Source organism: Amblyomma mixtum, chromosome 6 (genome assembly GCF_055824585.1).
Source record: "Amblyomma mixtum isolate Tamu chromosome 6, ASM5582458v1, whole genome shotgun sequence".
In the NCBI taxonomy this organism is placed as follows: Eukaryota; Metazoa; Arthropoda; class Arachnida; order Ixodida; family Ixodidae; genus Amblyomma; species Amblyomma mixtum.
Genome location: NC_143017.1, coordinates 41,948,280 through 42,020,368, shown reverse-complemented (window position 1 = coordinate 42,020,368; position 72,089 = coordinate 41,948,280). Strand labels below are relative to the sequence as shown.

General features: G+C 45.8%; 1 protein-coding gene across 1 annotated transcript; it reads left to right on the top strand.

Moving 5' to 3' along the window:
- The first annotated feature begins 36,467 nt into the window (after positions 1-36,467).
- On the top strand, positions 36,468-71,376 carry LOC149338829 (uncharacterized). The gene is made up of 10 exons (XM_089550372.1): positions 36,468-36,618; positions 42,701-43,012; positions 43,379-43,464; positions 46,462-46,482; positions 53,827-54,007; positions 54,334-54,627; positions 56,060-56,160; positions 60,039-60,249; positions 63,918-64,115; positions 71,238-71,376. Exons 1-10 carry the CDS (start codon positions 36,570-36,572, stop codon positions 71,357-71,359), a joined length of 1,575 nt encoding a protein of 524 aa, XP_089406498.1. The 5' UTR covers positions 36,468-36,569; the 3' UTR covers positions 71,360-71,376.
- Positions 71,377-72,089: the final 713 nt, after the last annotated feature.

The following is a 72,089-nucleotide window of genomic DNA, read 5'->3' as shown; positions in this document are numbered from 1 at the left end:
CCTGAAAGACGCGAGTTCGATCCCGGCCGCGATGGTCGAATTTCGATGGAGGCGAAATTCTAGAGGTCCGTGTTCTGTGCGATGCCAGTGCACGTTAAATGTCCCCAGGTGGTCGAAATGTCCGGAGGCCTTCACTACGGCGTCCCTCATGGCCTGAGTCGCTTTGGGACGTTAAACCCCCATAAACCAATCAAACCAAACCGATAACCTTCCCTACGACGTGGTTGCTCAAATGAAATAGTTTACGCCGTGGAGTTATATACAACTGTGCTTTCCGGAAGCAGCTGTATACCGCTTCCTTCCGCGCCCTATGTAGCACCTACTCACTACAGCTGATGCTACGCACACTAAAGAAGAGAGGGTTTACGATAATCGCGGCCTCTGTGTTTTACAATCCCGGTTCTTAAAGTAAACGTGTAATTTCGAGACGTTTCCTGACTTCGCTAGTACTGGCAGACAACTTTTAAGCGCGTCAGATAACCTTCTACCGCAACGTCTTCTGCCTGTCATCGTTTAAATTTAATTGCCGTCGGTATGTTTCTGATTAGCCTAAAGTCCTGTAGTGTAACACAACGTCAGTGGTAGTGCCCTTCTGCGCGCATCGTGTCTCCACATGTCCCGCCGTTCACTACACCCTTTAGAAATTACATTTTGATGTCGCTTGAAACATTGCTAGGTATTCTTGAGATTAACGGTCTGACAGAATCCTGTCTCGTGGCGATGGAACATGACGAAATTAGATGGCGCGGAACAAAATAAGCAGATGAAAAGACCTTTGTCTTCCACTACGGGATCCTTCTTCACAGTCATCCAAAGTGCAGTAGCGACGCTTTTTAAATTCGGCGCATGAAAGAAGCGAGGCATATTGCGTAGACTTGAGGCAGATTTTCGTCAATGTGATTAAGCCCATGCGCTGTCGTCTGGATAATCAATTATTCAAGATAGTGGGCTCTGATCCCATGCGCTTCGGCCCAGTTTACAAAGTGTTTCACCTATTATTTTACATAATTTTTAAAAGTAGGCTTTTAGAGCTAGAAGGGCGTTTTTTTCGGCATAGCACTTTTAGCGGTGTACTATATCAGAATACAGCTAATACGTGCTAACTAGCCGTCCGGTTAACTAATATTGAATGTTAACTTTTTAACCAGTACTCTTAGATTCCATAATTTATTGACAGGCGTGTAGCCCACCGTAAATAATATCCATATCACTTTTGAAATTTCCAAAACTGATTACATTCGGCGTTGTGGCCCAACATATTTTGCCTTCATCACTGCAAAATGCATCCGCTTTCGCGGACTTTTCAGGCAAAGCAGCCTCTCAAGTGCACTTAACTCGTCGATATAGGCAAAATTTGTTGGGTCACAGCACCGAGGGTAACTGCGTTTATGAAATTCTCTAAACTCATATGCGAATGTGGGGAGAGCCTGATAGTGAGGGTTAGGTGGGCGGAAGTTAGGTTGGCGGATGAGATTAACAATTTTGTGGGTATACGATGGCCGCTACTGGCGAAGGACCGGGTTAATTGGAGAAACATGGGAGAGGCCTTTGCCCTGTAGTGGGCGTAATCATTCTAATGATGAAGATGAAGATGAAAAACTGATATGAATGTTACCTTACCGTGGCCTACACGCCTCTAAATAATTAACGGGCCTAACACTTAGTTTAAAAGTTAATGATTGAAAATATTTAATCATTCTGCTAATTAGCACGTCTTAGCTGTGTACTGATGCACTATACCACTGACAATACTGTGCCGAAAAATGCCCTCTTCTAACTCAAAAAGTCTATTTTTGAAAAAACATGAGAAGTCTTAGGTGAAACATCCCGTATAATGTCTGGAAATACCGAATGCTCGGCAAGTGAATTTTCATCTGCATGGCGATTCCTGATATCAATGTGATGATAACGTAATCTTCTTTAACAGCTCTTTTTTTAGCCGACATGCCCGGACAGGCAGTCAGCGCGTGGAAATAAGTTCACTGCGTCTGAAATACTTTCTTCCTGCAGTTTGTCCTTGAAATGTACTTGCTGACTCCTGAGATATAAGGTTGAAGCGCACAACTAGACGAATACGGTGAAAAAGACGGGAGACAAACGAGCGCAAGGGTCGTTCTCTTTCACGGTCCTCGTCTGATTGTCCGCTTCAACTTTTATGCCATGTCTCACCAACACGCCCAAACAACCACTCTGCTGACTCATCAGCTTTCAAGCTGGCCCACGTGCAGTGTGCACCTGATATGGACGTAATATATACACGCCGGCATTTTCACTGATGCGGGGAACATATGGAACTGCAGCGCGCGTCTTTGTAAGGGGGCACGAAGTAGTGAAGGTTGGCGTTGTGGCGCTGTAAAGAGTCGTAACATGTTCTCGATCGGTACAACTAGACAAATTTCGTCGTTCGTGCTCAGCTTCAGATGCATGGTTTTCCCTCCTGCAAAACATTTTGTTTTCTCGACGGTGAAGAGAGCAACCCATACAACGATAGAGGCAGTTAGGGTAATCACAAGAGTGATGTCAGAAACCAGTGCGCATTAGGGCAAATGCATTTTGATATGCGCACGACTTCTGATACAACCACACGGCATCTGACACACACAATTTTAGCTGGGCATGTACGATCGCAAAGGAATTTAACCTACCGCATTTTCACAATACTTACGGGCAAAGGCTATTGGAGTACAATGGTGCTCAGATATGGAATGAGATTCCCGATGACATCAAACTCAAACATAATTTTTCGGCCTTCTTGAAAAACATTTTTCTTGTCTGTTCAGAGCTGTGGGACTAAATGCGTTTGTGTCTGGTTTTGTACATTTCAGACTGTTTGTTTCTCAGAGTATGTATGCGCTTTACAATACAATGCCACGATTGTAGTATCTCACGCCCTTTTGTACATGTTGTTTGAATGTTTGCCATTTCTTTCGTGAATATTTTGTATTTGGACTTTTCACTAGCTGAACTGGCTATGTGTCCAATCAGGTTCTGATTTACTGGTTTCGCGAAATAAAATGATGATAATGAAAAAAATGTAAAAAAATACACGGCCATATCTTTAACCATTGATTATCCAGACGACAGTGCACACACTTAATCGCGATGACTGAAGTTCCCTAAAAATTGCACAAGATAGCTGGGATCGTTCATGTGTCGTATTTAAAAAGCGGTGCTTTTACATTTAACCTCATAGTGAACGAGCCTTACTTGCGAGAGCAAAACCGTACGTCCGACTCCTTTTTTTTGTGGTTGCCATTTGCTTTCGTCATCGTATGATATTTATTTTAAACTTTCCTATCCTGCAATAGTGGAAATTTTGGCCAGTTAGAAACCCATCATTAACATGCACATAGCGAACAACGATGTCTAGCGCAAAAGACGAATAATTAGTCTAAGCTGAATTCTTTGCTTTCTTCCATGATGAATATTTGCAGTTCCTATAAAATATTCAGCGCACAGGCTAAGGTTCAAATTTAACCCCGCATTAGGGCCACTGTCGACTGTGCGGAAAATGTAAAGGGCGCCTAATTTTGGTTTTCATATATGCAATATTTGTCTCTTTCCTATAAATCATCATACTAAATAACAGACTGCGAAGCTCTTTTGTAGGAGACACATTTGCTGAGCATGGAGATCAATTTCGTGTGCTGACCAGGAATCATTTCATTATGAGTGCGTAAGCACTAATCTGATGGATACAAACCCCGAGCAAAATCTTCCGTTGTCTGTTCCCTTCTCTGTTCGCAGCTGGCCTAGCGCGAGCGGTCCGTCCCGCGGCGCTGCCCACTTATCACCGTCTTCTACGTAGCATAAATCCGTGCTTTAGAACTGATTGGAGTGTAGTAAACATTCTCTGTAGTTCCTCTGCTGCTCCTATCCTTGCAAGGTATTTTAATTATAGCATTAAAATAAGCGAACCACTTCTCTCTATACGGCTGCCGTTGAAAATATTTGCTCACGCTAGGACAAATATTTAGTTCCTTTTCTATATTAATGCAGAAGGGTGTAAATTGTGGCATCGGTTAGCGGTCGCAATAACGCCAAAATATTTCGCAAGCAATTTCGATTCCCTCGACGCGACTATCCCATTCCTCGTATTGCCGCAGAACTGCGTCGAGTTTTTCATGCGGCACTAAGAAGGTCGGCACGTGTCGATAGTAAGCCCTTGGCTAACAGGGACGCCCTGAGCGCGATCAGACATGTTTCCCGACGCGCGATGCATTTCTTCACTGGAAGAACAACCAAAAAAAATAACTCATGCAAGCGTATCACTGAATCCTTCACACGCTATTACTTCCGCCACAAGGAATCGAGGATCAAAGCGCGCTCTATATTGGCAATAAAAGTAATGCTTCGCGGGGTGTGGCAGACCGGAAGAAATTTTTGAAGTTCTTAGTTAGCTCAGCTCGCCCGCACTGCCGAGGCTGAGAACTCTCGGTAGTTTCCGTGCTAAATGTTTTGCGTTATTGACTGTCCCTAAGTATGGTACCGAGCCGTTTTGTGCAATAGACACAAAAGCCCGCATTAATTAAAGTTTCTGGCTTGCCTCCGAGTCGCTATGAATTTGTTCAGAGGGTTGTCTCTTGAACATGAACCACTCTATCAAGATCAAGCTTAAACAGGGTTCTGCGCAGTCCCTTCAGTATGCAGCAGACATCATTATCTGTCAGGCTGAAGAATACATTATCTTCACAGGACTGTTTATTTACGAAGAAGGGCCAGGCTAATCATTCTACCGCGATGAAGCTGAAAGAAACGGACCGCTTCATACTGGCCTGGCGACACGCAAACGGTATGACCCAAGTTTGTCCTTGATGCAGCACTCCGAAAACTACAAAGTTGATGGTACAGCGTTTTTAGCAGGTGCGCCGGAATGCAGCTAGGGGGAATGGAAGGGAATGGCGGAAAGAAATTACGTATAAAGAACGACGAGCTATTTCGCTTTCTCAGTTTTGTGCATTTTGGAAGCCTTAAAAAGTGACAATAAGGACGCGAACGCGAAGTTTCTGTACATCGACGTAATTCTCCTCCAGATAGCGTTGTGCCCGTTTTTTGTTTTACCATTTTGAGTTTTAAGCACTGGCGAAGAACAAAATGGATCACTTTTGATGTGGACCTGAAAGATACCTGTGGAAGTTATCGGTTTTTTTTTTTTACTATTCAGGTTTTTTTTAAAGGTTTGGGTACCAGCCGCCTCTGGACCGCTTGTATGGAATGAGTTTTAGCGCCTGTTTGTTTCCTTATGCCCCACAAGAAAATGTCCACGGCCAGGTCTCATGAATAGTAAGCATAGAACTGCCTTTATTCCCCTCCTCTCCGCTCTTTCGCAAGGAAGCAACTTGTACGTCATACCCCGTTAAACACTTTGCATTTCCTTTCCCTCTCCGTGCTGCAGGAGCAGGTGTAGCGTTTTATATTCAGTGGTTTCAATACACGCCCGATTGCTAATGTACAGTGCTCTTTTGACTCAAAGCATGTCGAATGCCCTGGGACAAAAATTTTGATTATTGAAATAATGTAAGGCATTGTTACCGAAATGTTGAAGGCAATGAATGTTCCTGTCTTCCAATGTGTTGCAAAATCTTTGTTTTGCAGTGTTTCCATCTCTTTAACGTGCACTGACATCGCACAGTACACGGGCCTCTAGAATTTCTCCTCCAAAAAAATTCAACCGCCGCGGCAGGGATCGAACCCGCGTCTTTCGGGTCAGCAGCCGAGCACCATAACCACTGAGCCACCGCGGCGGCCTAAGTGGTACTTACAGCAGAAAATTAGCGTGTTTCACTTTCTGCGTGGTTTTTCTTATTCTCGCTGAGGCCAGATTTCAGAGTCCCTGCTCAGTGGGTCGGTCTATGGCACCTGTGATTTTTTGTTCACTCTTTTTTCAGCTGCATAAAAGAAAAATGCTGCTGATGAAAATAGAACCAAATTTCAATTTTATTTGTATTGCAGGACACATTATTCGTTAACCCTCAGCACCATTCTCTTTTCCTGAGGTGCCCATGCAATAATATAGTTTCAAGAGGAATTCCTTTCTGCTCATTCAAAGAGACGCTGATGCCGAACGCGACCATTTTAGAGAAAACGACCGCCCACTACGCTCTTGTTTTTGTCCTGTAACTTCTTCAATCCTTTTTAAGAGGGCTTTAATTATTACACACTAGTTTTCTCGGCACTCTGCACTAGAAGGGTCTGGCTGAGCGCTAGTTATGGTCCTCGGTGCTTTTTTTTTCTCTGGGCTTTGCCTCCAGCTAACGAAGAGAGCTACTTTGCTTAGTCCCCATAGAGGGCATTTTACATTAGATGCAGCACCACGTTCAGGTGCGGACTTAATTAAACGGAGCACGATATTCCATTCTAAATGCAAGCACGCTTTGCGTATAAAAAAAAATAAAACATTGCTTATACTTGAAGGACCGCGCTATCATTCAGTACCAGCATTAGTATACCATAGCTGGGCATTTCAATTCGACAACATGTGAAAATTAGTAGCTCCGCTTGCTTTCCTCCGCATACGTACACCCTTTGCAAAAAGTAACCAGGCTGCACAGTTTGCTTCTCAGTCGTATATTAAAGCCATTATGCCAGCCTCAAGCTCTAAATCTCTGCATGGTAAGTAGGACGGTTGTCCTCACTTTCAAATGACTTTTTCATCTCTCGGGAAGCCGTAAGGGCTCTATTATACGAATCAGCAGCAAAACATGCAGTCTGGTTACTTTTGGCAATGACTGTACGCCCAAAGCACGTATGCTGCGTGTTTTCCCGATTCCGCTAATACCGTTCCCGTTTACCGCTCAGGAGCGTAAATATGTTGAGGAATCCACGGCAGAGCACTACAAGGGAAAAAAATACAAAAAAGCAGAGCCATTGCTAGAAAGCGCGCTTGGTTAGGAGAGACGAACCGCTTATGCTGCTGCTCCGTCGTGGTCCACCGTCGTAAACCAGCCAGGGGTGCTCCTGGGGGTCATTTACGCGCGTTACATCCGTGGTGCTTCACGGCCTTCCTGTGCGATAAAGGCACGGGTGTCAGCGACTCTTTTCTTTTTGTGTTATTTTTTTCCCGTCGCTAACTGCATCCCGCACAAGCAGCTTGCCTGAATCGCGCTGAGCGCGCACGTTTGTTTCCTTGGCACTCGTGCCCCATAACTGCGCGGGTTTATTACCAGCTGCGATGGACGCATACAATGCAAGAAAAACTGAAGCCACACCAGGAAGCTCGTAGTATGCCAAGGGGGAAATGCCGTCATTCATTGCGTTAAACCGAGGCCACACTGAGTTTATTCGTTTGCACGTTTGAACTAGGAAATTTTTGTGTTATTGAACGGGATGGCAAATCTCGGGTCCTGGACAAAGAAGCAATGCATTTTTTTCCATTAGGTGGCTGCAGCTTACTTTCCCTGAAATTTCACGCAGCATTCTGGAAAACCTGGAATAAATATACGGCTCCTCGAGGGATGAGGACGCGACAATAAATGCTGCAAAGCTCACAAGTCCCTTCACAAGATTTTGCAAACTGCGGCGTTTTTAATTTCAAGCACCATGGAAACCAACATGTCCCCATTAGACATACTAAGTCCTTAGGGGCTCGCGTGGCTAATCGGTACCCCGCAAGAAGTTCCCCACCTCACGCCTTATGATTTGTTTTTTTCTTGTGGTCCATCATCTCCCATTCATAATGCGAAAGCACTGTTTCGATGGGTAAACCCCGACCAAGATCTTGCCATGTACGTGGGTTTTGCTTGCGTTCTTTCTGGGTTCTACCAAGTGAAATAAACAAATAAAATCGAAATTGCCGTGACTAGAATTTGAACTCACGGCGGAGCGAACAATTCAGCTTCTCTGGCCGCTGTGCGAAAGCTCTTTGCTGCCGCCGATCACGCCTCGTGTTAAATTGCCATACACTCTGACGCTGTGCATCGCGTACCGTCTTCTTCATCAATTAATACTGGTTGGTTGGTTTATGGGGTTTAACGTCCCAAAGCGACTAAGGCTATGAGAGACGCCGTAGTGGAGGGCTCCGGAAATTTCAACCACCTGGGGTTCTTTTAACGTGCACTGACATCGCACAGTACACGGGCCTCGAATTTCTCCTCCAAACAAATTCAGCCGCCGCGGCCGGGATCGAACCCGCGTCTTTCGGGCCAGCAGCCGAGCACCATAGCCACTGAGCCACCGCGGCGGCATCAATTAATACTGCTAACAAACTAATATTCGCGCTTTGAGCTATGTGGGCGATAGTGACAGAAAAGTGTGCGCTAAATGCGTTGGCGCGGACAACGTTTTGGCCAAAAACTGCACTAGAGCATTTATGGCTTTATGCCCCTTTTTAGCCATTTAAACTGCGCGCTTTCTCTTCCAGTCATGTAAATGCGCACGTAGGCAGCGCAAATGCGCATGATCGAACTGTTCCTTGCCAGGTGTGAGGATCAGTGCGGCGCAGCGGTGAAGACTTGATATGGGCAGCGAAGCGGCGCACGGTGGATATTCCTGCGGGAGCGGTCCTATGGAGCGTGGCCACGGATTCGGCGGTCAGCCCGAGCCAGCAGAATGTGCAAGGACGGCGGGCCGGTACCGCACTGGGATGAAGAGCGCAGATAGAAGGGGTATCCGGAAGGATGGAATAGATGTTTGGCATGAGTGACTGCTACGCAAGAAGCCTGGTTTCATGTAGCGTTTCAAGCCCTCATCACTGTCGCTTTGTCTTATCCGCTTCATACTGTCCTTTCTGTTTAGTTCTTTTTAACTGCCCTTTCGACTCTGTACTTTTTTCTACTGCGCCCAGGTGTACAGCGTGTTTTCTTCTAGCCTTAACTTTGCACTGTCCCGAGAGGTATCGCCTGCTTGGCTCCGTTGTTTCATGATGTGCCCTTTTTGAAGCGTCGTTTTGTCCGGAAGAAACCGGTCTTTTTGTGCTGAATGTGAGTGTGTCACTCGTTGGGCAAGACCACAGCTCAAGGGCTCCGTTCCCTGGAAAGCGAGGCCTTCAAACAATGCGAGTTCGTGTTAGCACTGCTACAAAAGCACGGCAAGGATAGGCCGCCGACTACAATGGATAAATTGGGGTTTACGATGACAAAGTTGGAGACGCGCATAACTGAATCCCTGGGTCAGTGTACACCTCCGTCGCGGTTTGAGGTATGTGCCGGTGGTGTCCATCGGCAAAAAACAGTGCTTTAACACAATACTTCGAGCTTTGCAAAGAGAATAGCTTTGGGGTAAAATTTAAAGTCTATGTCTTACCTCTCGGTCACTTCCTCCCTGCCCGGATTACATACCAGAATCGTTTCGACCGCTGCGACCGATTGTAGACGAATTCGAATTTTCTCTCTCCTTCTTGAAGTGTCATGCATTCTGGCAACACTTTGAAGAGGTCCAAACACCTGAACCGTGGCTGTGCACTTCGTGCTCGTTCAGGAAAATTTTGTTTCATTTTAGTTTTTATGGGAGGGCTGGCTGGACGTAATCAGTTTTGCTTTAGTTTTGGTCTGGCGGGTCGAGTGGGCTACCGAAGCTACTTGCTTTTGTTGTGTGTGGCTTCGCGTTTGTTGTCTCGTTTGGGTCACCTCCCAGAGAGATATCCGACAGCTGGACATCAACAGCAGATGGAGAGGGGACTGGAGGAGTGCAGAACGAGGACCCCTTCTCGCACGTCCTGTCAGCCGAACTGCGTAGGAGCGGCTCATCTTCCGGACGCATTGCCTGGCTGAGAGGGTGCTGTCTTGCTTGGTGTGCCTCCCCCCACCCCAACCTAAGTGGATTACGTCAGCGGACTCCCTCGGCCGGGGTGACCACGGCGGCAACGGCGAAGGCCGAAGACCACAAAGGCCGAAGATGCGGTGAGGGCTGGCGACGGTGGCAGCAGTGGTGGAAACAGAGGCGGAAGCAGCGGCGACGGTGGCGGCGTCAAGTGGCCGAGTCTACCCTCGGGTCGCCGGACGACGGAGTAGTGCTGCGCAGGGTCAAGCTGTTGGTGTTAATTGAAAGACGGCTGTGCCCTCGACAGAGGTCTCGTGCTTCGGACATCCCGCGGGGGAGTACGAGGACGTTCGTTCACCTGCTGGTAGACTGCGGGAAATTCCTTTCCCGCAGTGTTTGATGACTGAACATCTACCCTTTCCCATCGTCCGAGCTGCGAGAGAGCGGGACAGCCCCGCACAGCCCCCGGCCGTGGGTGGTACCACCGGCGGTCACATCTGCCCATGCGATTGGACATCGTTCTTCGAACTTTATTCCCCTGTCAGGGATCTAGGGAATACGAAGCCTAACTAACGGGATGTTGTTTTGTGACCGGAGACCCCCGTTGGCGAAGAAGCTCCCTTCCACTGAGAGTCGCCCTCAGTTGCTCTTATTTGTAAATCATGTAAATAGCCTGCATAAAGTTTTTTCTTCTTTTATTTTCGTAACCCCACGTCCGTCCATCCTCGACCCTTCTCCGGCCCGACCACGCTACCCGATCCCAACAGCAGGCAGAATTTGATGCAAGCAGGTTGTATTTTCTTCACTACCAAGTACTTATACCGCAGCATATTACTTGTCAGGAGCTTCGTGAGCTTTCGTCCTCACCGGAGCGGAAGTAATCTACTCAGGCACAAATTCCACTCTTCCTTTCTTCGCTTCCATAATCACCCACTCACACACGCGCAGCTTCGATGGATTCTCTCGGCGCGAAACAGGCCTAACCTCTCGTTGCTTGTTCGCTTCTGATGATGAAGTGCGACCGAAACTTCTCGTAGAGTTTGCCACTGAAGATGCACTGTACAATTATTTGTCGGTGATACAGAAATCAGTGTCAGCGGACTGAGCTTTCAGCAAAAGAAAATTAATAAGAGCACATGAACGAACGCCACAGCCCACAGCACGACTAAAATTTGCGGAAATACTTAAGCCCCCCCCCCCCCCCCCTTTAAGGGTACGACACGGCAGCGGTTCCTCCTGCCCCCACCGACGCAGACACTGTTTCTCTTTCGCAGTTACAATGATTATGTGAAACACTACAAGATGTACCGTCTATTGCAAAAGCTTACAGTCCACCGAGCCATCCAAATGAACACCGTGATGTTCTGTAAACTTTTGCAACAGATGGTACATATACAGCCCCGGTTCCGCCAAGCCACGCAAGCGTGTTTGCATGGCCTAACGACTCCCAACCCAAGGGTCGGCGATACAGCATTAGGTCTGCTGCGTAGCGGCTCGAGACTGCAGAACGCTAGTTGTCATCTCGCTCTATGTTTGAATGAGGAGGAGGAGAAAGACGGTCGCCGACGGCTCGTGCGCTTGCGCGCTGCTTTCAGTCGCTCCAATAGCTGAAAATCCGATGCATCGCTGGTATCGCTAGCGCCATCTATGGGAGCCTCTTCTAACACCCATTTTTTTTTAAACAATCCCGATTTTTCGATAAAAATAGCGACGGCAACACCGACGCCGGCTTTTCTTCATACAAAGGCCCTTACGCTGATCGCGTAATATTGGCGAGCTGCTTCGTTCCCTAGACGCAGCTTGATTTTCCCCTGTCACTCAGATTTCGTCATCGAACCAATGTCCAGGAGGTCCCTATCGACTGTGAATAGGCCGAACGCGGTTCATGAGCACGCCGTCCTCATCGCCCGTAATCCTCGAGCCAGCGTCGACCTAGGGGCATTAGGCAGACTCATCGCTAGATAAGGCCTTCGCCTGACGTAGGGTTTGGCGGACTCGTGCGGTCTCGTGATGGAGGATCCTAGAAGTTATCTCGTGTATACCTTCCTGCGAACTCGGCTATCTCTTCAAAACTCTATCCTGTTGTACATGATGTAAGTATGAGTTCCTTTTTTCGGCCTTCCTCCAGTCCAGAAGACCTCGGAGCGCTTGCAACGCCATCTATAGCAACCGGTGGCAGCAGTGTGATTCGAAGCCATACCCCCTGAAGATACTCTGCGCTCATGCGCTCAAAGTGGGCGCATATGGAAGTGGAGGCATGTATTTAGCTCTCGTAAGGACTCTGGGTTTAAAAATTAAATTCGAAATCGGCCCTTAAAGTAGCCAAGCGGAACATCAATATTTAAAAAAAGTGCCTCCGAGATACAGTTACTATTTAAAAGGTTCGGTAATTAAATTTTTTCAGAGGTTGTCTCACCAGCGTAATTGTTGGTTTTGAAAGCAGCATGTGCCGTAGTTCTAAAGTTTCATTATATTGCAGCGCAACACCGGCTTCTCCAAAATATCGGTTATTGTAAAATTGTTTATTAGACAAATAGATGGAACAAGCACCCATGAAGCAGCATTCATGGCCAAGGCTACTACAGTTTAGGAAGTCCCGCAGATCGGTACGAAGTTCATCGTGCAAATATAATAATCTGTTTTCATCGCAACTGACATTTTATTACCCACAGGCACTTAAATGGCGTTTCTAGGTTTATTGTGATTGCCTCTGTCATGGCGATGTTTTTTTTTTTTTTTTTTTTTTGCTGCGAGAACATCGCCCCTTTATTGCATGCAGTGAATGGGTGCCTGGGTGGCATCTCTTTCAGCGATTGAAGCGGGAGATAACATTGCCCCATGTGCCTTTTAAATGCCGCATTAAGAGTTTTATGCAAAGCATATTACAATAGGTAACCCAAGCCCTTCGTGACGGTTACACGCCGTGCACACCACGTGACACAATGACGTCACGACAGATGAGAGACGGGGCTCCAACTCGTGCCGTCGCTGCGGTTGCACGCCGTGCAGACCACGTGGCATGGTGACGTCACACCACGTGACACAATGACGTCACGACAGATGAGAGACGGGGCTCCAACTTGTGCCGTCGCTGCGGTTGCACGCCGTGCAGACCACGTGGTATGGTGACGTCACACCACGTGACACAATGACGTCACGACAGATGAGAGACGGGGCTCCAACTTGTGCCGTCGCTGCGGTTGCACGCCGTGCAGACCACGTGGTATGGTGACGTCACACAACGTGACACAATGACGTCACGACAGATGAGAGATGGGGCTCCAACTTGTGCCGTCGCTGCGGTTGCACGCCGTGTGAATCACGTGGTACGGTGACGTCACACTCCCTCGCATTTCGAACGCGCGTTCACACTCGGTGTAGGTGAAACGCTCGCTCCACCGGGCAGGCGGACGCGGCTTCCGTGGCAATCCAGGCGCTCACCCAACGCGCGTCTCGGGGTTAGTCGGCGTTCCGCTGTAGCCATGCCATTGTCTTCCCCCACGACGAAGGCTTCTAGTGGTTGTGTTAAAATGACCAAGTATTCAACCAAGGAAAGCCATGTATTACCAAGCCTAGCCATCAATATGCTTCGCATCTGACTAGGTTTAACCTTAGCTAAGCCTCAGCCACTTTTTTACAAAAGGAGGCAATGTTCCTCACAAATATAAGCCTAGCTTCTCTACTTTAACCTGCGCATGCCAATTTCTTTCGCAAGTCGGTGTTTCCACACTAAGAATGCCAAGAAAGCAAGTAAACTACATAGTGGAAACTCGTTGCATGCGCAACTATTTTAGATTATAAGAGATAAAAGGTACCGAAAATGGCATAGGCGGTGTGTACAGAAAAAAAATGAAAATGACATAATTTCCTTTCTGCTACAAAAGTGTTTAAAGCTATTGGTAAAGTTTTCAATGTTCGTTTTCGGCCGATGACATGCTTCTGCCAAAGCTTCTTTCAACGAAACATAACATCACCTAAAATATAACAAAGCTTGACATTCAAACCCCTCAAATTTTTTTAAATCATCCGCTGAACACGCATGACTAAGAGGGCACTTGACCTGATTAAAAAATGCGTTGCACTTCCGCTTCTTTGCACTAAATAAGTATAATGTGTTATGTCAAATTAAAGAGCAAACAAACCTCTGAGAGTCTTTAAAACAAACAATAGAAGAGGAGCAACTAATCAGTCCCTTGATTAATGCGGAAACTTTTCACTTAGGAACTGAGAAACAACACGCAGCAAAAAAAAATCAATGCAGACACTCTGCCGAAATTATTAATCGTCTAAACAGCCCCTTGCAGCGTTTGAGAATTAATGGCAGCTGCCAGGAATTACTGGGATATACACAGACAAGGGAGCGCTTAAAAAGTAACGACCCCCGCAGGAAGACACGCGTCAACGTTGGAGTTCGGTGCAATATTTTCTTCCAATTCTTCTTGCTGTTTCACTTGGATGCACGCGGTGGGATCAATGAAGCCATCACGCACCCGAACCTCTGACCGCAGCGTCAATATTTCTCGCTTCGGCCATCATTTGTTCTCCTGCGCTCTGTGCTCTCTTTACTGACAGTCGCCATTGCATTCGCCGCTGCAGCGAATCTGGTTTGCCGGGATATATACGCCAATGGAAGCAAGCGCATCGCAAACTAAGCGGAAACTTTTGCTTTCTCGCAAGCAGCCCGCCCTCATGGCCTTGTCAAAATTGTTTAAAAATATCAAGGAAAGCATAGAGCCACAAAACACGCTCTACACAAAAAGATAAATGCCAAAGCAAGGTTCACTTTGCGTAATTGACCATACGGAGTGTTTTTTATTGTTACCAACGTTTTCCTCAAGAGCTTGTTTAGAGTCGAAGGGTGGTCATATTCCCTGGAACGGTGAATATTTTGGTTTCAAAATTTCAATTTAACTAAGTTCTTCTCCCCACCCATTTGCAGGAAATCGACATCAACATGTGCAGGAAAAATCGGCTTATGGTACTGCTTGAGCAGCCGCCTCACCTGTCTGTTGAAGCTAGGAAGCAGAGTAGCGCATAACTTCAACTTGCATTAAGATATTCGAGACGTCATCATACTTAATAACAAGTGCAAAAACAGGACAAAAATAAACGAAATCCGCCATTTACAGTAGATAAATATGGCATGCAACACATTCCATGATCACAACCTACGAAGAGACAATGTATAAATATATATGTTCAATATATCCTGTAGACTAAACTGCAGGATCTGTACAACATAACTGATATGTGGCAAGAGTATGTACCAGAGTTCATAACACGGTACTGAGAATTCAAAATCGAGAAAGAATTCACTGTATGGAAATTACTTTCCAGTTTTGTTGCTGTGCTTTTTTAGTGCTAAACTTGTACGCGAAATTAAACTTACTCTAGTACCGAATTAGCTCTCATCAACTGCTGGTCTCAGCAGGAATCAACTTACGGCGGTCTCCTGGTGAGCTGTTTGACACCACAATAAATTATCTACTGCAACAGGCTCTAAAAAGGCTTAAATTGCTTCTTTTTGCTCTATGCAATGCGATAAAAATCATGTCCTGTACTCTTAAGAATATAGGGTGCTGAGGTTGCGCACTAGAAAGTTTCAAAAATGAGTTTCTTGAGCTGCGAAGACAAGTTTTGCGGCACCCACGATGGTGGGCGTTAGAAAACAGATCGTCAAAAAATGCAGATTCGTCTGGCGAAGTGTGTTACAAATGTTGCTTATAAAAAAAAATTGCATCGAGGCTTATATTGCACTTAAACGAACCAGCCGGGAAGAAACGTTGTGAACCTGATGCACATAGTTCGAGCAGCGCCTCCTGTATTTTTACTATGCCAGCCGCATCGCCCGCTTCGCAATGGGAGCTGTCGGTACGCCTCATTTCAGTTGGTTGCCGCGCCGCAGCGCTACCAAGATGGTGGAATCTAGGTGGGACTGCTTGCATGACTGCTTGCGCATGGTCGCGCAGTGTTGGCGTTTTGGTGATAGTTCCGCCCTGCTCCTACACCACGCGTCTGTCAGATTCTTTGCTTCCTACCTCTTCTTGTTTAGCTCTGTCTTCATCCGCGGCGCGGTGCTTTTTCCAACGAGAATCGGTTGCAGCGGCAGCTTTGCTCGCAGTTTGCAGAGGTGGGCCTTGGCGTTCACTCCGCCTATCACTTGAGGGTGGTGGCTGGCATAGGCATTTGCGCCGCTTAAGGCCGTTCCTTGCCAGACGAACAGCTGTTACGTTAGTTCGTTTCGTGGCACCATGTTTACCCAAATTTGTTTTGAGCGGGTTAATGGTGTGGTCCGCGACGCTGACGAGGTGTCCTCGCAGCAGCAGTAAAATGGCACGGGTTAATTATGTTCAGAACGGCTGCTGCTTTGAGATTTGTGTGAAGTGTGGGAGATTTCAATCGCGTTTATGTGGAGCTGACGAACTTCGCTGCAGAGAGTGTAGAAAACCAGGGCGCGTTTACGTGCATTCATTTACACATATTTACAACTGTTTGTAGCAATAGCATATCTGCATACTGCGATAAGCATTGCCACTCTTTGAATTTATTGTCATTTACATTTATATAATTTTTGTTTATTGCTTGTATTTAGGCGTATTTGCACTCATAAGAAATTTGCATTGCAGCGCAACCACCTTTTTACGCACGAGGAGGAAAAAGCTTGTCGCGCGTGAGCGGAACCCAAGAACGGACGAAACAAATACACCTAATGCCCATCTTAAATTGCACTTCGTACGGCCTCATCTGTTTGATCGCCCCATCTTGCGGCGCCGAACGATAACGCCGGTAGGTGTGACGCTGCCTCGTGCTTCGGCCTTTACGGTGACTTGATTTCGGTTTTACCTGCCTCCTTTTCTTCAAGCGCTTTTTTTTTAGTTTTGCAGCGTTGTATAAGAGCCTGATCGTAGCCAGGACCAGGCGGAACGTCCTAAACGATTTGCGTCAGCTGCTGCGCCGTGCAGTGCGTTCCGCAAAAGGAGTTCACATATCACTTAAAGCTATCGCAGCTTCAGGCTTTCACGGATAGAGAAAAGCCTTTTCCAATTGTCGTAACGATGACAGCTTATCTTGCAATAATAATAATAATAATAATAATAATAATAATAATAATAATAATGTTTATTTTCACCACTCGATACAAGTGAGCGAAAAGAGGTGGCTGAAATAAAAGCTGCTGTCTCCGCAGCTTGACAAAGCCTCAGCCACCTTTACATCAGCAGCAGCGACATGGCGAAAGCAAAAACACGCGTTAGAAGGCAATTTCAACAAGCCCTATCTAAACTTGCAAAAAGAAATTTATCAACATAAGGCGAGCAAGAAACATTGCATTGCAAAAAAACAAAAAAAAACTGAAGGCAGTATAACCATTACACAAACAGGTTCGCTATGTGCCTATGCATCATTGTAGTAATATTGTCACGAATATTACACAGCACACAGAGACACAAGAACTGCTCCAGTCTGCCGAGCGGTCACCAGCAAGAAGACGAACCACTTCTTCTTCCTCGTCACAAGCGAGATGGCGAAGCACTTCTTCTTCGTCCACTTCTGAGCTGTATCATTGCTCCCTCCCCTGCAGCATCGCCTCGATGCGGGCCGCTTTCATAGATGGGAAAATGGGTTAGACACGGAAAGTGAGACACAGCTATCACGACACACAACCGGCGGCACTCAGCGTCAAGTACAATCAGCAGGACGGTCGTGGTACGGCTTCATACGAACGACGTGCACAACATCCGGATGCGGTGGTCTGCGCGAAGGGCGGCCTGGGGTTGCCGGTGAAACTTCGTACGTCACGTCGCTAATGCGGCGGAGAACTCGGTAAGGTCCGAAGTATCGGCGCAGTAATTTTTCGGACAACCCACGGCGACGAACTGGTGTTCAAACCCACACATGGTCGCCTGGTTCGTACGTAACAAATCGCCGTCCGAGATTGTAGCGGTCAGCGTCGGCGTGCTGTTGACGGTGTATTCGCTGCCTGGCCAGTTGACGTGCTTCTTCAGCCCGCTGAACGAAAGTGGCGACGTCAAGATCTGGCTCTAGGTCACACTGAGGGTCGACGGGCAACATGGCATCCAAAGAAGTAACAACTGGACGACCGAAGACAAGCTGGAAGGGCGTGAGCCGCGTTGTCTCTTGCAGGGCCGTATTGTAAGCGAACGTTACGTATGGGAGAATTTGGTCCCATGTTTTATGCTCCACATCCACATACATGGAGAGCATGTCGGCCAGGGTTCTGTTAAGGCGCTCTACCAAACCATTTGTCTGTGGGTGGTACGCTGTTGTATGCCTATGGCTGGTGTGGGTCAGATCTAGGACTGCCTGAGTCAAGCGAGCTGTGAAAGCAGCTCCACGGTCAGTAATTATAACCGCAGGAGCGCCATGACGCAGCACGATGTTGTGTACAAAAAACGTAGCCACTTCGACAGCAGTTCCGTTTGCAAGCGCCGTTGTCTCAGCGTACCGCGTCAAATAATCCGTCGCGACAGCAATCCAACGTTTTCCAGTGGATGACTTCGGGAAAGGGCCGAGTAGGTCCATTCCCACTTGTTGGAAAGGCGTCTTCGGAGGCGCTATAGGATGAAGAAATCCTGCGGGTTTGAAGGGAGGAGACTTACGGCGCTGGCAGTCGCGACAGGTTTTGACGTATGTCCGCACTGATGGAAGTAATCTTGGCCAGTAGTACCTCTGCCGAATCCTCGCTAAGGTACGACTGACACCCAGGTGGCCTGCAGATGGTTCGTCGTGGCAAGCGCTCAAGATATCAGGTCGCAACTCGGACGGGACTACGAGCAGAAATGTTGCAGTGTTGCTCTCAAAGTTGCGCTTGTAGAGGACGCCGTTCTGCAGAGTGAAGGATTTGAGTCCACGAAGAAAAACACGAGGAATGCGGGGGCCGTCGCAGTCTTCCAGGTACGCGATGAGCGGCGCTAACTCTGGGTCTTCCCTTTGAAGCTGCGCCATATCGGTTGCGCTAACAGCACCAAGGAAAGAGAAGTCTTCAGTGATTTCCGGGGAAGCAAGGTCCACTGGCGCGCGTGATAAACAATCCGCATCTTGGTGCTTCCGCCCCGACTTGTACACGACCGTTACGTCGTACTCCTGCAAACGGAGGCTCCACCTCGCCAACCGCCCAGATGGATCTTTGAGGCTGGCCAGCCAGCATAACGAGTGGTGATCACTGACAACGCGAAATGGTCTTCCGTATAGGTATGGGCGGAACTTACTGATGGCCCAGACTACCGCAAGACATTCTTTCTCAGTCGTTGAATAGTTGCATTCCGAGCGCGAAAGTGTACGGCTCGCGTATGCGATGACTCGTTCGGCGCCATCCTGCCAATGTACCAGGACCGCCCCAAGGCCTACGTTGCTAGCATCAGTGTGTATGTCAGTTGCTGCGGCGTCATCGAAATGGGCGAGTATCGGTGGACGTTGCAGGCGGTGGCGGAGCTCCACGAAAGCTTCCTCTTGGTCGCTTCCCTACAAGAAGGGTGTGTCGTCTCTGGTCAGCGCTGTTAAGGGTTCAGCTATTTTGGAAAAATCTTGGACGAATCGTCGATAGTAAGAGCACAGTCCCAAAAAACGTCGAAGGGTCTTTTTGTCAGTGGGACGCGGGAAACTGGAGACAGCAGCGGTCTTGTCGGGATCTGGGAGAACACCGCGCGCGCTGACAACATGGCCGAGGAAACGAAGCTCCTCAAAACCGAAATAGCATTTCTCGGGCTTGATCGTAAGTTGCGCACATTGGAGCGCCCGGAGCACTGTGCGCAGCCGCTCCAAGTGTTGCTCGAAGGTGGGCGAGAAAATGACGACATCGTCCAGGTATACGAGGCACGTCTGCCACTTGAGCCCAGACAAGACAGTGTCCATCATGCGTTGGAAAGTAGCCGGCGCTGAGCATAGTCCAAACGGGAGCACCTTAAATTCGTATAGACCATCAGGCGTCACAAAAGCAGTTTTCTCGCGGTCTCGCTCGTCCACCTCTATCTGCCAGTAGCCGCTTTTGAGACCCAAGGAGGAAAAGAACCTGGCATCACGTAGTCTGTCGAGTGCATCATCAATCCTGGGGAGCGGGTAAACGTCCTTTTTCGTCACGTTGTTCAGTTTGCGGTAATCGACACAAAATCTCAGGGTGTTGTCTTTCTTTTTCACGAGGACTACCGGTGACGCCCATGGACTTGTCGACGGTTGAATGACATCGTCGGCGAGCATTTCGTCCACTTGCCTTTTAATGGCTTCGCGTTCCGTCGAAGAAACGCGGTATGGGCGCTGGCATACGGGTGGTGTAGTCTCGTCGGTGATAATGCGATGCTTTGCGACAGGCGTACGACCGACCCTGGAGCTTGTGGCAAAACAACCCGCGAAGTCGGTTAGAAGCGCCGAGAGAAGAGCCTTCTGCTCAGGCGCCAAATCGGGATTGATTCTGACGGACGGAAGGACAGGGCATGGTGGGGCCTGGTCTTCAGGGCTTGTCTCCAGGGCGCACACTTGAGGCACCACAGCGAAGTCATGCAGGAAGGCGACAGCCGTGCCCTTGGCGAGGTGCTGCAACTCGTTGGCAAAATTTGTAAGGAGCACACTAGCACAACCGTCTTGTAGTTGGACGAGCCCGCGAGCGATGGCTACTCCTTTCTCGAGCAGCAGGGGTACGTGGCTATCAGCGACACCTTCGTAGTCGTGGAATAAATCATTCCTCACGAGAACTAGCACACTGGACCGGGGTGGCACCATTACGTCGTCGTCAACAAGTCGCAGAGCAGTGAACCGTGAATCGTCTGTGTCAGTGCGTGCCACGGCCCGTTTCGTCGAGAACGTGACCCGTGATTCGTGGAGGTCAATGACAGCACCGTTCGTGTGGAGTAAGTCAAGACCGAGGATCAAGTCCCTCGAACACTCACGGAGGACTACAAACTCGCCGACGTACACAAAACCACGGATATCGACACGGGCTGTGCACCTGCCGGCAGGGATAATCAGGTGACCCCCAGCAGTGCGAATGCTAGGCCCCGACCACCCCGTCAATACTTTCTTCAGTTGTACGGCAAGGGCCAGGCACATGACAGAATAGTCGGCACCAGTATCCAGCAAAGCGGTCACGTCGATTGCGTCAATTTTGACGCACAAATCGGAGGTAGCGCGTCGGATGCTGTCGCTACTCGCTCCCGGAGAAACATCGTCGCGTGGTAGTGGCGCAGGAGGATCTTCACAAGTCCCGGCATCAGCGGCCTTGCCTCCAGAGGCCGCTGGAATCAGTTTTCCCGGCGTGGACTGGGAGAACGGCGTCCGGAGTAGCCTGCGGCTTGACGGGGGCTTGGAGAACGGTAGCGTCGCGGCGACGGTGATCGAGCATCCTGGTGGCCTGACGTGATGCGGTTCTGGCGCGACGACAGATGGAATGCTATCTCCTGCGGTCGTTCCCCGTTCTGAGGGCACGGGTCGTCCGGTGCGAAACCACGCAGGCCCACGCGGCGGTATGGGCACGCCCTGTAGAGGTGACCCGCCTCGCCACAGTGATAGCAGAGGGGCCGACGATCCGGGGCACGCCACACTTCACTCTTTCGCGGCCGCTGATAGGCTGGCGGAGCGTCACCACGAGGGGAGCTCGACGAGAGCACTGCTGGAGTCGCGGCAGTGACGTCGTACCCAGGGGCCTGGCGCAGGACGGACGCATACGTGGGCCTTGCATCAGGCTGGCGAGGAACCTCGGAAATCTGGTGCTGTTGTGCTGCCAGGCGCACCTCGTCCCGGATCACTTCGCTCAGTGGCGTGAAAGATGGCGTCTCGGACGGCGTACGGAAGGCCTGCAGTTCCTCTCTGACGACGGATCGGACCAGCTCGCGTAGAAAGGCCGCGTCGATACCGGGAGGCATGGAGATGGGATCAGGCCCGAAGGTGTTGACGTCGCGATTGTACTGGCGGGCTCGCTGTTCCAGCGTCTTCTCGATAGTTGCCGCCTCGGTGAGGAACTCTGCCACAGTGCTTGGTGGGCTGCGCACGAGTCCTGCGAAGAGCTCTTGCTTGACACCCCGCATGAGGTGGCGAAGCTTCTTGTCTTCTGTCATGTTGGGATCCGCGCGCTTAAAAAGGCGAGTCATGTCCTCGTAGTACATGCGTACACTCTCGTTGTGGCGCTGGTTGCGCGAGTGTAACGCAGCTTCTGCTCGCTCTCGACGGTCTGCATTCGGAAAAGTGGCTTTAAGATTGCGGCAGAAAGCTTCCCAGGACGTAAACGAAGCTTCATGTTTTTCGAACCATGTCCGAGCCGACTCTTCAAGTGCAAAATAGACATTGTGGAGCTTACGGTTGTCACTCCAGCCGTTGTAACGGGCAACCCGTTCGAATATCTCGAGCCAATCCTCGGCGTCCTCGAACACGTCGCCATGAAACGACGGGGGTGTTCGTGGCTGATGACAGAGGATGTGCGCCGGGAGCGTGGTCTCAGTTGCCATGGCAGCTGGTGCCTCCGAAGGCCGGGGTTGCGTCGCCCTGGTTGCAGCCGGAAGGAGTCCAAATTCAGGGAACGCTCCACGGAGGCGGCGGCCGCGGCGCTGGTGAACTGGGGTGAGATCCGTATTGGTCGGTAGCCTACGCGGGTCTGGAAGCGTACCCCGCACCTCCACCAGATTTGTCACGAATATTACACAGCACACAGAGACACAAGAACTGCTCCAGTCTGCCGAGCGGTCACCAGCAAGAAGACGAACCACTTCTTCTTCCTCGTCACCAGCGAGATGGCGAAGCACTTCTTCTTCGTCCACTTCTGAGCTGTATCAATATTTATCTGCTGAAAGTCAATATCTTTCAAAAGAGAAGGTAATGAACACATTACCCCTTCAACCCCAAAGCCAGTCCGTGAAAAAGGAACAAACCATAGTGTTGGGTACCTAAAAGAGTAGGTTGTTGTCACTGTTTTCAGGTTTGCTAAATTTAAAACAATTTTTGATCTACCTTGAGCTGTTTTTTTATAGGCACACAGCAGTTTGTATGCGTAAATATTTTCCGCTGTTATGATCCTGTGCTTTCGGAAAAGAGGTAGTGTATGCTCAAACCTAGGCGTATTCTCTATAGCCCGGACAGCTTTCTTTTTTAGTAGTAGAAGCTTGTTAATGTTTGTTATAGAGGTATTTGCCCATACTTAGCAGCAGTAGTAAATTTGAGAGTTAAAAAGCGCATTGTAAATAAGTTTCTTCATATTAGCAGGAAGCATTCGGCAACTTCGGTTCAGGATACCGACAACCTTGCTCAGTTTTGATGAAATTCTTTTAATATGCTTGTTCCATGAAAAATGCTCAGAGAAAACTTTTCCTAGAGTTTTTATATGTTTCACTGCTTTTATGCAATAGGGATCTAAGTGAAAGGTATCAGGAGGTGTAATTGATGTTCCTGGTGTGCGGAATAAGACGCAAAATGTTTTACTCTCATTCAAGATTAATCTATTGTTTTGGCACCATTCCTGGAGTCTACAGCAGGACATATCTGCTTTCTATTTAATCTGAGGTGCTTTCCAGAAACCAGAACCATGCAGTCGTCTGCGTAAATTATGTACTTACAGTTGCCCGCAATTCTTACAATATCATTAATATAAAAAAGAAACAGAATAGGACCAAGAATGCTGCCTTGTGGAACTCCGTATTTTATTAGTTTTACACTCGATTTTAGTTGGTTTAACTCGACATACTGATTACACTCGATTTTAGCTGGTTTAACTCGACGTCTTCCCTAAAGGTAGGATAGAATTAGATACTGCGAGATTCCGCGCAATCCATAGCGCTCCAATTTGTAAAAGAAGTATACGATGATTCACAGAATCGAATGCTTTTCTGAAATCAATATATATCCCTAGTGTCGCCAATTTCTTTTCAGAATTTTCCAACACTGTTTCCTTATGAACTAAGAGGGCGTCTTCTGTCGAGCGAAACTTCCTAAATCCAAACTGATGCTCAGTTATCAAATTGCATTTTTCAGCAAAATCCAGAATGCGTGAATTAATTACCTTTTCTAAACCTTTCGAGAATACTGGAAATATAGGAAATGTGCTGTAATTAGATATTTCATTTTTGTCTCCTCCCTTGTTCATTATTATTACTCTAGCAACTTGCACATGTAGTGGAATTTCACCAGTTAAGAGAGAAACGTTGTAAATGTGTGTTAAAACGGCGCCATTTCATCTATCACATGCTTGATAGGTTTGATTTCTAATTCATCTACATCGTGAGCTCTACTGTTCTTAATACCTTGAAAAAGCCTTGTCACCTCCGATACAGAAGTGGGGCGGAAAAATAATCTATTTGGCACATCTGGAATATTTCTGGCGACTTCAGAGCAGTATGTGCTACTGCCGACCCCTATAAACAAATCATTGAAATTATTAGCCATATTCATTCCGCTTATTTCTGTATCATTGATAACGAGGCTGTCAATCCTTGATTTCTGTTTGTTTTTATTTGTGATGTCATTAAGCTTTTCCCACACTACATCGCTCCTTCTGAGGCAATCGCTGTGAAAAATGTGCAGATAATAGTCGTCCTTCGCTTTCCTTAAACTCTTATTTAATACATTCCTCAAGGAAAGTAGAGCCACGACTTGAAAGGTAATGCTACCTGGCAGTTTTCGAAAAATGCCTACTCGGGAACATCTACCATGCCTTCTTTATTTCATTTTCCCATTTTGGTTGCTGAACATGGTTGAATCACAAACCAATATAGCAAAACTTATGACTACCTCTACCCTCTGATTTCATAGTTCCGCCAGGCGATTTCAGTGCCTCTCCCGGAGTGTTTCAGCGTTGTAGCTAAAAGATCAAAATGATTCTAACAAGCTGCCACAGCCTTCCGTCGCACCGCCAACGCCGCTGCGCCGCACTGTCTGTGGCTCCTTTCAAAACACGCGCCTGCAGCGGCTCCACGATGAGCAGCGCCACGGCGAGCAGCGCCACGAACGGCGCGCTCTGTGGCGCGTTCATACCTGACAGGCAGCCTGATGATAATGAGAGATGCAGAGATCTTTCTCACAAAGAAACAATGTCTCAGCGATTGTCTTCGTCCGCGACTTAGATGGCACTCTCCCCCACAGACGGAGAGAAGGCGTGAAGGCTAGCCGACGGGCAAGAGCAGGAAAGGAGGCTAGGAGACGGGGCTTGGACGGTAGGATCGGCCGTATTCGGCAGGCATTGTAGAAAGAGGAGGCGCTGGTTCGAGCAAACCGTCTCGCAGCGACCACTTGTCCTTCCCCACTCACGTTCTATATAAGAGTGTAGGTGCTTTCCACAAGAGGTCGAACAGGCATGTTTGATCGAAATTTTAAATTGGAACTAAAATTATAATACTCCAAATGAATCGCGAAGTTCTTACCCGAGCTGTCTTTTGCAAAAAAAAAAAATTCATTTCCCCCCCCCCCCAAAAAAAATTGCAATAACTTCATGGACGGGCCGGTTTTTCCCAATTCGCAAAACCGTAAGCTTGGACCGGCAAAATATAATTTTTTTTTCACCCACCTGTCGAGATATTTTTCAGTCAACACTCCATACAGAGCCTAATCACCCCATGGGCATAATTTTGCCTCCTAGGATGGGTGTCGCTTAAAGAAAAGGTAAACATGGCACTTCTTGACCGATGTTTAAACCTTCTAAGTCTAAAATTTGAAATCTAGAAATCAGAAAATTTAGATATGTTTATGTTTTCTGTTCTCAATCTCGATACTTATAGTTATTTTGGACAGCCTAGAAGGATACCGTCACGTTTGAAAGTGCACTTTATTGCCGGAAAGACACGTGCGTTGTCAACTTACAAAAATAATTTGTAAAAAACTTTGACTTCAATTTTTTCTACTTTGAGAACACACATACACATATAAATATTGGCGTGACTTGCACTTAATATGCATCAAATACAAGCGCTGTTACAATATTTGATAATATAGGAGAAGTTAACTTGATTTCAGGGACGATACGATGCGCATCAGCGCCATTATATAATTAGGTAATGCTGAAAAGTGAACTCAACAAAGAATGCGTGTTTTTCACCTTCGATATTTCAAGCCACATTCCCAACTTGGAAAATTTTAAAATAGATCTGACTTTTGGTGCTCGCGGCAATCAATTTCACAATATAACTTTGCTCCCTAAAATCAAACACAAAAAGCCTGTTGTTAACATAGAATATTAAACCCCATAATTTTGATCTATATGAGTCACACAATACCCGCCTTGCTGCACAATCCAGCTCAACAGGCCACACCGACGTATCTGTTAGTTTTTACAAAAAAAATCTATAAAAATAGTCCTGAATAAGGCGCATAGGAAGATTTGTCACCTCACCAAGGATTTAGTTTTTAAGCTTATGTGTATGCTTGTACCATTTCAGACACTGACTTGATGGGAGCTGCAGCATTCCGTCGCAGATGATGCAGCGTGACTTCATGCTTCTCTAGACCCCTGATTGTTTCCACCACAGGCATTTTTACCTTGTCCATTTGGCATGAAGATCAATTTTGCTGCATTCCAGTGGTTTCACTGGACCTCAAAAAGTGTGCACCTCTTTTTAAAGTTGCTTGCTGAGTCGGTGCTGACAACGTCATAGTTGTAAACAAGGTATCCTTTACTCTAGTCGTTCGTGGACTTTACTGAGAGCGTAAAAGGCTCGAGGCGAATCGAGTGTTCTGTTATTTGTTATAGCACGTCGTGACGTTTTTTTCCGGTCATTTTTCTAGTTTTTTTTCAGTCGTGTCGTCTCAAGTGAGCATAAGCGGCGTTTACATGAACCCGGCGGCGGAGGGTCGAGTCAGGGGATCGAGTTGTGCAAGGTCATCCCAACTCGACGACTACGTGTTTCCATGAACTCGATTTTAGCGAGTCTCTTATTTTTACTATATGTTTACTTGTTAAGACTAGGCTTCAAGGCTGTCGCCTGACCCCCCTCCTCAGTTTTTTTTTCCTCCATGGTCTCGGAGGCGCGACGGCTCAGACGAAAAACAGGTTCCCATTCATCCTCTCCCGTCCCGCTAACCTGACAATTCGACTCTATGGTTTTAGAAAGGCGGGTCAGGCGAGTTAACTCGACTCGCTCTGCCGCGTATTTTGCTCGACCAGACCGCGTTTACATGCACCCGACAACTGGTTCAGGAGGACGATGATACTCTTCTGCGTAAACTCCTTTCACTCGCTAATGGCTTTCCACAGAAAGCATCTTGTGTAGTAATTTGTTGTTCATTTTCTCATGCACTCCCGCAGGAGCTCCAGAGATGAAATCGGGTGCTAGTCTATTCTTATTTCGTCATCTTTATGCCGCATTGCATAAAACACTGCCTCTGCATCTGTATTCCAAAACCCCGGGTAGCTTAAGAGCTTCAAACGTGGGACACATCTCGTTCAATAGGGCGAAGCTGAAGGCTTCGCCCGTCATTTTGAACCATCTCGACTGCTCGATAAGGGGGAGGATTTCAGCCTACCGTCCTTTTTATACGGCTTGCGCAGGTGGTTCTCCCTGAAAGAAGGCACCCGCTCTAGAATAGCGACTTACGAGTATAGGCGTAGAACAACGAGCGTGGCTTTTTTAGCAACTGAGCACGAAGAGCAAGTGGAGATAATTAAATAAAAAAGAATCTTTTTAGCAGCTTAAGTTTATTAAGAACCTGTAATTGCCGAATTATTCACTGGTCTTTTCTTCTCAAAGATCTATTGGTCGTTTCAAATTGGTACCCGATCCTTCCAATTCGCTGCTCTATCTGTAGCAGCAGCCCGTTAAAAGGGATATGATTTAAATTAGTAGTTTGGTTTGGAAAAACAGGTGACCTATCTTGAAACATACTTATTAACGGTATTTATACAATAGCATTTACAAATGTGCCCTTCTTGAGGCATCAGCTCCGAAATTCTCCATCTAACGCAAAAAATTCTTGATTACCTTTTTTTAATCTTGCGAAATTTTAAATACGCGCGTATAATTCGGGATTCGTACACTACATCTATTACAAAGAAGTTCGAAAAAGTGCAGAGGAAAGCAAAGAGATTTCTATACTCGAAGTTTCGACATGCAATTCTCCTTCCCAATTAATGAACGCCCATGATATACAGCGCCAAAAATATCGGAAAAAACGCGTTTTAACTTCTTTTCGTTGTTACTAAACGACATGGTAGGACATTATCCGTTCCGATATTTAATTCCGCGGACTACTACAAGCACTCGACCCTGCCCTTTGGATTTCTTATAGCCATATTTTGCACGAACAAAGTTGTATATGTTTTTTTCCTCGCACTGTCGCTATCTGGAACAGTTTCTAGAGGTCAAATTATTCGCCCATGGATGAGCACTTGGCTTGCTGAATCATTTTACGCCTCGTAGTTCTTTAGGAGTCACACTTTTATTGAGTTCCAAGCGCCTTCCTCCTTTCAAGTGCCTTAAATGATGAAAGTTAATCTGTATTTTTTTTTTGTATTACACCTAAAACTTCTTCCGGAGAAAATTTAATCAGACTTTTAGATCAAAATTCCTTTCCTCAGCAAATGAGAACTCTTGTTTTTTTTATTATGTTGTCTGAAATAATTTTGAGTTCATGATCTATTCTTTGCTTCTGTTTTCGATTTTTTTTGGTGCTCATCTCGCGCTAAAAGTGCATCATGAATATAAGCCGCTTCAAGACACCAAACAAGGCTCACAATATAATATCAATGGCTGAATGCGTTGGCATGCCTCCTTTGTTATGAATAGTGAGCAGCCCGGTTTACAAAACAAAGTGCGAATAATCTTTTCTTCCTGAAGTCACTAGCTCTAACAGTAGACAATCCAATTGCTCTTTCCATTATTTTGTATAATATCTGACCCCTGTGAACAAATTTCTCTCGAAGGAGTATGACAAGCAATTCAATCTATTTTCCTAGAGATTCGGAAGCACTTTTTCTTTTTTCGTGCACTTAGAAACCAGCTTTAACAATGCTTGAAGTGTCCTTCGTGTCGCTGCCCTATATTTATTTATTTATTATTATTTATTTATTATTGATACCCTCAGGGCCAAAGGCATTTCAGAAGGGAGTGGTTACAAATTATAGAAAGAGAACAAAAACAAAAATTCAACATACAAGCGTCATGTTCCTGGTTATATAATTCAGTAAAAGAAGTAAGCATAATATGTAAGTGCAAGGTAAGAGAACAAACAAAGGAAACTAAAGTAAACAAAGGAAATGGAGAATGATAAGTACATTTGTTGTCAGCCTTAGTATACAATGTTAGCTAAATTGTTACGGAAGCGCAGGATGTCTTGAATGCAGGCTGTCGATCCGGGAAGGTGGTTCCAATCTGCTGATGTACGGGGAATGAACGACCGAGAACAAGCTTTTGTTTCGTGCGACGTTATACCAACCTTGTGAACGTGATCTAGACGGAGGAGATATCAATTCATCGCATAGATTGGAAGCGCAGGATGTAAAAATTGGAAGCGCAGGTTGTAAAAAACTTGCTATACTTGCTATGCTGCGAGTACGGGCATTAGGTGCCGATATTTGTCTCCCTGCCGCCCTTTCTTTTGCATGCACCACAGCTAAGATCCGCTCAGAATATAACGAAAGCATCGTGTACCAACAGAAAACAGAGTAGGCATTGGTTTCCTGGTCATGAAAATCTAAGCGAGAGGAATCGGCCCAGTGCGTATTTGAGTAGCCCAGAAAAGTTAGAAGATAAGAACACACAATAAGGCTATTGTTGTGGGCGTCGTATTTTGTTGCTGTCGGCGACCCTAGTGCTCGATAGTTCTAACTTTATCTGCCGTAGACTTGCCGATGTGGGCAACATGTCGTGAATCTGTACGGTTCCGCTTAAGGGTCAATATCTTCCTGGGTACAACAATTCATCAATTCATTCAAGGTACAACATTCAGGGTACGAAAGGGTACAACATTCAGGGTACGTAAGGGTACAACAATTCATCGTAGTTACCACAGAGCCGGAGAGGTGCAGGATCTGTATAAGATTTCTGTCTGCTGCTTCCCGAAGCTTAAGGTGAAGGTCACTTTTTTTAATTGTGCATTGGGAAATCTAACAAATTACAGGGCTATGAACGGCAAATAGAAGACTATACCGACTATAATTAAGTATGTATTTTTATTTACGAGGCTTCATTTATGAAAAAAACTCAACCTTGATGAAAAAACTCGACCAAAAATTATTTTCCAAGACAATCTTCCCTGAAGCTACTGCCCTTCTCCCGTTTTCATGAAAGGCTTTTGATAACTTGTAGAAATTCTTTTTCAAGGCACTCTTTCGTAGAAGTTTGAAGCGAGTGACAGTCATCGAACATTGTTGCCTGGAATTGGTTCTTTAAATTCGGAAGTATATCAAAGTCATTCGAGGCCAGATCACGATTGTTGGGTGTGTGGTTCAGCTTTTGGAAGCCACTCTCTCGAATGGCAGCCTGGGCAGCACGACACCTGTGAAGCGGGGCGTTGTCGTGCAAGAGGTGTGCATCGCTTGTCACCAATCCTCGGTGTTTTTCCACGATGGCTTCATGCAGTTTTCGGAGAATATTAGCCTATTACTGTCCTGCTGCTTTCAAGGTACTCAATGAACAGGATCCTTTCCGTCAAAAATACCTGTCGCCATCATTTTCCTCCCTAAGCGTGCATAACACCTTCCCACGTCTCAACCCCAGTCACAAGGGGGGAGAGAAAATTTTCTGGCTCGCTTGAATAGATTTGCAAACGTTCCCTTGATGAACACCCATGGACGTGTCGATCTTGCGCAGAGAGATTCTTTGCCACCTATCGTGCCGAGACCTTCGACCTACACAAAACACTATGGATTGTAGTGAAAGCACTGCTATAAGAAATATACAACCCTGCGGCAGTTTCGGACACCTTGATTCGGTGATTATTTTCGATAAGGCTCTCGGCTGAGGCTGAATGGCCGAATTGGTTGATGTGGTTTGCCGGCCTGGCTTTTGGTTGCCTTCCACGTGCACACGACGACGTTTAAACTCAATGAACCCCCGAGTCACTGTAGCATACGAAGGGCATTCAGTGCCATACACATTCACCATCGTGCTATGGAATTCTTAGGCAGAATTTCCTTCTTTGCACAAAACTTTTATCACGCTCCTGCAGTCCAGTATGAAATCGTGTGAGGACGTCGTTCTTGACTGTCTGACGCAGACTAAGTAACGAAATGGAAGGCTAGATGTTCAGACGCTGCTTGGCTGCAGGAGTAACCTAAACAAAATGTATACAGCGATCACTGTCCGGTATTTGGTTATAGCCAAGTTGAGGAACTTTTTGATCTCCTCTTGTATAACTACAACCATTATCCCTCGGCGCTCAGTCCCCAGAGGCTGCGGAGCTGCCGACCAACGTAAACAAAGGTGCGACCTTGGACGCAGCGGAGGGGGCTAAGAATCTCTGGCTATATAACAGCTGTATATTATTCGGTACTCAACTATGGGGCAGAAACGTTCAGGCTATTGAAAAGGGTTCAGCTCAAGTAAAGGACAAGGCACCGAGCTATGGGAAGGAAAATGATGGCTCTGTGTTAAGAGGCAGGAAGATGGCATAGTTGGTTAGAAAATTCGTGCGCATTAACATCATCGTAGTCGAAATGAAGAAGAAATAGGCTTGAGGCAGGGCATATAATGCGAATGCAAGATAATCGATGGTCGTTTAGGGTCAAGGACATGATACGAAGAGAAGGTATGCGTAGCAGAGGACCACAAAAAGTCAAGTTAGTGGATGAGATTAAGACGTTAGCTGTGATAAGGTGAACGCACCAGCCGCAGAAAAGGGCTACTTAAATAGATATGGAGAGGCCTTGGTTCTGCCGTGGACATAGTCAGGCTGATGATGATAACGATGCCATAAGAACTGGAGAAAATTTTTTAGGGCCAAGGTCATCAGTCACGAGATTGCTCATTTAAAGATGTGTTTTCAATAATATTTCAATACTGAATTCTAGCCTAGTTTGAAGTGTTCTTCAGCGTCCTAGTTATCTCACGGATAAACGCATTCAATATTTCGGGGTCACTGCTATATGCCAAGCATTAGTGAAAGCACTAAGAAATGCAAGAAAAATTTTAACGCCTATTGATCGAACTTCTGGCACGAGATGAAAAAATTACAAAAGCTAAAGTTGTTTCGTCGGAAGCGAAATTTAACAACAGCTGCCGTAAAGACCATGTTTTTCCATCTTGATCCCAATCCGTCTGCCTAAGTCATTCTTTTGACGGCGTTGATCAGGTGTCCAACTATTGTAAGAAAGCTACCATAGCTTTTCTTTCGTTATCACTTCCAGTTTCGTTCGCAGAAGTAGGCACAGGCTTGCGGATACCATCGGTAGCGTGTTTGTGTTGAGCTTAAAGGTGAACTGAAGAGGAATCTGAACTCGTCTTTTTGCCGCGGGAACTCGATCTACACATTCTGAGCGTTCTGAGAAACTTCGGTTTATTGCCCTCCGTGGATGATTGTCCTAATTAAAACGAACTAACGTCCGGCTCCCGCCTTTTTTTTTTAATTCTCCCTCGTACGGGGGCCGGAGTCGACCAACGCGTGAGCGCCTTGCAGCCAGCTCCGTGGACGCTTTGCTTTCTTTTTATTTTGATTTTTAGGTTTCCGTGAATAAATCGTTTCATTCGCAGATAATATATAGCCGCAAAATAAGCCCGCAGAAATAAAAATACGCGCGGACTATTTGCTTCTACGGACTACTACGTATTACTCCGCCGATGGCAGAGCGGCAAGCCGCCGCGGGACTGGCTGAAAGGCACTCCACGCATTGGTCGACTGCGCCCACCGTACGAGGGAGAATTAAAAAAAAAGGCGGGAGCCGGACGTTAATTCAATTTAATTAGGAAAATCAGCCACACGGCCATAAATCGAAGTTTCTAAGAATGCTCGGAACGTGCAGATTGAGTTCCCGCGGCTAAAAGACGAGTTCAGATTCCTCTCCAGTGCACCTTTAATGAGCGCGTGGTGCCTGTGTATAACCAAGATGATGTTTGATCCTTCTTGGTCTGTGTGTGTTTGCGCTGTTGAACCATCACTATGAATCTACACCAACTAGCCCAATCTGCAGTTCTTCTAGAGCATAACGTGTATAGTTAAAAATTGCAGTTGGCCTTCTAAAACTTTTTGTGTGTAATATTATTAAATAAAACTTCTCAGCTGGTCTTCTTGAGCACGAACCTCACTCGGCAAATTAGACAGCATGCTAATGTGTGTCTCCAACAGTGTTTAACAGACTACGTTTCCTGTGTTACAGAAAAATATTTCTACAAACGTGGACTCCGTTACCTTTAAACATTGTTACAGTTGTAGATTCCGAAATGTGGATAACTGTGTTTCCGACGCGGGTACCAAATTGTAAAATTTCGCACCCGCAGAGTTTTTCCCACGGTAATTTTGGAAACGTTCACGCCGAAATGAAAAAAATTTTGAGGACACTTTCGCAACTAAAGTGCTGAGAGGTGAAAGCCGAAGACTGTATGCCGTGGCGACTTTCGGTGGATGTCAACTCGACGTAGAAGGAAAGGACAGGAAAAGGCGACTGCCGATTTCCTCTTGTCGGGTTAGGCTGAAGGTGTCGTCTCCAGGAAGCGGGGAGTAAAATGGTGTGTTGCCTCCGCCGAGGGGCCTCAAGGATCCAAAAGCTCGGCATCGGTTCAGCCACAAGGATTTCCTTGTTCCCGGACACGGCTGAACCATGCATGGCTAAGTGCGGGTACTCGGGTTCGTGGTGACGCATTGCTCACCATCATCCCCCTGCGGGGATGTCCCTGCGGATGGTCGGGAACCCGTGATGCCGCAGCTCACCGACGTCTGCATGTTGCAGACGCCCCTGCGGGCTGTTCGCGAGATGAGTGCCACCCACAGTATGCGAGGTCTTCTCTATTACCCAGACCACCCCAAGCTAATCATCGTATTATGACATCATCGTCCTCCATTCACACTCAAAGTCAGCGTTCACTTCCCCTTTCCCTCTTTCCAAATGTTGAGCAGCAGGTCAGGGTCACCTTAAAGCCGGCAGACTTCTTTCTTTCCATTAAATTAATATTTCTCTCCATATGGTGGTCCTAGTGCACCCATGAACAGAGTACAGTTGCATGCTTTTCATTGTACCTGAAAGCTCCTGGTTAAACAGCATTGCATTAGGGATGGCCATGGCAGTCAAAAGGTGATGGCGTCGATTTTCTTCTTGAATTGAATAGGGCTCATCAGTTGTATGTCTTCCGGCTGCAGACAGTTCCACTCCCGAAATTATTTAACAACGCACGATAGGCAATGAGCAGTCGTTCATGAAGAGGGACAGCGGAAGGTTTTCTGGCGCTCAGTTCAGCTTTAGAGCCGGTGTGCTGTTAATATGGCTGATGCTTCTGAAGGTGAATAATAAACCTTATGAAATAGGCGTAATTGAAACATTTTACTTCGTGCTTCAAGATGTGGCAAGGAGGCTCTAGATTTTGAGAAGACACTAGTGTAATATGGACAATTTCAATAAATGAAGCCGATAGCACGGTTTTGTATTTTTTATAAAGTTAAAGAGCGGTTAGGCAGATGAGGGCCCATACCGCTGAAACGAAGCCATTCTATTACTGAAGGATTAAAACTTAGGCGGGAAAGTTTTAGAAGTATTCTGTGAAGGGGTTAAGTTATTTAAAGTTTTTCGAGAAAAGGAAGTGCGTGTCAACAGGAATGTCTAAGTCAACGCATGAACAAACGCCGTTATTAAAAAGGGCTAGCTGTAAATCGCAGGAAAGTGCTTTAAAGGATTCATCTTGGTCAGGTTGAAAAAAAATTGGCTCACAGGAAATTTGATAATATGAAAATAATTAACATGTTCCAACTGTTTTAAAAACTTGCTTGTGAGAAAAATAGAGCGGTAGGTATTACACGATGGCGTGCCTATTTTTGGGAATTGAGGTACGTTACCCATCTTCCAGTCTTGTGGAAGCACACCTGATAGCTAGAACTGATGAAGAATGTGATGAATATGAAGAATGTAAAGCAGAATGCCACAAATTACAGCAAAGTGGTTGTTGGGCGTGTTGCTGAGACATGATATAAAGTTGAAGCGCACAACGAGACGAGGACGGTGAAAGAGACTAGACACAAACGAGCATTTGTCTCTTGTCTCTTGTCTCTTTCACCGTCCTGGTCTACTTGTGCGCTTCAACTTTATACCACAAATTACTCTCGTCATGCTTGGAGCAATCTTGCATTCTTGACTTTTAGAGGCAGGCTGGCTTCTTTTTTCGTCGGACGCCTATGGACGTGTAGTGAACACTAGGTGCGCACAGCGATTCCCCACAACGTCGCTGAGTCGGTGCAATCTACACTTCACTCATCGCTTCATCATTGCCGTCCAAATTCCCGTAACCCGTTTTCTGATAACCTTACATCTCATCCTTATTGCCCATCCTTACCGCTGCTTCCCACGTAAGATCAGAGGAGTCTTCCCGGCCCGTTCCCCCGGCTCTGGGTAGCTATAGTGGCTTTCGCTCTCCCTTTATTTTATTTTCCGCCTTCGAGTAGCGAAACTTAAAATACCCTACAGCCTCCTCTTTTATTTCATAATTGGTTTAAGCCTGCTGTACGTATGTGGTGCAGGCAGGAGCTTATTATATTTCATTGTTTTTGATTGCCCCAACCTACCGAATGCCTCATTGAGGAAGTACACCTTTTAAACAGTTGGTTGCCAGGCGCTCACGAACGAGAGTTCTTGCCTTGAAAAATTGCTTAAGACCCTGTTTCTCGAACATTACATGTTTTTGAGCAAACAAAATTTGGCTTCATGTCTGGTTTCATGTTTCCTTTTAATGCAAGGCGTTTCTAGTACCATTACAAAAAAACAGGCTGGTGGCGTGTTTGTGTGAGTGCAGTCGCAATTGGTGCAGAAAATCGCAGCGGTGGCAAGAAAATAGGGTGACGTCATCAAACAGCCGTGTGACGCACACAGCAAGGCAAGCACAGCCGTTTCAGACAATCCTATATATGTTGTTCGTCTGCACATGTATACTCGCCGATGGCCGACGTCCATGTGGCGCCAGTTTTCCCGATATTCGTGCCAAAATTATGACGCAACCATTTTTCGAACAGCGTTCCGGGTTGTGTCATACGATTTCTCTTCTCGTATAGTTTACATGTGTTATTCAAATTGGGGGCTAATTTCTGACAGGAGTTCTAACCGACGAGACATGCACCTGAAATTGTATGCCTTCGTGCTGCAACCGTTAGTCGTACAGCGTTCAGGGTAGTGTTATACGCTCGTGTAAAGGAGGGGTGTCATACATCACGCCAGTGGAGAGGACGCAGACAGGGAAACGAACCGTCCTCGGCGCGCCATTTCTTCCTTGGATTTCGTTGCGGCCGGTTGAGTGTGTGCTCGTGCAAGGAACAGTGAACCATCAACACTGTCGCATAACCACACAAGAGCAGTGTGAAGTGTCTGTGCCAAACTTTTTTATTTTATTTTGTTTGTCCTCGTGTGAGCTGCTAGTTTTGCCGTAAAGGATCAGTGACAACTAGTCCCTCTTTCTCCTTTTACCCTGAGCGGCATATTTTCCTACACGTTAAAATTTACCCTCCGTGCCCTGTAGATGACTGCCGACAGTCCTCTTTGCTTTCTTGAGCTCATTCTAGGCCTTATCGACCTCTCGCCACAATTTTATCACAAAAACGAGCTGCGGGAAACCTAATACACCAGGCGCATCTCAGCTTCTCCTGGCGGCACGGCTTTCTGAAAACACCAGTGTTATCATTCCTCCTAACTCGTCAACTATCTCCACAACCGCCTGTGGCTCTGAAAGCTTAGTTTTATTCCAGCACCAGTCCGCTGGAGAAGCCCTCGCAGGGTTCTAGAGCCACGGCTGCCGAGAAGGCGTGCACACGTGTGCTTTCAAACAACGATGCGAGCAGTGTGCTTGACTTTATTTCTGCTGCTTCTCGACAGTGCGGGTGAGTGCATGCGTCAAAAAGTGTTCATGTCTCCATTTTGGTTGTATTTCTACTCGTTGTTTTGTACCTATGAAACTCGTAAAAAAAACTTTTTTTTCGAGACCGCGTTTTGTATCAGCGCAACAGGCCTCCACACACTTTATTTGAATGCATGTTGTTAAAAGGGACATTGGGGTCATCAAACGTAAGAACGCTTGCCTGTGTGCGCCGTCTGGCTTACTCCGGCAACCAACCTAAATAACCCAGACAGCTTAAGCTAAAAAACACAGCAAGCGTTGTTATTTGCTCCAACAGTATAAAAAATCGAGCTACTGCAAGCTAGATGGGCCCTCATAACGCCAATTATTAAACAAAGTTTTTTCTTCACAAAATAAAATTATCTCCTCGCTGTCTATTACGATATTGGGTTTTACATCAGTCAGTTTTTAATTAGGTAGCATGAACGAGTGACGACGTCACCGAAATGCCAGCTAAACCCGATGATGTTTCCTGTTAGCGCGGCGGTGAACTCCCCATGTTCAACCGCCAAACAAGGTAAGGTATTTGGGTGCAGCTTGCGAGAATTTATATGCTACGTCAGTGCAGTCTCACAGCCATAGAAAAACTTCTATATTTTCTTTCAGTAGTTACCGTACATGCTCGCGATGCCTTGAACTTGAACATGAACTTTATTTCTCGTCATCGCGAGTGGAGACTGGGACTAAAGTAACCAAGTACCTGATGAATGGTCCGAGCCCCCTACAGTAAACAATTTCGACAGCAGTGATATCGGAAGAAAATACATGTAAACGGCAAAAGTACAGAATTTACATAAGTACACAAATATTACACTTGTATAGAATACACATTGCCAATGCTCACATAGCACAACTGCACTCTACATGTTCATTTTGTGGATATAAGTACATACAAACAAACAAACAAACAGAAAAGGAACAGACTGACAGTGATCAAGGAAAGGGAAGAACATCGGCTAGTAGCAATGTGGTAGCTCTTTTTGAAGGTACCCAATAAAGCGCTAAATTCTAACAGTTTCTCAACCTTGGTTATTATTTCAGTTGCCTTATATAAGAATGCCTGCTTCTCATAATTTGTTCTTGTTTTCGGCATGTGTCTGATGATTGGCGGTAGAAGGTGGCGAGATGTATTTAGAGTGGATGTTTTAGAAAATTATTTCGGTTTGTGTACTGCAAGCAGAAGCTTCTTACAGTAAATTTTGTCGGCGGCAAGTGAATTACGCTGGAATAATGGAGCTGTTGAAAGATCTGTTTAACGGACATGGCAATTGCTGTATATACGAAGAATGCGTTTTTGTAAAAGGATTAGCTTCTTGTAGTTTGTTGTTTTCTTTTTTCGTCATACCAAGACCCCATACCAGAGTTTTGAATAAAAAAGGGCATTGTATAACTGTTTGAGCGAAAGAGGAATTAGGTGGGCTATTCTTTTAGTAATTCTTACGGATTTAGAAATATCATTGCACAACCGACTTGTATGCGAGCCCCACGATAAATTTTCATCAAACCATGCACCTAAGAATTTTTATTCCTTAACGCGGGTAATTTCCGGGTCATTAAAATACAAGTTAATGTCGCTAGGCACATTTATGTTACGAGGCCTGCATAAAATGTAGGTTGGTTTTGCTGTATTGATTTCTAGGCTGTTTTTGTTCAGCCATTCTTCGAGATGATTTAGATAACTATTTACGCAGAAAGCAAGTTCCTAAATGTTATTGGATGTAAAAAATACATTCGTATCATCGGCATACATTGCCAAGTCTGGTGAGTCAGGTATTCGAACAATATCTTTCACGTGTATAAGCAACAAAAGTAGCCCCAGTTTTGAGCCCTGAGGTACACCTTCTGTTAACGGCAAAATGTCAGAAGAAATAAAGTTTACCTGAACTAATTGGCTCCGGTTCATGAAATAACTTCTTACTAAATCGCCAGCACTGCCTCGTATCCATAGATTTCTAGTTTTAACCTGAAGAAAGATTCCCCGGATTCCACCAGAATTACGATTACTGTGCTGTCGATGTAGCTTTTTGATGACAGCATAGTTGGCTGCATGTGGAGAATCAGAAAGGGGAGCTTCTGATTCCAGTGTTTTTTTTAGAATGTTAGAAGAATGAACTAAAAAAATGTAATGCGAACAACGAAGTGTTGAAATATCATCATCATCATCATCATCAGCCAGTCTACGCACTCTGCAGGGCAACGGCCTTTCCCATGTCTCCACAATTAACCCTGTCATTCGCCAGTTGCGGCCACCGTATTCCCGCAAATTTCTTTATCTTATCCGCCCACCTAACTTTCTGCCGCCCCCTGCTATGTTTGCCTTCTCTTGGAATCCACTCCGTTACCCTTAACGACCAGCGGTTATCTTGCCTTCGCATTACATGCCCTGCCAAAGCCAACTTCTTCTCGATTGCGACTAGGATGTCATTATCCCGCGTTTGTTCTCTCACCCCCTCCGCCCACTACCGATCTCTTTACGTTGCACCTATCATTTTTCTTTCCATAGCTCGCTACGTTGTCCTTAACTTAAGCTGAACCCTTTTTGTTAGCATCCACGTTTCTGCCCCTAGGTGAGTACTGGTAAGATACAGCTGTTGTATACTTTTCACTTGAGGGATATTGGTAAACTGTCATTCATGATCTCAGAGAACCTGCCATATGCGCTCCACCCAATTCGTATTCTTCTAGTTATTTCCCTCTCATGATCCGGATCAGCTGTCACTAACTGCCCTACACGGGCATATTCTCTTACTACTTCCAGCACCTCGCCACCAATTGCGAACTTCTCTTCCCTTGCTAGACTGTTGAACATTGCTTTGGTTTTATGCAGATTAATTTTTGGCCCCACTGTTCTCCTCTGCCTGTCTAACTCATTGATCATGCTTTGCAGTTCATGTCCTGAGTGACTTAGAAAGGCAATGTCATCAGCGAATTACAGATTACTTAGGTACTCTCCATTAACTCTTATCCCCAACTGTTCCCATTTCAGCCCCCGGAATACCTCCTGTAAGCAGGCGGTGAATAGCATAGGCGAGATGGTATCTGCCTGCCTGACACTTTCCTTGTTCGATTTTATTGCTGACTTTATGAAGAACTGCGGTAGCTGTGCAGTCGTTATAAATATCTTCGAATATTTTCCCATAGCACTCTTCTACACCCTGATTCCGCAATGGCTGCATGACTGCTGAGGTTTCTACTGAGTCGAGTGCTTTCTCGTAATCAATGAACGGTATATACAGGGGCTGGTTATATTCTGCGCATTTGTCTATCACCTGAATGATAGTGTGAATATGGTCTATTTTGGTGTATCTTTTGCGAAAGCCTGCCTGATCATTTGGTTGATTGAAGTCTAAGGTTGTCCTGACCCTATTAGCGACTAACTTAGTAAATACCCTGCAGGTAATGCGTCCCTCATATCCTAAGTCGCTTTCGGACGTTAAACCCCAGTAAACCTTGTAGGTAACAGACAATAAGATAATCGGTCTGTAATTCCTCAAGTCCTTGACGTCTCCTTTCTTATGAATTCCGATAATGTTAGCGTTGTTCCAAGCTCTAGGTACGCTCCAGGTCACAAGGCATTGCGTATACAGGGAGGCTTGTTTTTCGAGCACAATCTGTCCTCCATCCTTCAAAAAATCTGCTGTTATTTGGTCCTCACCAGCTGCTTTCCCTCTTTGCATTGCTCCTAAGGCTTTCTTTACTTCCTCCTTTTTTACCGGCTGGATGTCCCATTGCTGTGCTCTAATGCCTCTCTCAGTAACATTCTGATTACAATCGCTACTGTATAGATTTGTGTAAAACTCTTCGGCTACTTTAACTACCTTATCCATACTGCTAATGACATTGCCCTCTCTGTCTCTTATCGCATAAATCTGGTTTCTACCTATGCCCAGCTTTCTCTTCATTTCTTTTAGGGTACTTCCGCTGTTAAGAACATGCTTGATTTTCTCCTTGTTAAACTTCCTGATGTCGGCTACCTTGCGCTTATTTATTAACTTCGACCGCTCTATTAGTGTATTCAGTCTATGGAGCTAGGCGTTCTCATTCTTTGGCGTCTCTTAATCAGATCTTTAGTCTCCTGAGATAGCTTCCCGGTATCCTGTCGAACCACCCTACCGCCTACTTCCATGGCGCACTCCGTAATGTGTGTGAGACGATCGTTCATTGCTTCAACATTACGGTCAATAGTCAGTTAATGCGGAAAATCTGTTCTGCAGCAAAATCCTGAATTCCTCTACCTTCCCTCTTAATGCTAACTCGTTATTACACATCCGCTTCACTAATTTGCTCCGTTCTCTTTACAAATCTAAGCTAATACGGGGCCTTACCATTCTGTGGTCGCTACAGCGTACCTTTCTGACCACCTCCACATCCTCTACGATGCCAGGGTGAGCGCCCAGTATGAAGTCTATTTCGTTTTTAGTCTCACCGTTGGGGCTCTTCCACGTCCACTTCCTGTTGGCTCGTTTGCGGAAGGAGGTATTCATGATCCGTAAATTATTTCTATCTGCGAACTCTACTCTACTAGTAACTCCCCCCCCCCCCCCCCCCCTATTCCTAAAAATTATGCCATAGTCACCTACCGCCGGGTCTCCAGCTTGCTTCTTGCTTACCTTCCCATTGAAGTCGCCCATCAGTACAGTGTACTGCGATATTACTTTGGTCATTGCCGATTTCACATATTCATAGAAGCTTTCAACGGTCTGGTCATCATGGCTTGGTGTAGGCGGGTAGGCCTGCACCACCTTTAGCTTGTACCTCTTATTAAGCCTAATTACGACAGCTGCCACCCTCTCATTAACACTAAAAAACTCCTCTATGTTGCTAGCTAAATCTTGATTGATGAGGAAACCCACGCCTAGTTCTCGTCTGTCTGATAGTGCACGATAGCACTGTACGTGCCCGCCCTTTAGGATTGTATACGTCTCATTTGTCGTCTTAACCTCAGTAAGCCCTATAACATCCCACTTAATACCCGATAATTCCTCCAACAGCACTGCTAAACTAGTCTCACTGGATAAGGTTCTTGCGTTAAACGTTGCTAGGTTCAGTTTCCAATGGCCGCCTGTCTGGAGCGAGAGCACCCTCCGCTACGTCACAGGTGTGACCGCCGCCTTGGTCAGTTGCTCCGCAGCAGCTGGGGACTGACGGCCGAGGGTTAATTGGTAGCGTGGCTTTTTGGGCTTGTTGGTACATAGTTCCAATATACTGTAGCGCAGCAAAAGACGAGGACACAAGAGACGAGAGACGAACAACACGAGCGCTCATAGTTCATAATTGGGTAGTTCATAGAAGGTTGCGGGCCACCAGGGTGGCCAAATCCTTCTCTCGTGAGGAAGTGCATTGTCGGTTCTAGTCACCAAGATCAGGGCGCACCCCAGGCATGGTTGTACAGTTCCATCGACACACTGAGTGTACTCTTTCTAAAAGAAGCCCGATGGAGAATTGCAAACACCGGGGGCCCAGGCGCGGGGGGTGAGAAGGGAGGTGGGGGGTGGGGGGCTGCCCTACGCCGTCCTAGGGCTAAGCCTCACCATGGGGCCCAGAGACCCAGCGTCGCGAAAAACACGGCCAAAAAAGGCCAGCGCCCCAAAAAATGAAGCCGGCGAAGACCGCGACCGCGTGCGGGAGGGCAGTGAAACGGCCCACCTGTCTCCCAGCGCCGCAGGCCGGACAAACCAAGTGTTTTCCCGGCAAAGGCAGGCACCGCGGCCAACCATAGCAGCGCAATAGGTGGACTATCCCAAGCTGACTAAACTGCCGAAAAACCGCCGACCGGCCGCAGGAACCGGCAGCGGTGGCTTCAGGAAGAGCCCGGACCGCCAGACGGAGCTGCAAAGGACGGCCCAGAGGTCCTTGAAGCCGCAGGGCAGCTCAGGCCGGCAGAGAAAACTTCCACTTCCTAAATGTGTTTCTTCTTCAGACTTAGGTCGGGGAAACTCCATTTTTCAGCGTAAATTTACAGGATGTGGCACAATTGCAGAATATCTTGAGAAGATTGCTATAAAGGTAACCAAAGGTCTATGATGGCGGCGAAATGAATTTAGCCTCGCACATATTTCTTCCAGTGTCGCAAGAGCCACGCTTTATATCTGTGCGGTCGTCGGAGCAGCGCAACGTGGTGGTCAACATCGTTGGTCCGTCGGCCTGGAATGGAGACCCGGTTGGTTTCCACATCAGCTGGAAGGCAACCAGTGAGCAATACGGGCCGCATGGAGAGCTGGACATTCCGCTGACGGCCGGAGTGAACGAAGTGAATGCCGCGCTGCCACTGCCGGGAGGCATGGTGTACCGCATATCCGTTGCCTGCGTGGTTACCGACGCCACGGGTGCAAAAGTCAGAGGCCCCGCGTTGGAAGTGGAGGGAAACGTTACCCTTGGTAAGACCCACACAGCTCGAGATGCTTTTTGTTAGAGGGGCAGCCCATATTTCGTGCCATTAAACACTGAGAAATATGGACGAAATGAGCCGCTAAAGGCTTCGAAAAACTATTTTGTGTGTATGAAGGCTTGAGTATACTTTCCGTACATATGACGTAATAAGGTATACTCCTCATCTACTGTAGACAAAAGATGCGTGTAACACATCGGGAAGTGAAAATTTGGGGCAATATCTATGATATTTTCTGCAATTCGGACTGAATTTTGATACACTAAATTAATCAGTTTAAGAAAGCAGCGTAGTAATAGCCTGGAAATGATATGTGCCGCTTCACACTGATTGCTTTTCTTTCCACGTATTACAGCTGATTACGACGTGTGGGCATATGCTGTTGACTCCACTGAGGCAGTCGTCTCTTGGCGTGCCTCGAAGCCAGTGGAGATATTCAAAGTAAGAGATGAGCATACAGCGGTGGCTTCTTTTCGATTTCAATTGCTGAAGAAAGTTTTAAGCATACAGCGGTGGCTTCTTTTCGATTTCTCTTGCTAAAGAAAGTTTTTATGGAGACAATTTGAAATTTTCGTTTACAATTAGTCGTTCCTAATGCGCATGGCACCAAAGCACTCGGCATTCCTCGCCGTCTATTCCTAAGAAGCTTTGAAAAAGCTGTGTTCCCTTTCTGATTTTGCATATCAGTAATCGGTTAAATTTGCACGGCAACATTCTGTTGTGATCTGCTTTACATTAAAAAACTTCACTGGTTGCAGTTGAATATTACCATTGCGCTCCGAACCGATAGGCGAGGGTGTAGCCTTCCAGTGCATCTGTACGAGTCGCACTAATAAAGGGGAAGCAAATACGCAAAGGTGCGAGGCGCAATCGATGGAATGAAACAGGGCGGTAGAATACCTTCGTCATTATTTCATTCGCGCTTTCACACACATTACAAATAGCACTGATTCTTGCTTATTTTTAAAAGAACACTAGCACGGTTCGTCATGGAAGCAAGTATCAATGCGGAAAAAGTTATTGGTATCTAACTGCTAAACTGGTGATAACGAGGCTTGGGCCCATGATCATGATATTTTATACGAGTCGGTAACATTTTAGATTATTCCACACCTTTCCTTCATAGCTTAGTGACAATGTTCGTGCGAAAGTAATCATCATCATTATCACTCAACTTACGCCCACTGCAGGGCAAATGCCCCTCCCATCTTGTCTTTTGGAAGCTGCGGCCACAATATCCCCGCAAACTTCTTGACCTCATCCACCCACCTACCTTTCTGCCGCCCCCTGCTGCGTTTGCGTTCTCTAGAAATGTGTCCGCTATGATTATGCGAATGCAAACCTTCACAATTATTACCTTCAAACCGCCCTTATCTTCGGTTGTTGTACGCACTTTTAACAGTCATTTTTTCTCCTTTCAGTTGATCGAAACATTCCCAATGTATGCTTAAACAGAAAAAGCGAGTGCCTGTTGCCGCAATTTCAATTGTCGCACTTGGAAACGTGTTTCAGCAGCTACATGTATCGACAAACCTGCGCACGTTAGCATCATTGTCGTAGAGTTCAATTGCAAAATTTTAAAATTGCAGTTTACTGTTCATTATATTTTCCTCGGCGTTCATATATTATCTACCGCACATTGCTTTGATAGTCTGGAGAATACATGTGTATATTTCTCATGCAAAGAGAACGCTACTTGCTCCTTCGATCTCAGGCTATCAACCATTTGGGGGAAAATTTTGGCTTGCAATTTCTGTGAAAAATGTGGCAAGAATACAAAAAAACATTTTCCGCTCTCTCAGATGATTTATGATAAAATTTCGCCTCGTTCGGCGTATAAATTAACTATATATATATTTTTTGTTTCATGGATGTAATAATACCTCCGTAATAGATGCCCAGATGCTCGTGGTAGCGAAACATTAAATAGGAAAGGGCTCATTTCTTATCCGCAGGTGAAAGCAACGCATCCATTTTGAAAACAATTCTTGGTTTGGTTTATCAGGGTTTAACGCCCAAAAGCGACTCAGGGTATCAGGGACGCCTTAGTGAAGGGCTCCGGAATTTCGACCAATTGGTGTTCTTTAACGTGCACTGACATCGCACAGCACACGGGCCTCTAAAATTTCGCCTCCATCGAAATTCGGCCACCGCAGCCGGGATCCAACCCGCGTCTTTCGGGTCAACTGCCGAGCGCCTTAACCACTGAGCCACCGCCGCGGGGCAAAAACAATTTTTGCGCTCACTTCTTGTGCCTGGGTTCAGCTGGTGTTACACGACTTGTTGAGTGGAGTCCCAAATTAGTCACAGCAACTCGAGCCACTTTATATCGCAGTAGCAATTATGTCTAGCAACAAATAAATCTGTGGGCACATACCGAGTCCAAATTACGGAAAATAAAGTTACAGATGACTATACAAATTTGGAGGATGATTTTAGTGAGAAAATTTTTCGGCATTCTTAAGAAAACCCTAGAAAGCATGGATCAGGCTTGCGGAATATCTTCAACTTATTTCAATTAAGCCTTTCAGTCCGCACTGATAAAGGACGGCATCATCACAGGACCATGTCGGGAGCTTTACGTTTTTTTGTTTTTTTTTACTGCAAAAGCCTTCGTGGGAGCCTCACAGAACTGTCGTTTAGCCAATGCCGAAACAAAGGAAGGTTGAAAACCTGTGGGCTTAGTTTAAATTAAAAATTTGTGTTTAAATTTACCTCGTAAACTTTTTAATTTTTTTATTCTGCTGATAGAAGAATGTGTTTTAGAAGTTGGTTTACGCACCCTCGTTTTGAGACAAGGATGCAATACAAAGAGGACTTTGTTTTGGTAGGTTGGAATAAAGTTTGCAAACAGGCTAACTTAAAAATTTTTTAAATTCTCAGCTACGAGCAATGACGGCTATTGCCGAATGCTTTAGGTGAATTAGGGCACTTAACTGGGCTGGTTGGTTCTTTGATCGAGACCCAACAACTAGCGCAAGAAAATGGCACAGACCGTATAGACGTGACTGGGCACACACTTCAAGTTAGTTGGAGCAGAGCTTAGTCACTTTTTGCCTGCTAAAAAGGTGTTTTACGGAAGGCGTTGAATCTGACATCAGAGGATGTGAAGGAGCGAAACTTCAGGGACACATTTTAAACGGCGCGTACAGCAAAGTACGCGACACAGGGACATAAGGTATGCTTCACCTGTGCACTCGTTGTTCCGTGTTCTTCCCTTGGTGAGCCCCACTTATTACAAGCCGCAGTGACCCATACCGTCAGCAAAAGTGCCACGATTTCCTAAGCTTCTCGTCAAGACATTTCTATGGAGTTCTAACGCCGCAGCAACACAGGATATAGTGGCACCATTAAAATGATGAAACCGTAAAGCTTTCTCCGCACATTTAGTTTTCGGAATGCATCGTAATTTATTTATTGCTTTTTTTTCTTCTTTAGGTCACCGTGTACATCGATGAAGTAAGTACCAGAATTACTGTTTTTCAGTGGTAATACATGGTTACGGAGTGTGAATCTTTTTACATTTTTTTCCCAAAGGGATGAAATTGTTTAGGCTGCGATAACGTACAGCGTTCATTAAGAGTGATACTTATGCTTTCGATTTAATGTGGCGAATAATATAGAGCCGTTATCTGAAGACGCAGCGACGCACCTTTAAATGAAGTATTCATGTTTGCCTAGAAATACACACCCAGGAACCCAACTGGAGGTAACGGTTTGCCAAGAGTGACAAAACATAGGTTTTCTGCGCAAGAAAACCTTTACTCTAGGGCCAAAGCTCTTCATGAAATCAGTATTCACTACCAAATTTCTTTCACCAATTTTCATTTTCCTGATAGCGAAATATAAGCGCAATAAGAATAAATACAGATTGAGGTCCTGTTTTTGTCACGGAATCGTGCTTTGACAATAAATCTTCAAATATTGACATGAAGTACATGCCCTTATACTATGTCGGCTAACGGCTCCAACTCTGCACCTTTATGGAAAGCCATCTTTGTTCACTGGTTAGACACAAAGTGGACAAATAATTTGTTTACCTTCAAAAGTTTACGGCATATTTACATGGACCCACCTTGTTTCAGAAGTATTTAACTTATTCGGCTGTTGTCGATCAAAAACATGTGCACTCGCGAATGGTTACTTTGTCATTAGGGCATTAAAGTGTCAATTTTTCTTCAGAGAAGAGCACTTGCCGACATAAACAAATCGTGTGGCAAATTAGAGCCGACAAACTTGTGACTGTTTTAAGTTTACTACGCACAGATGAATGGTTCTGCTACGATTTTTTAAATTGGTCGTTCATCTTGATTCACATGAGAAATCCACGCTATTAAGAAAGGAAAGAAGAAGAAAAAAGCGAGAGAATATGAAAACAAGATTAACGGAAAAGATCGGCAGCATAGCACAAAAGCAGAACGTTTGTGGCCATTACATTATTTAACACGCCGATGTAAAAAACATGACAAGGAAGACGTGACACTACACAGTTGAAAAATTTCACTGAAAGAAAAAAATTTAAACATAAAAGACACCCACTGGAGACTAGGCTTACGGCAGAGCGCAAACCTACTACTGAATTTTTTGGCTAAAAAGTAGTAGGTTACGTAGGCAGTGATAAAAAAAGCCCTGTAAAGAGGGACTGCACATCAAGCCTGTGTTCATGCCATGCGAAACGCAGCCTAAATTGTTTTCCAAATTACGGAAAGAAGCTGGTCTTTCACAGACTGCAGAACGACAGGATTTCTGGATGTGGTACGCCTTCAACAGCCCACGTGCATCTACGCTCCTGCGTCTGCCTAAAGTCAGGATACTCTTAAGGGTACCTTGCTGAACTTCCAATGGAATGCAGTGAGCGAGCAAGTTCGCTCGTCCATGTTAAGTCGATAACTCATGTTTCCTTGAGTGGTCACTAAAACAGCAACCTGCATGGCCTATCTAGAAAATTTCGGTGCTTCTCGCATCTCGCTTCTCGCAAAGAGAAGTAATACAGCGTTTCGCTGCACATGCGCACAGACATGACTTGCACTCTCTCTTTTAAGGTTTTTTTTTTTTTACCACTACCTACATAAGCTGCTAACTTCAAGACGATATGACCAGTTCTAAGCGTGCGCTCGTCTTGTGAACCTCGTATACGTGTGTGTCTTTCAGAAGTCATGAATCAACTCGCCCAGCAGTAAATACTTCTAAAACACAAAAGAAAACATATACGTTTTTATCTTGACAATTGACAATGACAATTGTGAAACTTGTCTCAAAGAAGTAAGATTTTAAATGTAACATATAATAACTCTACTGACATTACGGATGCTCTTACCAAGCAATTTAACTTTTCTAAGTGTTTACAGAACGTAATCACTTTACCTTCCTTGCCGCGTTGCTCTCGATATCTTACTGACGTCATACATCTGCTAAAGAAGTTCTAGTCGCGAAATCACTCGGAACATTAGGTGAAGGATCAAATTCTTTAATCCTGCTGAAGTTAATACAATTTCCGAGGACACATCATTGACTATGGCCATTTAATTTCAGAAAATATTCAAAGCATATTTTTTCCAGATTTTCTTAAGGCTGGTAAAATAATTTAATTTTGGAAACAAGCCATCGTCACTGCAACAGTAATCAGACTCCGATCTGCAATCTTTCTTCTTCAGCGAAGTAAGTTAGGAGCTTTTTGGAACGGGAAAATGAATTACCTCACTGCAGTTAACATTTTTAGCTCCTCAATAGTATGGCTTCTGACTGGGTTGTTCCACCTGATATTTGTCACTAAAAATGTCAAACAAGCCACTGACAATGCTTGGGTTGTTACAGCCATCTTATTCCATCTAACAAAAGCTTTCGACACACCGACACAAATAATCGCTGCACACTTGTTCATAGAGTTGAATCATTTGTATTTTCTGGTCCATCCCTTGAGTTCACCCTCAGTTACACAAGTAACTGATATGACACCCTGCTCTTATAAATTATACTCTTTCTACCTCCCGGCTCTAATGAAAGATGTAAAGAAACATACTAGGCCTGTTACTCTTCTTAGTGTTTAATAATGATCTACATCATGCACTGATTCACACAAAATTTGTGTTATATGCGGACGACTCAACCCTTTACACTAGCCTCTAATCCACCACCACATAGTACAAACATAATATAGACCTAAATCACATTAGCCACTGGTGCAAAAACAACAACTTTCATGTTATTTCACTCTCCTCTGGCAATTTTAAATGTTCTGCGATCACTTGCACTTGATAAACGTGATATGCCTGTCTCGGAAACTTTCAAATTTCTGGGCGTCATTACAATCATTCACTTGGTCTCATCGCCAGGTTCAATAGATCACGTGAAGGCGGTGAAGTACATCAAAATACCGTCACGATGTGCTAACTAGCAGGCTGGTTAACTATTATTCAATACTTAACTTTCTAACTTTTACATTTAGGCTCCTTAATTATTGATATACCGGGTGTACCAGCGAGCAATTTCAAAATTCCCGAAAATATTAGGTTCAGTATAGCAAAAAAATAGGTGTAGGATCAGGCTTTCTGTCCCAGCGTACACAATTTGCTGCCAAATTTCTCTCTCATTATCCCGGTAATTAATGAAAACCCGCTGAATAACATTTTAATTATCGTAGTCAGGTGGTTAGTCCCAATTGGGAGTTTGATTCCGTGAACAAGACGATGTCGTATCAGTTTTGGAAACAAAGAAAAACTCAATTTTTAGAGCCCTGTACCGGGAAGAAATCCGACGCTTTTTCTCGAACGCGACCGAAACTGACCGCGCGAGGAGCGCCGGAAGTATGGCGTAAGCGAAGCGGCCGCTGGTGACGTGTAATGAATGCCGCGTCCAATTCGAAACTTGTGTGCTAACTTTGTCGCTAGAGAACCTTGGCGCTCGGCTTAGACAGTGGCCGGTGTTATCGACTGCTTAGTCGCTTCGTGTAAGGAAAATTATAGTCATCGTCAGTTACAGGAAAGTTGATTTTGGGAACACTGATAAGCCCACCTGGCGCTCTGCCTGTCTGGTTCACTCCGGAAAGTGTTTTTTTTTATTTTTTATTTTTTCACTACCTTCGTGAAAGGGATAAAGGTACTCTTCTCTGACAATATGTAGATTACTGTTTAATGTTAAATAGTGCCGGTATATCGATATACATTGCATTATTTCTGTCAAGCGTTTTTTTTTTATGCGGTATTGGCGTGATTGCTAGAATAAGAGAATGACTTCATAGATGAAAATATTCAAACTGTAAACATTTCAATTTTAGCGCTAAGGTGCTCCGTACCGGCTGGCTCAATACGGTTGCCGTTTGCTGGATCAGACTCGTCCGGTTCTGTTAGAAGTGCTAGTATTTAATTAGGAAACCGTGTCCGGAGATGTCTAGCACTTGCTAGTTGTATGACAAACAAACCGTTGTATAACAGTTGTATAACAAACAAACTGGAGTGTCTATGAGGGCTTGCAGCCCCCCCGTGGACACTGCAGGAAAGAACTAGTATATGGGATGAAAACAAGCCGTTTCCACATCACATGTTCAAAATGCTTGCCGTCCATTGCGATGCATAGTAGAATCTGGTCTTTGATGGAATTCACAATAGAAATGACCATCTATCGGGGAATCTTTTCAACTGATATCTTGATACGCTCCTTCAGGTCTTCGAGGTTCGCTGGCTGCGTATTGAAAACTTCGTTCTTAACTTATCCCCAGAGGAAGGTATCGAGTGGTGACAAATCAGGCGAACTTGGAGGCCATGCTTTTGTCCCCCCCTCCGTCGAATCCAATGGTTGGGAGAAATGTGCTCTCCCGGAATTCCACCGCGGAACGAAAAAAAAATGTGGCGGGGCTCCGTCATGCTGAAACCACATTTCTTTCAACGCGGCCAGTGGTAGTACTGAGTAAATTGACAGACGGCGCCTTTTAGGACTCTGTCTGCGTGCTTTTCCCCAGTGAGATATCCGTCGATGAGGTAAGCCCGAGAATTCGGCATTCATATATTACGAACAAACAAACCGTCTTACTTGGCGCTTGTGCTGACGTAGCCAATGTGGGTTCTTGTCGCATCAATAATGCGCATTCTGCAAGTCGACATTGGAGTCCGTTCAAAATTAGGTCTCGTCTGTTCAAAGTACTTTGCGCAGGAATTCCGGGTCTCCATTCCATTTAATTTGGCACCACTTCCTTAAATCGAGCTGTTTCTGTTGAGGACACACATGATAAGTGTGGTAGCAGTGTCTTGATTGTGATCTCCACAAGGATGCTGAACTGGGCAAGTTGGAGACGATGCATGTTTGTCCCGTTCTTCTTTTGCGCTGGTTTTTCCAAACATGTGACCTCCAAACTGATGCCGTGCTGGCTCCGTACACATTGGCGATTTCCCTGACACTTTCTACTGGCCTGACAGAAACATACGCGAGGACATCAATGTCGAAATCATCCCTTGCGCTCCCCGGTTTCTTCATTTTCTGAACATGAACTGATCCAGTAGACTTAAATCGTTTAAATATCGATACGAATGTGGGACGAGTCCGCACACAACGACCAGGATGTTAAGCTGCATACAGTCTGAATGCCAGCACCGCGTCCATTTGCGCGCTGACATAAGCGATCACAAGGTCCACCTCATCGGTAGCGGAATATTGGGATTGCGCTGGCGTGGCCATTCCCACAGTTCACACACTGCGGTACGTGATTTTAATGCTAGGCAGCAATTCCATACATTCAAGTGATTTAAACACTGGCACTGCAATGGCCTTGTCACACGCGCACCTCTAAGACAATCACCTAAAATGAAAATTGTAATCTATGCAATGCAATCTCTGCAAGCCATTGGGAAACTGAAGGTAACGCACGCTACCACAACCGTAAGAACAACTGCCCGATAGCACACAACAACTGCCACGCACGCTCTCTTTGCGGCGCTTGGAAAGCTTTTCTTTTTCGGACGTAGTTTCTGATGCGCAGCAATTATAAGAAAACAGATGATCAACCTAGTCAGTAAATGAATTCATGATTGCGCACAAAAAGGAGCCCGTCCGGCAGCCATACCAGAAGTGGCGCGCGCACACACACACAAAGAGCGCCTGCAGATGTGCCCATCAGGGCTCTGAAAATCGACGTTCCTGTTACTGACGATGACTATAATTTTCCTTATTCAGGTACACGAAGCAGTCGATAACGCCTGCCGCGATCGAAGCATAGCGCCGAGCTTCTCTAGCGAGGAAAGTTAGCACACGCTTTTCGAATTGGGCGCTGCATTCATTACGACACGTCACCAGCGGACGCTTCGCTTAGGCCATACTTCCGGCGCTCCTCGCGCTCTCAGTTTCGGTCGCGTGCGGCAAAAAGCGCCGGATTTCTTCGCGCTGCAGGGTTCTAGAAATTGAGTTTTTTTTCGTTACCAAAAACTAATGTGAAATCGTTTTGTTCACAGCATCAAACTCCCAACTGGGACTAACAACCCAGCTACGATCATTAAAAAGTTTATAGTTCATTACTGGCTTTTTCTTATTTACCTAGATAACTAGAGAGGTTTTGCAGCATATTCTGTACACCGGGGCAGTGAGTGTGATCCTACAGCTATATTTTGCCTTACTGAACTCGATATTTTAAGAACTTTTGAAACTGTTCCCTGAAACACCAGGTATATCTATATCACTTTTAGAATTTCGTAAACGCGTTTACCCTCGATGATGAGGCCGGAAAAAGTTTGGCTATTACAACGAGTTACGAGCACTGAAGAGGTTGGTTTGCCTGCAAGCATTTTGAGAGCGCATGTATTTTGGCGCGATGTAGCGAAATATTACTGGGCCACAGCGCCTAGGGTAACCGCGTTTTGGAAATTCTTAAAACTGTTGTAGATACAACTTGCTTGCGATGCGCTACACGCAAAGTCTAACAGTAATAGTTCGCTAATCACTATTAGTTAAACAGCCTGCTGGTTAGCACATCTGAGCATATGTACTGCAGCACTCGCAATGCAATGACGAAAAAAGCGCTCATCTAACTCAAAAAGCCTATTTTTAGAAACTGTGCAGAGTCTTAGGAGAAACAGACTATATATTATTTTGTTCTTTTTTTAATTAGACGATTTATTGGTACCGTTGCTTTCTTGTAGCTTGTAATTTTTATGTTACTTACTTGATGCAAAGCTTCCCATTTTAAAAATAAAGAGGCACCGACCAAAAAGGTGTAGTCAATATGACAGACGTTTGGGCTTCCACACGGAAGCCTTGTTCACTATTCATGGGAACCCTGTTCACTATTCACATGTATTCACACGACCAGACGAGATTTCGTCAAACCTTGGATTTCAAAGCTTCCCATTGTTCGCGATTTTACTTGCTTCGTTTTAGCAGGCCTCCCGACAGTCGGTTACAATGAAATCTTCTTTTGTGCTAATTTTTTTATTCAGGATTACTGTACAGAAAATGAATAAACTTGAACTAAAAAAATTGTAAACCATCAAATACATTATTTTAAAATGTTCTGAAGTGGCGGTCTGTGAACATCTCCCCTTATTCTTATTCTTACGTTTGCCATGTTCTGCTTGATTAATAAAGACATCACCATGATTCATCTGGCTCGGACCTTATCTATTCGCACTAATTGAACGTGTTGTTTGTTAGCAAATACTCTTGCAACAAATGTTGTCCAGCTTTTCACCCGAGGCGCTTGCATGTAAATTAGTTAAGTACGGCCTTCAGACTCGACATAGGTGAACAAACTTGCGACACTGTGCGGAAATTTTTTTCGATAGAGATCTCTTTGTAGCAGTACAAAGCATCTCTCTTTTTCAGGGCAGGGATGACTTTCGTCTTTTTTCTACCGAACAATTTGACGGAACGCGCACGACTACGACGCAAAGCTTTCTCGCTACCAACCTGCAACCCTGGGGATACTACGAAGTACGCCTGGAAGGTTGCACCAAAGAAAACTGCAGCAAAGCTGTGAAAACAACGTTGCGCACTCCACCGCAGGGTAAGCATAATATGTTAAAACTTAAGGGCAGGTCGAAGAGCTTTTGCTACTGCATTTCGAAGCCATATACTGATATTTAGAGCATCAGCAAGGTTAGCTGGAGTGTGTGATGCATGCAGAAAATGTTAGTGGCTGCTCCATTTATCATTGTTGCAGTGAGGCAGTTTGCCCACCGGAGCACTGGAAATTATAGTCCTTACTTCTAATCAATATTTCATACAGTTTAGAACAAAGACGTTTTTGCTCGTGAACTTCGAAAGCTATGTTAGCAAGTCGCCGAATCTGCCGTTACTCTATTCGAAACGAAACCCATATCTTTCTTATAGCTATCCCGAAACCGTCCATCACCCGCGCCGAAGCCACGGGTACAAGCTCCTTCGAGTTGGCCTGGCTCTTTCCTCCTCGTGACGTACGCCTTTTCAACGGCTTCCGGGTGCGGTACTGCCCTACAAACGTAACTGGATGTGTCTTGGCTTACACCAAGGAGAAGAAACTAACCGTTAGCGGGCTAAAACCTGAAAGCACAGTGAGAGTCGAAGTGCAGGCCGTGTTTATTGACTCGGCCGGAAAGGAAGTGTTGGGACCACAAGCGACATCGTCAGTCACAACGTGGACTAACCGTGAGTATATTTGCGTTCATCTGCAACATGCCGTTAATGAACGCACTTTTTTTCTTCGGAACATTTCATTAATCCCGTGCATGAAAGAACAAAGCAGATTCACAAAAACGCTGCAAGTATTATTAGAGTATATACGATGCATTTGTGGTGTAAATCAGAGCTGAAAACTTTACTTAGCCCAATTTCACTTCTGGAATTGGAGTGATTCACAAAAACGAGAATCTTTCGGTGGCAGTAAACTGCAAAATGTTTTGCAAATATTCAATGTTTTGCCCTTGCCGATTCTTTTGCCTGGAAATTTCATGCAGTCGATAAGAGCTGTCGAACAAAAGGAGCAAACTAGCAGCGAGCTAGGGTTGACCATCTTGTGTTTTTATTTTTCGAGGTGAAATATCACTTTCCCCATGTCAGCATAAACCATGGTTCGTTGTGCGAGGGCATGCTAGTTTATGCGATGCTTACTATTCGGCTCACGCAGGTGTCTACCTAAACCATTCTAGAGAAAACGTGGACTGAGTGCAATCTTTATTCGACTTTAGCCTGCGGCACTTAGGCTCGAGTTTGAAAGGCAGAGTGAGCTGTTAAATATATGCATTCCTTCATTTCACCATAACCTTTTTCCGTTACTCGTCATACTTTGCACACCGCCGTGGTGGCTCAGCGGTTATGGGCGTCGGCTGCTGGAACGAAAGATGCGGGTTCGATCCCGGCAGCAGCGGACGAATTTCGATGGAGGCGAAATTCTAAAGGCTCGTGTACTGTGCGTTGTCAGCGCACGTGAAAGAACACCACGTGGTCGAAATTTCCGGAGCCCTTCACTGCGGCGTCTCTCACAGCCTGAGCCACTTTGGGACGTTAAACCCCATAAGCAAGGTGTGTTTCCGGTGGATTTGGTTGAGGTGCATCTTGAGAAAAAGCAGCGCTTGCAAACAAAAGACAACAACAAGTACACAAAACTGCGCTGGCTAACAATATTATTTCAGAAGCCAGCCATAAATCAAACCATCTTCATACATTGCGCTTTTCATTAATTTTGACTGATGTGTGAAAGAGTCATCCTTTCGATTTCACAACGATTATGGTTACCTCCACGCACTAATTTGTTGTTTGAATCAATACTTTCAAGGTGGTACGTCGCTATTGTAAGCGCAAGATGCTACAAGTGGCTAGATAAAGATCATTTTGTAGCCCAGCAATCCTTCCAGCCGATTTACATGAACATCCACATAACACGTTGAGCGGTATCAAAGACCACTCATTGCAGAATTCGGAGCCACAGATGGCGATTTTTTTTTGTTTTGCGGCATTGTTAGATAAGTCCGAGACGGTAAAGTGACAAGTCTGTTTTTTTTTTACAACGCTGAAGATATGAAGAAAAGCCAACGGTTATATTTAAAAAAAAAATAGCGGTATTGCTACCTTCTCGCTGCAGTTCCGGTGGTTGATATTGAAAAGGGGATCAACATTCAAGATGACATCAGCACATGTTTTCTCTACTGGAGGTGCACGAACAGCAGCGTAGACTACCTAGAGGTAAGTAAACTAAACGAAAGGAGGCCAACCAGGGGAGAAAAACTTTGAAAGATAATACGTGTCTCAAACGTCTTTTGTGCTCTAAAGTCGCCTTTTTACACTAGGAGGTTTGTCAACCAATAATAATTTCAACCTTTACGTGTACGAATTGTATTCAAAAGTTCAAGCAGAAGAGTTCGTTGTAATGTTTAATTCAACAACACCACTGCACACAAGGTCATATATAATTTTTTCTAATAACCCAACAGTTGTTAGTCAGCGCTCTTTTCGGCTTTTTTCTGTGGCCTTTGTTTAAATAGCGATAATTGCACACGCTGTACTTTACCAACTAGCCCAATACACACTTCTGCGGACATCGTACGCTTTTTAAGGTTATAACTAGAACCAGATTTAAAGCACGACGTGGTATAAATGTTTGGAAAGATGCAATTGATATTATCATGACATGTATTTTCTTTCTAGTTCTTACACCTGGCCGTTTTTTCGAGAAAAATGGTATGGTTTTGGTTTATGGGGTTTAACGTCCCAAAGCGACTAAGGCTATGAGAGACGCCGTAGTGAAGGGCTCCGGAAATTTCGACCACCTGGGGTTCTTTAACGTGCACTGACATCGCACAGCACACGGGCCTCTAGAATTTCTCCTCCAAAGAAACTCAACCGCCGCGGCCGGGATCGAACCCGCGTCTTTCGGGTCAGCAGCCGAGCACCAGTGGCTATGGTGCTCGGCTGCTGACCCGAAAGACGCGGGTTCGATCCCGGCCTTGTAAAACTAGAGAAGTTTAGCCAGGCTTGGGGATGCAGTAAACATGAAATGTTTTCCTGTAGATCTGATTGCAGTTATTTTACGCTATCGTGATGTTAAGTCCGACATGCTTGCGATTTTCCCGTCTCTTGCACTCTCGACTGAGCAGCACTAGATTTGAAGGTGCCAGTGTGGTGCACATATTTCCCCACAGACCAAAGCAGCTTTCTCTGTTTTCTTCTGAGATGGCAACGCAGGCATAAGGACACTATTTGACGAAACACCGCGGGGGTGAGGTTATCGTGTTAGCGTGTTATTTTGGACGGACAGCCGCGCTGAGAAAATGCCATGATTTCTGCCCTTCCCACGAGGGAGTGAGTATAAGGCAGTGCGGCGCAAAAACGGAGAGATATAGCGCGCGCGTAATAAAAAAACACTTCTGTATTGACCTGGTTCATGGCATTGCTTTCTGACCTGTGAAGTCATTCATTTTTGTACGGCGAAGCAGCTGATGCCTCTTTTTTTAGTTTCTGGAGAGAGCACGATGGTGTAGATGCAATAGCGGGAAGACGGTAATAGAGGAGGTGGTTAGGCGAGACTAGTGTGGCGGGAGGTAGGGGGTTGCTCTTGAATGGAAAGCAAACACTCGTGGTTTACAGAGCCTCACACATAGAACATGTTACTGGCAAATTGCCTATATAAACGGTTTTGGCTTACCTATTGCATGAACGTGCGTAACTAAAATAGAAAGCGCAGCGATGATTGGTCGTTATGCAGTTTTACGCACGGGTATCCTTGCTCAGTGGTGAAACGTCTTGCCATCTATAGAACAAGGAGCAGCGCAAGAAATGGCAAGGCGAACAAATGTTCGTCGATGGGAACTAAAAGAGCACCTACGGTAGCTTGAACTGCGCAACTCTGACGTTGCGACACACTCTGCGGCGCAGTCACCTTCACTCGAAGGCTGTTAGAGCCGTGGCTGTCGGCTGGTCGGCAATAAATAATGTACGACGTAGATAGACGAGCCGCGTGATGAGAAGCGGCCGCTCAGTGATGCACGAGCTCATTTGAGTAAGCCTGGTCTCGGGATCTGGAAGACGTGTGGTACCGACCCCTCTTGCGTCCGCGCTTTACATGCTCGTACTGAGGAATAAGCGAGGTGGCCAGTACAAGTGTTCACTCTGCGGCGGCTACGCCAAAGCCGTCCGTCCTTGCCGCCAAAACGAGGAACTGTTGCCTTCAGGCCGTTGCCGATACCTCGAGAGCTGGACTGAAAGGTCGCTTGCGGAATGTAGCTATCGTAGCTGTCGTCCATTTCAGCTTAAGTTGATAAGAGAAAGAAGAAAGGATTGCGAAGATTGCTAGGCATATGTTGTTTTGCACATGCCATTATTTATGTCTCTTTACCAATGTTTCCTGTGTGCATGACGATTCTGCATGCCAATGGGGTCAAATTAAAACACAGCTGTTCTGATTTTCACTAGGCTTAGAGCGAGGCGTAGTGAATATTAAGTATGTGTGAAATTTAGAGTGAGGTGAAGTGCTTTATAATGCATTACCGTTTCAAGTATAAACTTTGATGTTATATGAAGAAGCGAATGTTCTCTCTATAAAGCATAGATGAACTTGAGCAATGCTGATCTCTTATAAGATCTTATAGCGCAGAGGAAACCCTAGCCGCCTCAGTTATCCCAAATGCAAATTGTGGAAAGCGGACCCTAATAGCCGTGCATCCATACTGAAAAATTTTATTTTGTTGCGGAAATATTTTTCCCGTTCTTTCAAGACAATGTTTTCAAACATTAGGGAAGGGCTGCCGTTCTCTTTGCTTTAGATACCCGCAGAAGCCTGCGAAAATTGCAGCACTTCACTTTGTAGAATTATCTGGGTTAAGCAGTGCCTTAAGATCTCCGGCATACTTGATAAAATGCATAAGTCAGTGCGTTCCGCAAAAAGAACATAGTTGCCCTCGAGCTCTTGCCAATTATAGCGTGAAGTGTGCGAAGGACAACATGAGCCAATGGAACGTAAAATTGATGGCCCGCACTGCGCAAAAAAACCAGTCCAACGGACGGCGCGGGGCCTCCGGTGTCTTTGGAAGGGATGCACTGAAGGGAAGCAGTACTGGAAAAGGGAGTTGTGGTTTTCTAGCGCTGTTCTAGGCCTTTTACTCAAGATAAAGTAACCGGCTCGTCTCGGCGCCCTTCTTGCATGGTAGACGTGTTGACCCTGAGTGCGAAATGCTATTTCATTTTCCTCGGTTACGTTCTTGTTCCCTTTGTTCTGTTAAGAAATGCTTCCTGATATGAGAAAGCTTGCAAGTGGTTTTTTGTGAGCTTCCTTTTCAACAGGTAGCTTTAGGTGGAGGTCGACCTCAGATTTCTTCACGAGGCGCCCTTGCTTCAAACAGGTGGTCAATCACGGAAAACAAGACACAAGCGGTTGCAACGTGTAGTACTTGGCAAAACCCTGAGCATTGATGCTCATCAATTTTGTTGAATTTCAACATCAATAAAGTACAGCCTTTGTCAAAAGTAACCAGGCTGCATGATTTGCTTCTAGCACGTACAGTGGAGCCCTTACAGCTTCCTTGAAGCTCAAATGGTCGTTAAAGGTAAAGAATGGGGGTCTTCTTACCTTCCAACACCTTTCTTTCTTTAGGAAAGTCACAAGGGCTCCACTACACAAGCTAGAAGCAAACCATGCAGCCTGGTTACTTTTTACAAAGACGGTACATTGTAAAACTCAGTCTAAATTCAGATAATTTTCAAAGTGGTTCTGGGAAAAGGTAATCAAAAAGAACTTTTTATGCTACGTAAGGGAATTTTCAGTTCTGTCATGGAGCATCACATGGCCTGGGTCCGCATAAGTGGCGCTGCGATGATTATTTTTGTCTGATTTTATTCTTTGCTCGTAGAACACAGGGTCATGCACTCGCATTGATCTCCGTTGAAGGCATTGTGATGGAATCATTGCCACTTGTCTTCGTGCTGCTTTCTGAACACATGCATTGCGTTTAACACATTTCCTGAAGAGAGGACAGCCACTTCCAGTCTCACTCTCGGGAAGAATGAATTCCAATGGCTAAATCTTTCTGGTTGAACATTCTTCTATGGCGTTCGTTTTTCATTTGCAGTACAGGTTCAATCAGAATGAACCGTGGAGGACGTGCAACACATCCTCCAACTGCGATGTGACCGTGAAGTACGGGCGCACTGCAGCGCATACAAGTGGCTACGTGAGAGTGACTCACACCGACAAATCGCTCTACTTTGCATCCCTTCGGGGCTGCAATCGATACGGGTGCGGAGAAGGACGCACTATGCGAGTCGGTTCGCCAGTAACAGGTAACTGTCACAGAATTTTCAGAACGTATGTCGTAATTTTTTCTCTCTCTTTTATTCTCAAGCTTGAACAATGCGCCACAAGTACAGGTGAGGGGCACACAGGTACTGTCCTGAAAAATCGGCTTCAGTCTTACGTGTGTTCTCCGAAGTGTCGCTGTCCTCAAGAAAAAAAAAAGCTAGGAAGTTCGAACATATCATTGTACTATTGTTTGAAAAGCAAGTATGGCGTAATTACTCGCGTAATAAACGCCTTCCCCGCCCCCCCCCCCCCCCCCCCAAAAAAAAAAATTGCAAATTTGGGGACATGTTCATTGGAGGGGGTAAAATATAAAAAAAAACAGACAGGCGATTAAAATACTCGGTAATGCTAAATTTCAGCGCAGTTCTTCATACGCCACCTGCCACGTGCGGCGTGTGGCGTGTTACGCAGCTAGTCACGTCCCGGGAGCTTTCAGCGAAAGCCGCCTTCTACGGCTCTCGCCGTTGCAGGCGTTGTTTCTCTCTGCTACTTCCTGCCAGCAAGCCCTCTGTCACACACCGTGAATCGCCAACTGCCAGCTGGCGTCCTACACTGGCGACGCCAGCTGAGACGCGGAACGCGGGGACGGGCGCTTAAGAGCGGCGCTATAAAATTTGAATCCGTAACAATACGACAAAAAGTAGGTTGGTGGAATAAGCCATTTCCCAGTACGGAGTATTTAAAAAGAAACAAAATGCTCCCTTCAGCACAGTTTCCGTGGTAGAGAGTATAGTTCACAAAGTTTATCTTAAATTTATATGTGTAACTCCCATGGCCCTGTAACGCTTTCTACAGTGGCAGCCACCAGAGTTCACTCTAGCAAAACTCTCAGCATTCAGTGGGTAGCACAAGCGCAACAAGTCTCTACAATGCTTAATAAAGCAAATGGAGCCGAGAGGCCTTTTAACGCTAAAGCGTTAAAGCCCCTTCCCCAGAAAATCTGATGTCGCCGTTGTGGGCTTCAGCGTTGTGAGCGAATAATCACGCGCATGGGTCTGGTAGGTCGTCGCCAGAGAACAATATAGAAATCAGGTGTGCCACCAAGGTTACATGATCTTGCGGCGTCATCACAACCGGTCTACCGGATCAAAAAATTATTTATTTCCTTGTAAGTGTGCATATTAATAATCAGCCCCTTAAGCATCATTGGTTGTGAGCGCGGCTGGGCAGTACAGCTTCGCTGCACCAGGGCAGAGCCATGCTTGAAATAAACATAATATTGGGAGCACATAGCATTCGAAACAGAAACGCAGATTACGAAATAGAGCGCTCACATGTAGTGAAAAGGGAGGCTGGACACAAGTACTCGGACATAGCGACATAGAGCATATCCACAAGATTAAATTTTCAACTTTACACAACAAACAGGAGAGCTCACTTCTAGAAAATATTTTTCAACGTTATACATAAAACAAGAGAAGAGACTTTTACCAATAAATATTTTATCAGTTGAGCAGCAGAGGCAAATCATGTGGCTTCATTCATCTGATTTCACAAATGACCGTATAAATTTCTTAATTTGTCAGACAGAGGTGAGCCTGGCATCAATTTCAAATTTCTTAAAACTTGCTGGTGCACAAAAGGTGCGGGTTCTCAATCCGCCATGAGTGTTCACACGAGGAATAATGCATTTCTCTGGGGGGCAAGACGGCAGTGTTTTATGTTTTTGAGCTTGAAAAAAAACAGAAAAGTAATGATCATTTTAGCATCAAGTAAAAAAACTTTCTCCATGATAAAGATATCAAAACCTTGCTTGCTAAGTAATACACGTTCACTACGAAACTGTGTTCCGTATGACAGACTAGAAGCATTTTTTTTAGAATTTTATATTCGGCAAACTTCTCTCTGTGGTAAATAGCAATAAATGAATGGTTGATCACTGGGCAAGAGCAGCCGGGGCCACACAATGCCCACTGCTTAGAGAAGCTTCCATCGAAGGGCAATGGGTCATCGTTTAACCACTACACAACTGCGCCAGGAGGAGTACGAGGACATCATGATGTCTACGAATGCGAAGTAGATATTCACCTTCCACATAAATGGGAATTAACCCATTACGCAATCGTGTCACACCCTTAAGGCGGAACGTAAGAGTTTCATGCAATTTTTGCTTTCAGGCGTGGCAAATTTTGTGCTCGAATTCCTTCCAGAATGTACTTATTACCTCTTCATCTTGTATGGAGGGATATAGCAGCCTGGATATTCTAAAACTCTGGTTTATATGCTTCCTTATATGCTTCCTCGTTCCTAGAAGAGTGCCTGTTAGCATTAAAATCAGCAGCGATTGCGTGCAAAATATGCAGTGCATTAGTTACGCGAGAGAGAGAGAATGAACTTTTATTGCGAAAAAAGGAGGCCGAAGCGGATTGGGTGAGGGGTCCTAGGTCCAGGACTACAGTAGCTTATGCCGACACTTTGCCGATGGCGACTAGAACCTGCTGGTCTCCCAAGATGGCGCTGGCGAGCGTCACTTCACACTGCTTCAGAGCCGTGTTGGGTGGCTTTAAATGGTTTAGTTTAATTATCCATGCGCAGACAAAGGATGGGAAAAGAGGTGGTCTTTATGACATACGTGACGGAACCCAGCCATCACCGAAACCTAGGAGCATGGGGGGTATCTGCTTCGGTGTTTTTTATTATAAATTAAGTGTTAATATTTAGTGTCTTAAAAATAACTGACAAGAAAGCAGAACAAAAACATCCGCATGTTGCCGGAGAAACCAAAGCCCACGACCTCAGAATTTCGCATGTCCATGCAATGTGGTTGTATGTGGGAAGATCACTACAGCAGGCACATGCATCGGCGTATACTTTTGGGTGCGTGCGTTGCAGGCGGTGGAAATGAACTAGAGTGCACTTTTTGATTGGTAAAGTAGGATATGCCTGCGCTCATTACGCGGACACATTCATTGCTTGGCTGAATATGGTATATTTACGGCAGCAGTCTCTACAATAGAGGTCATGCAAAGCAATAACAAACCGTTGTTGCCTGCATAATTTTCAAACAGTTGTCAGCGTCCAACAAAACGTGCATTTCATGAGTAACAACCTGAGTCAAGCATTCGTTACGCACAGGGTGGCTGTTTTTTTCGAAGAAATAGGTTTTTAGGCTATCTTGCCGGCACCGCGTTCATAATACCCCATGTAAACTTTCTCTGCGTTTGGCACCAGCGCCCTACCTACCTAACGCAGTCCCTGTATGAATCGCATTGATAGCTCGTATTGCCTTACCATGCTGCCTGCCTATCTGACCGTATAAGGACCGTAGGTGTTTCTGCATGTCAAACCAAAACGGGGAAGAACGAGATACAGCGATTGACGCCTCTATTCTGGATGTCAGGTGGGTTGGATTGTTTTGAAGACGCGCGTGATCACGTGTGTGGCAGCTTGCACATTCTCGTAATGCGAAGAGTATGTATGTTTGACATGCTTCTATTCTTCCCAGCGATAAGCTATGGCGAGCTTATTCCAGCAAGAATCCATGCTTAGGTGTACGCAACTGTCGTATATTTAGGCACATATTCATGATGCAGGCGAGTGTTGGCGTAAAGTTTTATTAGCCATATAGTTCTACATTCTAGGAAAAAATGCGTCGCCTGCAATTCGCGCTCATACTGCAAATAGCATTTAGAGAAATCCATGTTTTCAGGTCCATCCTCGATAACAGGGGTAACAGTCTCCCCTAAAGGACGTACTGCGATGCTTCAATGGGACCATTCTGGTCCGCGCGGCTATGTCGGAGTTGAAGTCCGGTGGACCTGCAAAGGCGACAAGGCACTTGAATACAACAGGGAGAGATTGGCCGGCCCCTACAGACTTATCAAGACGATGAAGATGCAGATTGATGGTGAGACGCAAGAATATTTAATTGTCCCGTGTCCATGTCATGTCTGTCTTTTCTAGATATTCTACATGAATATATCCATTTGATTGCCAGACGAGGATAACTGTTTGGTAATGAAAAATAATTTGCACGTGCGTCATGGTATACTCTGTTTTCTACGAGCTTTGTTGTATTTAATAATGCGAAATTCTACTAAGTGTTGTCTAATCCCGTATATATATATGTTCACTTTTATGGGTTGAAATTTTTATATGTTCAAATGTGTTTTTTTTTGTAATTAAAAGCTGTTTTCCTGTCTATCTTTTCTTTTTATTAAGTGTGCACTGAAATGCCGATTTGTGCTACCTGGGGCAGGAGCCTCTGTCAGGCTATGAACCTTTAGCTGCTGCTCCTTTTTTCTCTGTTGTGAGAAAATAAAAATGAAAGAAAGAAATCACTTCTTGACAACCCGAGTTAATTTGTCCTTCAGGTAGTTTGTACTCTTTAATTTTCGGAAGTTCGATAAAACCGCGCCATTTAATGTATCTTTACAGTGAAGGAAAGATGATTCATCTCACCCGTTGCATGCTATAGTGACGTATCGAGGCGGAGTAGCAATTCATGTGGCAGAAACTATGGGGGACAGAGACGTGGCTGTGATCAAATTTCCGCAAATTATCTTATATGCAGTACTTTGAAATTTAAACAAGAAAAAAAAGCAGAAGGTATACTAAGAAAGGCGCGCTAATAAAACCCACAGTCCCTGAAGTAAAATAACTCGATTGCTTACAGCTTTTTCAGATCACTGACTGTGACAGTTCTGCATCCAATTTCTTGCTCTCCTTCTTAGTGCTTAGTTTTAATGCCCAAATGCAGTCTTGGCACCCGCATAGGGCTACCCATGATCGGGTCAGGATTTTTTAACCCGATCATGGTTTCAGTACTGTAGAATCCTAGTAAATATGCGGTTTGGTGCCAAGATCTGGCCGTCAGCATTCCTCATATACTCATATGACTTCAACATTATAAATGCGAAAATGTCGCATGTGTTTGAACAGATCTCACAGTGAGCCCCGCCGCAGTGGCTCAGTGGTTGCGACGCTCAGCTGCTGACCTGAAAGAAGCGGGTTCGATCCCGGCCAAGGCAGCCGAATTTCGATGGAGCCGAAATTTTAGAGGCCCGTGTACTGAGCGATGTCAGTGGACGTTAAAGAACCCTAGGTGATCGAAATATCCGGAGCCCTTCACTGCAACGCCCCTCATAGCCTGAGTCGTTTTGGGACTTTAAACCCCAATAAACCAAACCAATCATGGAAACATGTGACTGAACTACATGCTTACTACCAATCTTGGCCACAACGTCATTTTTCATTACAGGTGACGAATGCATTCAGGGTATTAAATATTTTTGCACTCTAAACTTTCACATTCCAATATGATGGACTAGACAAGAACCGTCACGCCTTTGTACAAACACGATGAACTCCTGTAGCAAAGAAGAGAACAGAAAGAAGGGAATACCGTTCGTGCAGCACTATTTGTCACATATGGTCAGTGGGGCTATAGCTTGACTTAACGACATCGAGAAAGTGATCATGCACAGCCACTAAACAAGGTCTCAAGCTGATTTTCTACGTTTTCTGCTTAAACACGACGACGTTGGTCTCTATTATTATCGGACTAAGCAAGTCCACGGCAGGACAAAGGCTTCTCCCATTGATTTCCAATAAACCATAATTGTCCTCGCATGCTTCCCATTCACCTCTACAGTAATGACGCTCTGCCAACACATTCTACGGTTCCGTTCCTATTAACTCCACATTATTATTACAGAGAAGCGTCGGTTATATTTAATTGACATACATGCCGTCTTCAGCCTGTTTTTTTTATTGATTTCACCTAGGATGTACTGGCACGCTTTTGTTCCTTGCCGACTTTGCCCTCATCCTGTCCCTTGACGTCATTTTCGCTTCTTTTAGCTCGCTGCGTGGTCCACAGCATAATTTCAGTCCATTTCTATACTCCCCAAATTTTTCTCCCTGTCTGGGCACTTGAAAGTTCCTGCTATGATTATTTGCAGCATTAGTGACAATGAGAGTTTTACGCCGCGCTGCGGCACTGCCGCACTGCAGTGCAGTGGAAGGATGATGAACTCGATGTGCGCGAGACTGTGGTGGAACCCGCCTGACGCTGACCGTTCAATGACGTCCCCGATGCCCGCTTGTAAATAAACCCGTTCCTGCCGTCGCAACATCGCACCACTTGGTGGGAGGCCTGTATGTGTTACCTCGACAATGTTATCATTTGCGGAAATACCTTTCGCGAGCATAACGAAAGACTAGATATGGTGCTGGCTTGCTTCGCACGGGCTGTACTGGATTTGAACTCCAAGAAATGCCACTTTGATGAACGGCAAACATTTGTCCTCGGGTTTCTTGTCGACAAGGATGGTATCCGGCCGGGCCCACAGAAGATCGCTGCCGCACGGAAGTTCTCACAACCATACTTTCTAACACACCTTAGAAGCTTTATGGGCCCCTGCACCTATTTCCGCCACTTAGTCCCAGGTTTCGCCCGACTCGTTCGTCGCTTGAATTCCCTCCTTCACAAACCCGCCCAGTTCGTATGGTCGTCTGCCTATGAGTCTGCCTTCCAGCAGCTGAAGTTTTTCCTTACTTCTCCGCCTGTTTTGCGCCCCTTCACCCCGGCGGCGCGAACAGAGCTCCGCACCGACGCCAGCGTTGTGGGCGTCGGCACAGTACTTATACAACTCCACAACGGCGCCCAGCACGTGGTCGCATACGCAAGACGCACTTTGACGAAGTCGGAAGGCAAGTACACCATGACGGAAGTCTAGTGACTCACGGTTGTCTTTGCTGTGCAAAAGTTTCGACCATATCTACATGGACGTCACTTCAAGACTGTTACAGACCATCACTCGTTGTGTTCGCTTGTTGGCCTCCGCGATTCTTCTGGTCGACTCGATCGCTGGGCCTTGCGCCTAGAAAAATATGACTCTACTGTGGCGTATAAAAGCGGTAGCCGCTATTCTGGTGCCGACTGTTTGTCCCGCTTCCCTCTACCAGAAACGGCAAGTGGAGAAGAATACTTCTATGACTGTTTATCATCAGTCTCTGCGAGTTAGCCAGCCTTGCGACTTTTGAGCACTAACACAAGGATCCTTGTCTTCAACCGTTGCTTGATCAAGCCCGTACGTTTGCTTCTTTAACGCCGTTCATTATAACGGAGGGCATGCTCTTTAAGAATGACTATTCTTAAAGTCGTGGGTTCGGATCTCACCGGCAGCATGTGGTTGTTTTTTCTTCTGCTTTTCTAATCAATTAGCTTTAAGCGATAACACATTCAGTAATATTATAAATTGATTAACACCACAAAAAAATAAAAGAATTAAAAATCCCCTGTGCCCCTTGGTTTCTGTAGCTGTTGGCTTTTCTCATATGTATAACGAGCCCCTCATCCCCTTTCCTTATTCTGAGGAGGGCGCATGTCTGCACTTGCTGGTCCCTACCAGTCTTCGTGGCGTTGTCCTGCATGCCATGCATGACGATGTTTCTGCCGGACATCAAGGGTTTTCTCGTACGCTCCGCAGGACGCGGCAACGCTTTTAATTGCCTGGCCTTTATAAAACAACTCAGCAGTGCGTTGCAGGCTGTCTGCAGTATCAACGCTTTAAGCATCGCACTGCCTTGCCCGCTGACTTGTTGCAGTCAATCAGACCACCCCACACCCATTTTGAGAAGATCGGGGTCGACTTGCTTGGTCCGCTTCCTAAGTCTACCACGGGCCAAAGCTGGATAATAGTTTGCCTCGACTACTTCCCTCGCTACGTGGAGACAGCTGCTCTCGTGTCCGCTAATGCAACAGACGTCTCGTCCTTTTTGCTACACTCGGTGATCCTTCGCCACGATGCTCCTCGTGTCATAATGAGCTACTGTGGGTGCCAGTTCACTGCCGATGTCGTGGAAGAACTCCTACGGCTGTGCAACTGTGACTATCGTCATTCGATGTCCTATCATCCGGAAACGAATATCCTGATGCAGGGCATCAACCGCACCCTCACGAACATGTCCATGTATGCAACGGCCGACCATAAAAACTGCGACACCGTGCTACCGTTTGTAACATACGCTTACAACACTGGGACACACGACGTCCCTGGATACTCCCCGTTCTTTCTGCTCTACGCGCGCATACCACGCACCTTTCTGGGCATGATTCTTCCCTTTTCTGAACATCGTGATCCGTCCCTTTCGCAGACCCTTTGCCGTGCGGAGGAAGCACGGTGACTAGCTCGCCTCCGAACGCTCAAGACACAAGTTCGCAACAAGGGCCGTTACGACAGTGGACACATTGGGGTTACGCATGAGCCCGGTGACCACGTTTGCCTCTGGACTCTACTGCGTCGACGGGAACTCTGCCAGAAATTCCTCGCAAAGTACTGCGGCCCTTTTGCTGTTCTCGATCGCATCAGTGACGTCAAGTACACAATCGCCAAAGTCACCCCAGGCAATGGCCGCTCTCGCAAAGTACAGGTTGTTCACGCAGCTTATCTCAAACGCTGCCATCACAACGCTGACTACCTCGCTCGAGGACGAGCTTCGACTACCCTGGCGAAGTGTTACGCTGCGTTGCGGCGCTGCCGCACTGCATTGCACTGGAAAGAAGGTGATGAACCCGATGTGCGCAAGACTGTGGTGGAGCCCGTTTGAGGCTAGGCGTTCAGTGACGTCCCCGATCCCCGCTTGTAAATAAACCCGTTCCCGTCCTCGTAACTTCTTACGCCGCGCTGCGGCGCAGCGTAACAATATGTTGCTGTTAGTAATCCGACGGTACCTCTCAAGTCAACTGCACTCCATTCCTAATCTCCTAGCTTTCGCCGCTACTTTTCCGGCACTGCGGTCATCGCAGGACCCATGTGGATGTACTTGGTTTCGGCTTTCAACGCTTCATTGACTATTGTAATCTGTTGTTGCCTTTTCGGACTCTTTAAACGTAACCTAAATTTTATTTACGCACCGTTGTGCTTAACCACCCAGCCACCGCCATTCTCCAGAACCACTAACACCCCGCACAACCCAAACATCCGACTCCGCCTGCCGCCAACTTGGCCGGTTGGATCGCTGCAAAATTTTATCCTCTCACACAAAAACACGCGTGTGTATGTATGCTCGTACGCGCACATATACACACAGAGAGACCACGGTTTCTTTGACGAAGCAGCGGGCTTTGAACTGCCACCTCTAACGCGGTTGGTGCTAGGAAAGTAGCTGGGATAGTTTAGGAAACATCAGCTCTAACCAGCCGCCGCCGCCGAGGTGACACTGATGACGGCTCTCACCGAATATTTTAACTAGGCCGGAGCCTAGCTTCTGCGATATTTTTTTCGTATCAACTGCCTTCAGTTTTGCGTTGAAAGGGCAGAATCTCATAATTTCCTTTTTCACGGAACAGCTGTTACAGGGACCTTGTTCGCGATGACCGTCACTAACTAGTCGCCGGCAGCAGTGGGTAATTCGGTTATTTGCCGAGTATAACGAAGTTGTCAGCACGCGCCAGCACACGTTACACAAAACGAACACTGGAACCGGCTAAAAATTCATTCTTTTGGGTGAACCTACTAAGAGTGAGGCAAGACTGCCAACGCTGGCAGTGCAGTTTGGTGTACGACATGTCTTACTCATACCGAGAGGTCTTTCGATCTATGAAGCTAGTAGTGCCGAAAAGAAATGACCAACACGTCAAAATGCCGGTGACACGCAGATGGGCTCGGCCTCTTGAACTGCGCAAACCGGATTGCCCATTGTACACCATTGAAGCCTCAAAGCCTCGAAGAGCAGGAATGATGATAAGAAGCCGATAGTGAAGGGTAATAAGGATCAAGCATTAAGGGAAGAGTATCGTATCGGACACCCGGGACCCTGCACGTGGCGTTCGTGAGGGCTCTCTTAAACACCACCCAAGCTGCAGCAGGAAAAACAGAGCCGTGTGGGCTACCGAACCAGCAGCTGGTCATCGTTTGAAGGAGCCCGAGCATTGCCCACAGATGACAGCCGCTTACGCGCGTGAAGCTTGGACGCGACAACACGCGGATGCTTTGGTCGTCCCTCGGCTGTTGACGGGGTGGTACCTGGCGACGGAGCGACGCAGTGTTCACCTCTTCACACTAAGGCAAAGTTGCACATATACGACGAGATGTGTGCGCGGAGACCCACTGCTGGATTTTATTAGAATAAGCCCTTTTATATCATTAGAAAACCCAATTGTTTATATGTTTTTCTATAAGGAGGAAAAAACAAAACCTGATACCACCATTGTCGAAGCATAAGATGTAGTGCTTCCTAGAAAGACGTATTTAATTCCTGGCCTTAGAGCCCTCTCACCTGTCTTCTTCATTGAGCATGTTTCCCTTTCTTGTTTCTGTTATGTTCCAGGAAGCCTATTTTTGCGGAAGCAACAAATGTGCTGAATTGCGCACATCGTTCTAGATGAGCTCCTTTCTACCATATGCTCAGTGGTGTGGGGGAAGTCTCATCAACCGCTTTATTAGAAATGAATCGGACACAATATTAATTGTGCACGGCCACGGCAGCAATGGGTCGCATTACTCGCTGCTTCGCCGAATGCGCGTCTTGGTGAAGTAGTGGGCTTGCGCCACTGCCGAACTCATGTGGAGAGTGTTCATTCAGGATTTAGGAGTCGGACAGCGCTGGTCTACTATGGGCGTGCGTATGCTAGCGCATGCGCTTGCAGGCCAGAAAGGCGACTGTTAATGACACACACATTTTGTTTCCTAACAAAAAAGTGAATAATGATTCTTAACGAATATTTTTTGCCAAATTTGAGCCAAGAAATGACTTCAAAGGTATGGAGTGCCATCGAAAGAATATTTTCTGAAATTTTCCGGGATTAGCCTCTGTTGTGAAGCAATATTTCGGAATTAGCCCTAGTTGTGAAGCAATATCTAGTGCTTTCAGAGTGGGCAGTGAACGGGACGCGTGCGTTTTTCTTGAAGTAGATACTTGCACACTGGTTCCGAATTTCCATCGCAAAATTTCGTTTTTTGCGCAGCTTTGAATATGGTTTTCACTAATTCGACTGTTTGATGCTTTCTGATTGACGTCGCAGATCTGCCAACTGATGCCCGGGATTGCCAGTTCTACGTGTCACCATTCGAGTTAAGTGATAAGTCAAGACATTTCGGCTTACCTGTGCAAGCTGCTGTGAGGGAAAGTCCCCAGGAGCAATAAAACTATGATGTCCAGAGTCCGCTCTCACTCACTCCTTCCGCTTGACTCTCTTTGTAGCTGCAAGTAATAGCATCCAATAATCAAAGGTACGTACAGTCTTTGCCAAAAGTAACCCGGCACAGGTGGTTTGTTTCTTGGCAGCGTAGCAAAGCACTCATGGCAGCCCTTAAGCTCTGATTCTGTGTAATGAAAGGTGAGGCCTTGTCCTTACATTCTGGCACCATTCGGTCCTTAGGGCTGCTGTAAATGCTCCGTCATACGTTTGAGAAGCAAGAACCTGTTGCTCGGTTACTTTTGGCAGAGGGGGTACATGCCTGAAGTATGCATATTTCTTCGTTTTTCCATCTTGAAGTCCAGATTATATCCAAAGCATTTCTTTCTGCACATGAAAGACAATCTTGTGAAACAAAAACAGGTGAAACGATTTCAAGGCGTTATGAAATTAAAGATGTCTAAATGAAAGCAGAGAGCACATATTCCTCCTGCCCTTGTTCTCCGGCCGTCCTGTTTCTCAATTTCATGGCAGAAAATGCCGCATTTTATTGCTCCAAATGATGAAAAATACAGACAGTTCGCTAAGAGAGTTCATGGTAAACATACAGGGAGAAAAATTCAGGGGGCACTTTGACTGTCTAAAGTGCGTAGAGGCGAAAGCGTTTTCCGCACCACTTTCAGTGCTTCTGTGGCACTGGTGGCGTCACATGTAATTGAGTACTAATTACTAAGTGAT

What these genes read in the sequence shown, in the direction of transcription:
- LOC149338829 (XM_089550372.1), top strand. Translation starts at nt 36,570, where the DNA reads ATGCGAGCAGTGTGCTTGACTTTATTTCTGCTGCTTCTCGACAGTGCG. An exon ending in AGTCACAACGTGGACTAACC is followed by an intron (nt 54,628 to 56,059) that starts GTGAGTATATTT and finishes TTCTCGCTGCAG; the next exon opens with TTCCGGTGGTTGATATTGAA. An exon ending in GCAGCGTAGACTACCTAGAG is followed by an intron (nt 56,161 to 60,038) that starts GTAAGTAAACTA and finishes TTTCATTTGCAG; the next exon opens with TACAGGTTCAATCAGAATGA.